This window comes from Xyrauchen texanus, chromosome 12, assembly GCF_025860055.1.
Source record: "Xyrauchen texanus isolate HMW12.3.18 chromosome 12, RBS_HiC_50CHRs, whole genome shotgun sequence".
Taxonomy (NCBI): Eukaryota; Metazoa; Chordata; class Actinopteri; order Cypriniformes; family Catostomidae; genus Xyrauchen; species Xyrauchen texanus.
Genome location: NC_068287.1, coordinates 34,126,635 through 34,187,582, shown reverse-complemented (window position 1 = coordinate 34,187,582; position 60,948 = coordinate 34,126,635). Strand labels below are relative to the sequence as shown.

General features: G+C 37.8%; 1 protein-coding gene and 1 pseudogene across 1 annotated transcript; one reads left to right on the top strand and one right to left on the bottom strand.

Annotated features, from left to right (window-relative positions):
- Positions 1-4,882: 4,882 nt before the first annotated feature.
- Positions 4,883-33,478, bottom strand: LOC127652350 (116 kDa U5 small nuclear ribonucleoprotein component-like; annotated as a pseudogene).
- Positions 33,479-49,029: 15,551 nt separating this feature from the next.
- Positions 49,030-57,806, top strand: LOC127652257 (ATP-sensitive inward rectifier potassium channel 12-like). Its single transcript, XM_052138395.1, has 2 exons — positions 49,030-49,468; positions 55,518-57,806. The coding sequence occupies exon 2, from the start codon at positions 55,598-55,600 to the stop codon at positions 56,864-56,866; it is 1,269 nt and encodes a 422-aa protein (XP_051994355.1). The 5' UTR covers positions 49,030-49,468; positions 55,518-55,597; the 3' UTR covers positions 56,867-57,806.
- The last annotated feature ends 3,142 nt before the right edge of the window (positions 57,807-60,948 follow it).

Here is a 60,948-nt window from a genome sequence, read left to right as displayed (position 1 = left end):
GGCAGCATAAAAGTAATCTACACAACTCCAGTGGTTAATTACATATTTTTTGGAAGCGAAGTAGAAGACCTTGTAATGTATTTTCCAAAATAGCTACCTTTATGTTTTGATGCACTCTTTTTTTATGTAAAATCTTTGCTGATATTGATAATAAAATGTAACAAATAAATATTTCATTAGTATTTATTGAATTCAAGCAACATGAATTGTATTATTTTATATAATAAAAGGTTTAAAAGGGTTTTAAAAAAATATAATTTTCGGACTATTATTTAATATGTTACGATTTATATGGTAGATAGATAAAGAAGATAAATGTCCCCAGAGCCCTTGCTATGGTCATATTCCACCCCTGCTTATATCACTTCTGAACAGATGGATTTAACCCAGACGTTGCACAAGAAAAAATATTTTTGAGTTGTAAAATTTCTGTCATGTTTTTTTAATCCATCTTGTTTTAAGTAAAGCACTACATTCAGGGGCATAGCATCCATTATATTGGCATATACTGTACTGACAGTGGATTGGCTTAATTATATTTTCGACTCCAACTGCACAAGTCTGGTGAAACCATTAATAAAATCTGGTGCTTTATTAATAAAGTGGCACACTGATCATTCAGTAACACACTAATGAAATTATTGATATGCAGTCAATTATTCAGACCTCTCCTCGATATCTCAACACAATTGGTCAAAAGAGAAGCATACTACCATGTGTCAATGGTGATGATGCCTCTTAATATGCATCTTAATACCAGGCAATAAACAGGGCACACACACACACAGCGAGTGTGTGTGTGTGTGTGTGTGTGAGAGACAGTCAAGTAAAAACTAATGCACTAGGTTAAATTATTTTTTTATCTGTCTAAGTGATAGACAGCATTTGACTTTTTCTGTCAATCTTGCAAAAAATCTGTAAATGACAGAGAATCTTAGGTTAACGCAACCCCTGGTGTCATATAGGTTTGTTTTAATGCTGCCTGTGTATGCTGTTTGGACCGTTGAAGGTCTGGTCACCATTCACTTGCACTGTATGGACCTAGAGCTGAAATATTCTTCAAAAAATCTTAATTTGTGTTCTGCAGAATAAAAAAAGTCATACACATCTGGGATGGCATGAAGATGAGTAAATTATTAGAGGATTTTCATTTTCAACTTTACCTTTAAGCGAGGTCATGTTTGATTGGCTGAGATAATATAGGGGAAACACTCAATTGCCTATGAATGTATAAGGCATTGCAGCTAAAGGTTATTAATTTTATTATCAAATTATCTTTTTAATGTTCCCAGTGCTACTCGTCATAATTGCATTTTTACTAGTAAGAATAACAATTACAGAGCTCTATAATTTATTTTTACTAGTAATAATGCAATTGCAGAGCTCTGTTATTCAAGTGTAGAGCTCCGCAATTGCATTCTTGCTTGTAAAAATTTCATTAGAGAGCTCTGTAATTATTATTCTTACAAGTAAAAAATGAATTAGATCTCTTTAATTGGAGTTTTACTAGTAAAAATACCATTGCAGAGCTCTAAAATTCAACTGTAGAGCTCCGCAAATGCATTATTACTAGTAAAAATGCAAAGAGAGCACTGTAATTATAATTCTTACTATAGTAAAAAAAGATAAGTTATTGAGCTCTGCAACAGTAATTCTTACTAGCAGAAAATCACTTACTGAAATACTAGTAAAAAATACAATTACAGCGAGTAATACTGGGAGCAGTAAAAGCTAAATCGGCTTGCCATAGTTATTTCATTGATGGAAAATGCAAGGCAAGTTGCTGTTAAAACTAGTAAAACTAGTTAAATATTGCCAAGGTACATGTCTAGAAATAATTTTACTTAGCTGGATCAAGAGTTAAGCATAAATTTCAGCTATGAGAACTTGCGGAAATTGTATTGTTTACACGTTTAGTAACTGCAATCAAGGTGGTGTATTTAGAGTTTTGTGGTAATTATGATGTGTGTATTACCATTGTATTTTTTTTGCCTCATTTTGATTGTAATGAAACAGTTTAGTGACTCTGAGGAAGAGTGTGTGAATGTGTGTGTGCGCTGGTGCAGTGTGACTGTGTTGAGCCTAAGGCCTCTGGTCTGATGGCAGCAAATGTGAAATATGCTGAAACACACACACACACACAGACACATACACACAGCCTCCGAGCACAATTTGGAAATCACTGCTAAATATAGAAAGAAACACCAGTAAGCCAGGACCTCGGGAAAAGACTTTAACTCACAATATCATATCACCATTCATCCTGTTGGAAAGTGACCCTGATATTCTAATCTTCCTCCCCTTTCTCATCTATCTTTGTTCCTTAAAAGGCCAGCTAGAAAAGGTTAAACCTCTTTAGTTACCATTTATATTGCTGTTTAGTTCCTCACATCGGAGGCATTTCTCATATCTGGAAATCACTTCATATTATCACTGATTGGCCAGAGCATTCGTTTCTTTCTGCTCATCCATCTTTGTTAACTGTTCATTTAATCTTGCCCCTGGAATGCAGATGCAATCATTGGACTACTTTTTCAATGTCTACCATTTTCTTGGTGTCTGTTCCTTGTTGTCTATCTCTTCATCATCTCAGTGATGATGATGTGCTGTCGAATCCCCTCAGTCAACAGCTGTCTGTAATCAGTGTCTTATTCTTCACTTATGAGAAAACTTCATGACTAGGAAACCTCAGAACCCAAGAAAACTTTAATATCTCGCAGCGGAACATCCACAGTGGCACAAATATAGGCTGTGATGTTCTGGTTGTGCAGTGGTTTGGGGGTGGGATGATGTCACGACTAGACAAATTCAACTCGATCAGTCGACTGCTAACCATGGGTCTATTTTCTTAAAAGCAATTGCAAAAATGCTAAGAAAAACAAGAAATAGGAATCTTACTTAAGCAAAACGGTCTTTTGGTTTGGTTAGATATTTTCCATATCAAATGCAATGAAATTCATACAGTTTTAAGCATGACTTTTGTGTCCAAAATCTTTTTGGGGCCACTGCATATATTTCAGAGAATAAGAAAAAGAATTTGAAAAGGAAGACACTTTTTTCTTTTCTCTGGCAACTATAAGGCTTTAGGTGTTGACAGATATATTATATTATACAATTGGTCTGTGCTGTGCATAAGAGCACACTTCAGAAAATTTGTCACTCATGCAGCCAGAACCATCTTACATATTTACATCTCTCTCTCTCTCTCTCTCATACACACACACATACTTCGTGCAGGAAACCATCACAAGCCATATTCCAAACTGATTATTCATCATTTTACCCAGACACAAACAAACACTGCATCTAAAAAATTTAATTATGATTCCCTCTGACACACAGATACTTCATTTCAGGCACACTTTTTATGTTGATTAGATAAACGTCAGAAAATATGGCATTCGAGTTCATAATGTGAATTTCATGTTCCTCAGAATTTTGACCCTGGTCCTATTTTTGGCCACGTTGATTTACTTTTTAGAGGTCAAGCTTTCAGTATGTTAATGAAAAAAGTGGTGGTGTAGTGGACTAAAGCACATAACTGGTAATCAGAAGGTCGCTGGTTCGATCCCCACAGCCACCACCATTGTGTCCTTGAGCAAGACACTTAATCCAGGTTGCTCCGGGGGATAAAAGCATCTGCCAAATGCATAAATGTAACTTTAACAGATGAAAATTTAAGATTTATGATATTGCATTATTTTAATTGCTGGATACAGGCAAAAAGATCAAGACCTTTCAGGGGGAACAGACCAAAATCAGAGGAAAAAACTGTTATAATACTAATTGGTTAATAGTTTATCTTAAATATCTAATAGTTCACACACACACACACACACACATGTTGTGTTTCCATGTTTTATGGGGACTTTCCATAGACATAATGGTTTTTATACTGTACAAACTTTATATTCTATCCCCTAAACCTAACCCTACCCCTAAACCTAACCCTCACAGAAAACTTTCTGCATTTTTACATTTTCAAAAAACATAATTTAGTATGATTTATAAGCTGTTTTCCTCATGGGGACCGACAAAATGTCCCCACAAGGTCAAAAATTTTGGGTTTTACTATCCTTATGTGTAAATTTTACACAAAGGATAGTAAAACCAAAGGTGTATTTACCCCAAAGTGATAAATACACGCTCACACACACACACACACACACACACACACACACACACACACATACACACACACACACGTCTACCTATCGTTATGAGGACTTTCCATAGACATAATGGTTATTACACTGTACAAACTATAGATTCGTTCTGCATTTTTACATTTTCAATAAAACATAATTTAATGTTTTTTAAGCTAATTAAATTATGGGGACACAAGAAATATCTTCATAAACCACATATATAGCATAATACCCTTGTAATTGCCAGTCTGTAACCTAAAAAATTGTCCTCGTAAACCACATAAACATGAAAAGAAAAAACATTGAAAATAGCACAGCAACTCACAAGTGAAAACTCAGAAAGACATCACGACATTCACTTAAATGTCAGACTTCTGTCTGTTCAATGGGCTCTCCATCTGGAAACAGTCTTACACACACACACACACACACACACACGTTTGTTTTTACCATTGTGTATGCAGTGGTTAAAATTACATATTTTTCATTTTGTATGATCTTGAGTTTCTTTCTGCATTCAGTGAATTATCAAAGTTTTCCTGGTGTTCAAATTTTGCTTCCAAAATTTGAGCATATGATCATACTGATTATCAAAAATCCCTGGTCCTTCACATAAAAGTGTCCTCAGCACTTGAGCCTTTATAAACTATGATGGATATACCCTTCTCACAGACAATGAACTTAACCATCATAAAGCATACATTTATAATGAACAAACACAGACATACAGGCCAAATCATTTTAATTGCACTCACAAATGTAAGATTTTACAGAGATTTCAGACATTTCATTAAGACTTGCCTGTCCTTCACATCATCTTATACTACAAAACGTTTGTAAAAAATATCAAAATAAACAGACCAAAACTGTAGAGACTTGTCCTTGAGGTTAATTTCTGAGAGTCTGGGGTGATCGCAACAGGAATCAATGCTGATGTTAAAAGATTCTTGTGGTTTAAATATTTGTATTCCATCATACAGAACTGGACCTGAAACCTCCCTTCAAAGTAGAAGAAAGGCAGGGGAAGTTGGAAGGAAATGAGGGAAAGACTTAAGTTCATTTGACTCATCACATCGGGTAGTTGAGAACCGCATCCTGTTTGGCCAGCTCCAATAACATAGGGTCATCGAAGAACTTGCTGATACTGACGTCCTCACTCAATCTCTGGAAGGAGAAAAGAGAGAGAGAGATGAATGTGACAGGGCGGAGGGCGGGGCTAGGTCGTGATGCTGCACACCCGGCCCCTAATCAAGGCTAATCAAGCCTCAGAGGGATAAAGGCCATCTGGAAGCTGCAGTGCGAGAGAGAAAGAGAGATTTATGGGCAGCTGTCCGACACCTTTGTGTGTTTGTCTTTTTAAATATTATTTAAAAATACTCATTAAAATATTATTTATATTGTCAAGCCGGTTCTCGCCACCTCCTTTCCATTAATCCCTTTACACTGGTGCCGAAACCCGGGAAGGAGGAGGGATGCGCCGTAGTAGAGTCCTTGCCACTACCATCCACCCAAACGGAGCAGCCGCGTCCATCTGCCAGAGGAGCCTGGCCGCCTGGAAGCGGAGGAAAGGTCGCCGACTGCGAGGGGAGGAGGGGCTCCCAATCAACCGCCTGGAGGGGTTACTGCTGGCAGAGGTGGGGGAGACACCTACCATCCACCAAAAACGCAGAGGGGCGTTCCGTCCACCTGGGGCCGGAGGACTGCCTCCGATCCACCCGGTGAGGTGCGGCTGTCCTCCGCTAGAGGGTGGAGGAGAGGCCGAGGACCATGCTACGGCGTATCAGAGAAATGGCGATTATTTTTTTTTTCCTCCTCTGTCTCTCACATTGCCACTACACATTGGCCTTTCCCACTCTTTTAAATTTTACTTTGGTTTTTAGGGGGTACCCCATGTAACAGTGCAGTGTTTTTAATTATTGTTGTTTCTCATTTTTACATTTTACTTTGGTTTTTAGGGGGTACTGCAGAGTTACCGGTAGTACCCCCTGTGTTTTTATTTATTGTTGTTTCTCTTTTTTAAATTTAAAAAAGAGAGGGGGATGTATGTCAGAGAGGTAAGCCTGAGAGAACGAGGGAGAAATGTGACAGGGGCAGAGGGCGGGGCCAGATCGTGATGCTGCACACCCGGCCCCTAATCAAGGCTAATCAAGCCTCAGAGGGATAAAGGCCGACTGGACGCTGCAGTGCGAGAGAGAGAGAGAGATTTATGGGCAGCTGTCTGACACCTTTGTGTGTTTGTCTTTTTGTTTCAATTCTTCATTACAATGATGTAAATACATTCAAACTAAAGAAGCTGATTAAGACTTCAAAGATGTAACGTGTCTTGCCTTGCGCCTGCGGGATTTGATCATGAACTCTCTGGCCAGATGAGGGGCTGGCTGAGGCTCTAGAGGACGAATCACAATGCTCTTATCCAGAGGATCACCGGGAACAATCTAGAGAGAGACAGTAATCACTCAGGAAAGACACAAATGCTTCTAATGCCATGTGACACATAAACATACACACAGAATCCGTGTTACTGGCAAGCGAATCCAAGATGAGCTGCTGCTGACTCAGTCTTCTGCTACTCCGCATCAAACACATCAGAACACATCAACTGAAACTTTAGATTGACTTCTATGGTTTTTATACTGAGCTAAGTAAATTTTTAAATTTTCGTAAGACATTTACAATATTAAGCAATTTTCCTTGTGGGGACCATCAATGTAGTTGATTTACTATCCTCGTATTAAATGCTGGAAGATTGAACATATTGTATTAGGTATATTTAAAAATGTATTTTGTTATTTTGGACATTGGGGTGTTCAGGGCAAAAAGGCCACTGAATAGAAACAAAAATGTCCCTAAATTCAAAATATGGGGCCAAAATGCCCACATAATGAATTTCTCTATTAAGGCATACTTGTATATTTTATTGCATAAAGCACATGTTGATTGAATTAATGGGTAAGAGGAAATAAATTCTGAATCTAGTTATTCACATTGAATATTTACATTGCTTCATTACGTTTTAGTATTTGACATAAAAGGATAACACTGTATATTTTTTCTATTTGATTAGATAAAATGCCCCTGAAATCAAAACCAGAGGGCAAATTTGCCCCTTAATGGAAAGGTTTTTTCTGACCCTGGTCCAGGCCCAATTTCACCCTAAAATATAAATAAAATAAATAATAATAATAATATATATTTATATATGATATATATATTCATTATAAAAAAACAAAATAAAAAAAAGTTTCTTTTTTCAGATTTTTTTGCATTAGCTCATTATTTTCATGACAGTTAGTTATATAAAAAATGTTGGTCAAATTAATTGCTGTATAACAGAGCATCACAGATGTGAGATACAATTACTATTGATTTATTATTATTAGTAGTAGTAGTATTACAGTGAATTTTACATAAATATACAGTAGTGTTATTTTTCTGACATACTTTTTTCCATTTAAAATTAGCTTTTATTTTGGCAGAGCTTTTATTTTGAAGTGTTCATGTGTTTGTGTTATGACGGTAGCTTCTCAATCCGGAAAAGCCGGTCATTATGTGACTCAATGTGATTATTAAACCGCAAATGGCTGCTATTTAATGAAAAAAAAATTTAGTCTGTTTGTGCCTCATGTCAGCACAACATCGGCTCCACACATTCACAAGCGCTCACATTTGAAGCTCGCAGCACATGCAAACTATATATTTGTCTCATTACATCACAGCTTTTGCGGTTAAATAATCTCCCTTGAACAAAGTGATTTTTATTAGTGCGCTAAATGTTTATGTAATGACATTCGTACATCAGATGTTATCGTTTTTTGGTGTCTGAGCATTTATATGAGCACGAGTACAAGTGCATGACCGCAGTATCGGACCAAAGTCTGATACGAATATCAGGACATCACCAACTATAGTATGAATACCTGGCCCTGTGTGTGTGTGTGTGTGTGTGTGTGTGAAGATCAGTCTCAAAGCCAAATGAGTCTATAGCAGGAATGAAAGCTTTGATGGTATAGAGAGGAGAGCCTGGGATTGGGGCATCCTGCGTCACATGACCTCTACAGGACACAGAGACAAGAAATCTGTTAGAGGCACGTTCTTAAAGGAGATTGTTTTTATTAGAGAGCTGCTGACTTTTGCTGGCATGAGCAACAATCTCATTAATGTTTGTGTGAGTGTACACAAACAAGGAGTCAGCGATGTTCTCATTCTGTTTATTTGTGTGTGTGTGTGTGTGTGTGTGTGTGTTACCTTCTGCGTGCCAGCAAAGACACAGTCAGCAGGAGCCTGAACCTCTACAAAGTAATAGGGCTCCATTAGCCTGGGTGTGGCCTACAGAAAACAGCCAATAAGGAGGAGAAAATAAAAAGGGAGTGAATGTTTACCAAGTTAATTAATCAAGTAATTGAGTGAATCAGTCCAATAAGATTAATGAAACATGAAAAGTGATTAGGCACTGAAGGACACTGAGATAAAAGGTAGCTAAACGGATCTATGGAAGGTTAGATTACCATGAGGAAGGCAGAGTAGACGAGACTGCGAGCTGTAGGGATGACCTGTCCTCCTCCTCTGTGCAACGGTTCCTGTGCAATCACAGCATCCAGGATCCCTTCACATTCCGGATTGTTGATTGAATGTAAATGACAATGAGAAATGTTTAGTTTTAAAGTAAGGAAAAAAGCAAAATTATGTAGGGAGTGACCGTTTATAAAATATTCACGCCTTAGAGATCCCATTTTTAATGGATTCATGGAATAATCTTTACACAATGCAAAAATATTTTTGTTGTCTACTCAGCAAAAAACAGCTAATCAGAAATCGGGTCATGGTTGTGACGTCACCACAAAATGGTCACCATCAAAATGGCAATTACATATGGAAGTATTCAAGCTGAAGTGTGTAACTTTTTAATGCTAAAATAATTTCTCCTATACCACTTTAATATGTAGAGGCAACTATAAGTAAGCCATTCATAGGTTAGTAATCAGGGTTCCCATTCTTTTTAAAGCACAATTTTCCAGGACATTTTATGCACCAACAAGAATAATATTGGTGTTTCAGTGTGTTTTTGATGGTAGTTTTTCTCATCCAGATAAGCAGTTTGCTCCATGGCCCAGTGTGATTATTTATCCCCGTAAAGCTGTGATTTAATTAAATAAATACATAGTCTGTATGAGCTGTGCACTTCAGAGTGCTCTCTGTCTCTTATCTCACACACACACGCACGCACACGCACGCACGCACGCACATACATGTTGTGTTTCCATGTTTTATGGGGACTTTCCATAGACATAATGGTTTTTATACTGTACAAACTTTATATTCTATCCCCTAAACCTAACCCAACCCCTAAACCTAACCCTCACAGAAAACTTTCTGCATTTTTACCTTTTCAAAAAACATAATTTAGTATGATTTATAAGCTGTTTTCCTCATGGGGACCAACAAAATGTCCCCACAAGGTCAAAAATTTCGGGTTTTACTATCCTTATGGGGACATTTGGTCCCCACAAAGTGATAAATACATGCACACACACACACACACACACACACACACACACAAGCGTGTGTGCGTGATAATCATGATGAGGTGTTTTCAGTGTATGAGCAGTCGGCTTTAAACATTCTTTTGAAGCGCATCACTTGCAGATTATTTATTTATTCAATCAAATCACACTAGGACATATCACCATTTTAATTTGATTAATTGTGCATTCAAACATTCATTTTTGTCCAAATACAATGTCATACTCCATGACATTCTGCGGTTTATTGCTAATGCAATTTTTATGACTAGATTCCATGTTTTCTGCATACTACATGTGGTAACCACGGTTATAAGCTGGCTCCGTTCATTAAATTATTGAAAATTCTTGAAATTCTTAAATCTTGAGGAATTAAGGCTGAATCAACATGCTACCTTTCACATTTCACAATTTGCCTTTCACATGTCCGTTATTCAATCGTTATGCTCTAAACTCGACCCTCTAATGGGTAGATGATAGACAATTGGATATGCTTAAACAACAGGTAGTGGATTTACAGGTCTGCAGGAGGAACAGCAGTCTACGGCTGGAAGGGGCCAGAAAGACGTGGAGCGATTGCGGGAAATTGAAGAAAGCTTAGTCTGACCATGATAAACCGTAAATCTTTCTCTTCAAACTTCTGCACTATACTGACAAGTATTTCATTCTACGGGCAGCTAGACAACATGCCCCCATGAAAACGAGCGACAGCGCAACTTTTCAGCGCAAAACAAATCACAGTGGATCCAAGTTGCTGTATTCACCAGAAGAGGCTAGACAGTTTCTCAACCTATCATTCAGACCCCAATCTCCAGCTAATACCAACTGAGTGTATGCTGTCTTTGCAATATAAAGGGGGATCACGACCTAAAGGAGGATCATGACCAAATGGATGTTGTTAGGAGTGGTGGTGGCGTAGTAGGCTAATGATGGGGGCAGTGGTGGCTCAGTGGTTGAGGCTCAGGGTTACTGACCAGAAGGTCGGGGGTTCAAGCCCCAGCACCACCAAGATGCCACTGTTGGGCCCTTGAGCAAGGCCCTTAACTCCAGGTTGCTCCGGGGGGATTGTCCCTGTAATAAGTGCACTGTAAGTCGCTTTGGATAAAAGCGTCTGCCAAATGCATAAATGTAAATGTAAATGTAATGCACACAACTGTTAATCAGAAGGTCGTTGGTTCGATCCCCACAGCCACCACCATTGTGTCCTTGAGCAAGTCACTTAACTCCAGGTTGCTCCGGGGGGATTGTCCCTGTAATAAATGCAATGTAAGTCGCTTTGGATAAAAGCGTTTGCTAAATGCATACATTTAAATGTAAAAATTTAATTTATTATTATGAGTATGGCCTGGATGTTTATGTGACATTAGTTTTTTTTATGTTATTTCACCTATGTTGTTCTCTCATACTCCAAATACTAAGAATATGTCTGCCATCTAAGTTGCTGTATTCACCAGAAGCAAGACAGTTTCTCAACCTATCATTCAGACCCCAATCTCCTGCTAATACCAACTGAGCAGATGCTGTCTTTACAATTTAAAGGAGGATCACAACCTAAATGAGGATCGTGACCAAACGCATACTGTTCATTTATTATTATAAGGATGGCCTGGATGTTTAGGTGATGATAGTTTTTTCATGCAATTTCACCATGTTGGTCTCTCATACTCCAAATACTAAGAATTTATCTTCCATGTTTTTCTTGTTTCTGATTATGTTGCTCTGGTGACCATATATAGTTAATTATTATTTCGTTTTATATTATTTTGTTAATTATTAAGTATCATAATGTGGCAAGTGCCAGCTCTTCAACGTTCTACATGTCAATGTCGACGCCACAGATTTTGATAGGGGTGGGTGGTGTTGTGAAGTTTGTTCCTTCATTGGTCCACTTTAGTTCCTGGGAATATGACTGACATGTTCCTTTGTGGGGTTTGGGGAAGTGCAGGGGGTGGTTGGTCTGTAGCGCCACCTTTAAAATGGGTGTGTTAGCTCCACCCAACAGGAAGTCGCCATTTTGGATTTTCTGAAAAACGCAAGCTCTGAAATTTTAAATACTACTCCTAAGTGATTCATGAGACTGTCACCACATTTAGACAGCATTATATCAAGACATTGAAGATGCTAAATTGAGAACAAATTTTGATATATCGAACAATGTTGCCATGGTGAGGCATTAAATTAATGGAGAAAAATGGGGAAACAGGAAGTGTTATATATCTTCAGTGTGCAATGTGTGATTTAGATCAACATTGAGATGTATGTATATTCTTGGGGCTAAAGACATAGATTTGACTATTTTGGGTCACGGTCATAGCAACACCACCATGGTGGCAGGAAGTATGGCTCTTAAAGCAGACTTTAAAATAGTCCTCTAATATTTACACAAATTGCTTCAAAATTGTTTAGTATAATGACAAATACATGTGTTCACTTTGCATTTTTTCCCAAAAGCCACCGGGTGTGCTTGGGCCCGTCATTGCTGTCAGCTATTTTTTTATTTATTTTTTTCAAGCACCTTTCATATTGGATACTTATGGCTGATCTGAATATAAGGAGTTGTAATATTAATGGTCTAAATGGCCTCCACAAGCAGACAGCATTTTTGGACTTATTACTAAGGAAGAGCGATATAGCTCTTGTTTAGGAATCCCATTTGGAGGAGGATGTGCACAGATGCAATATTAAGTTTTATGGGGTGGTATCTCATTCGGCTGCATGTAATAAAACTAAAAGGCATTTTGATTTTGGTACGGAGGAAATTAAATATTTCCATTTTAGATAAAGGCTGCGATCTGGATGGTAGAATAATGCATATAAATTGGTGGTGGAGAATAGGAAGATTGTCTTTCAGTTTATGCTCCCTGTATTACAGATACAACTTTTTTCCACCTTACTCTGTTTACCTCTCGAATTTTTAAGATTTTGAAATTGTGATGGGTGCATGAATACTGTAATGTCCAACAGTTTGGACAGATCTGGAGCGAACAAATCTCACTCTCAGGCTCTTTGCTCGGATAAACTTCGACAGTGTATAACCTATTCCTCGTTGATAGACTTGTGGCTTTTGCTTAATCCTTCTGCAAGGTCAAATAAATTTTTTTCTGCTAGACATATATCCTATTCGCAAATCAATTATATTTTTGATTGTTCTACCCTATTTTCAGCTGCTCACATCACCGATATTTATTCTTTATCTTGATCCGTCCACAGTGGCAATTTCATTAGAATGTCTCTAATCTCTAAACCTCGAAAACCTATGTAGTCAGTTTAGAAATAAACTCTGCAAATGTCTTGACATTAACCGGGTCTCAGTGGATGATCCGCATATACTTTGAGACACGATTAAAGGTTTTATAAGGAAGAACTACATTTCGTATGTCTCCTTCCTCCAAAAAGCCAGACACAAAAAAAATTGTGGAGCTTGAATCACAACTTCTAACTTTAGAGCAATCCAATCAATGCTCTTTCTCTGACACAATCAGCAGAATTGCTGTTGTTAAGAATGAGCTTAATACATTACTTAGACATAGGGCAGTGTTTCTCATTCAAAGATCTTGACAGAATTATTATTTTCATGGGAGTAGAACCAGTCATCTTTTAGCTTTGAGATTATGTAATAGTAAAAAGTTTGCCAATATATCTCCTGTGAAATCCTGATCTGGTGGCATTCTTAAGGATCCAAAGGACGTTAATGCTTTTTGTTTTTTTTATTTCAAACTTTATAGCTCTATCTTTGCCAGTGAGCCCGATTCTTTTGCGTCTTTTTTGTCCACTCTTGATTTACCCGTTGTCAAATTTAGAATCTGAACAGCTGGCCGAACCGATTTCTCTGCGAGCATTAGAGTCTGTATCAAGGGTATGAACAAGGGTAAATCTCCAGGTTTGGATGCTATACCTGTGGAATTTTATTTAACTTTTTGGCTGAGTTATGTCCTTTTATTATAGACATGATAAACCACTCAGTCGCTCAAGGATCTTTTCATTCGTCGACTATTATACACTACCATTCAAAAGTTTAGGATCACTTACTCATTCTTTATTTCATTTTTTTGCTCACATTTTAGAATAATAGCAGTCATCACAACTATGTAATAATACAAATGGAAATATAGGAATTATGTTGTGACAAAAAAATCCCAAAGAAATCAAACTATGTTATATTTCAGCATCTTCAACGTGGCCAAACTTTGCATAGATTTCGCAGAAATGTACTCTTGGTATTTTCTCAACCAACTTCTTGAGGAATCTTCTGAGATGTTTTTTAAACAGTATTCCCATCTATCTGCTGGGCACTTAGTGGCTGCTTTTCTTAATTATTCGGTCCAAGTCATCCATTTAAAATATATATTTTTTTATAACATTTTAGTTTTATATTGAAATAAATAAATATGGTGGCACAATTATATTTTTGTCTACAAAACTAATTTCAAATATTTAAGCATATGCCTTCAGATCAAAACGTTTTTAATTTCACGAGAAACATTTCAGGCAAGAGACCCCAATCTTTTGAACGGTGGTATAGCTATTATTTCTCTCCTTTTAAAGAAAGACAAAGACCTGACTTCTTGCTCTAGTTACCGGCCTCTTTCACTGATTGGGACGGATGTTTAGTTACATGCCAAGGTGCTTTTCATTATTTGGAGGGGTTTATGACTAAAGTGGTTCACCCAACCAAGAGGGTTTTATTAAATCTCGCTCTGCCTCTGACAATCTTCGCAGGCTCTATCATATTGTTTATTCAGTGGGTCAATTAACCTCTCCATGTGCAGTACTCTCTCGATTTGATGAAAGCTATTGACAATTTAGAATGGGATTATTTATATGCCGTCCTAGGTCACTTAGGTTTAGGATCAGGATTTATAGATATGACTAAAGTTTTGTTTGACAACCCTGCACCCAGTCTCTTTTGCCTCTTAGTTTTGCGGGCTTTGTCTGGTTGATAATCTAGATCTGAATCAAATAAACGCAATGCACTGAGATACTGGGTATCATCCTCTCTCTTCCTAGCCATAGGCTGCGTTTCAGCCACATAGCATTCATGACTACCAGGCAACATATCAAACAACACTGGTAAGTCTTGGCCTAAAAGCATAGTAAGAAAGATCGTCGACCAGACCAACTTTCAGCAAATAAACCTGCCTCTGCACTTCCACATGGACATCAGCTTTAGGATAACATTTCTCGTCTCCATGAATGCAACGGATGGGCACCTTAATAACAGGATTTCCGAGACTTTCTGGAACTAACTCTGTATGAACCATTGACTGAATACTGCCTGTATCAACTAAGGCTCTTAATTCCTGACCATTAAAGACTACAGTTGTATAATGTAAAGGAACGTCCTTTCTCTGCTCAGTATGAACCAGTCATGGCACACAACACAAATTAGCATTTGTGGAGGGATTGTTGGGACACTTTGGTTAGTATGCCCTTCCTGTCCACACTGATAGCACACAACACCCTTCCTAGTATTAAACTTCTGGTTAGGGCTATGACTGACAGGACCACCCTGATCACCAACAGTCATCCCCTCACTTGTGGTCTTGGTCCAGGTTGAAGACCTCTTGGCTTGACTCTTTGATTCTTTGGACCCTCGCCACTGGCTTTAAGTTCATACTGGCTTCTTTCATCAAGCTGACATAAAAACATTTGCCAAAGCCACAGCAGCAGTTTTCGGGTCACGTTCTTGATCCATATCTGAAGATCAGGGGCTAGCATATGCAGAAATTGTTCCAGAACAATCACTTCCCCAATTTTTTCCTTGGTTTGATTGTGGGGCTGAACCCATTTGTGATACAATTCTATCAGTCTTACATATAACATCTTTGGGGTTTCATCCCTCCCTACATCTGAAGGCCGAACTGCAGGCGATAGCTTTCAGAGTTGACGTCATATTTAATCAAAATGGCCACTTTGCCCTTCTCGTAGTCGAGTGATTCAGCGATGGCCATATGTAGAAACTCCAAGCTTTGCCAGTCAGTAGGGGCACTAATCAAACAGCCCAGTCAGATGTCGACCACCGACATGCCACAGTTATTCTTTCAAATGCTGTAAGTTATTGATCTAAGTCATCTAACTCAGATAGTTGTTGCAGGGGAGGCTCCTTTTGTACTGCCAGCTTTCCTAGCCCAGGGTAGTCGTACTGCTGGGGAACTAGCGATGCCACTGGTTGTGTTACTAGGAATCTGTTGGAACACTTGAGTTTCTTGTCTGGAAGGATGAGACACAGAGTCATCATGGCTAATGCTGCCAAGCCCTGGACTAGGTACAGGAGTGGTGCGGTCATGTATCCGGAACATGTTCCTGAGCACCTGGAGACAAGCATCCTGAGGAAGGTTTCCCAATTCCATCTCAGTAACACCCTCCCCCCTCTCCTCCTGTGGCTTTCTTAGTTTGCCTAGTCTGAACTTTCTTTGGCTCAATCATTGAAAAAAAAAAAAAAGACTGCAGTAAGGCCAGAAAAAAGGTCAAAAAGCTCAAAGCGAAAAAAAAAAACTACCACTCACTACTGCCCCCTAGTGACATCCCACCGCTGCCACCAGTTGTGATGGATCTGCCTTAAAGGGTTAGTTCACCCAAAAATGAAAATGATCCCATAATTTACTCTTCCTCAAGCCATCCTAGGTGTATATGACGTTCTTCTTTCAGCCAAACACAATCGGAGTTATATTAAAAAATATCCTGTCTCTTCCAAACTTTATAATGGGAGTATAGGGTACCTTAGATTTTGAAGCCCAAAAAAGCACATCCATCCATCAAAAAAGTAATACATATGGCTCCAGGGGGTTAATAAAGGCCTTCTGAAGGGAAGAGATGAGTTTTTGTAAGAAAAACATCCATATTTATAACTTTATAAACTATAATCGCTGGCTTACGGTAACGGCCGTCTGTGCATTCACGATAGAGTAGAGTTCCGGCGTATGACGTAGGCATAGCGCAAACTCAGGTGAGAAGTGACGAACAGGTAGATTATGGGATAATTTACATTTTTGGGTGAACAAACCCTTTAAGCAACATCAGCAAAAAACAACAAAAAGTCAGTAGCCACAAAACAAGGGGCAAAGTGACGGTGTATATTGACAGTCTTTTATTAGAACTTGCTTAGGCAAGTAAAAACGTGATCTCAAACATCACCACTGGTGAGAAAAAGGCAAAAAAAATAAAATAAATAAATATCAGCAAAATGCAGTTCAGTTCACATCATATAACTTGTGAAGAGAACAAAAATTATGTCAAATAACACTGTTGCGCTAGCCTCTTACTCTCTCACAAAGCAAAACCTAAACAGGACTAGACACTTAAATAACACTCACAAGACAAGACACAAATTTAATTAAAATTTTGTGGCCAGCACCATACACATACAGAAGGGGGAATTAACAAACACAATATTACACAAACACTGAAAACACATGTCCTGGAAACAACATTATATAAATTATTAAAATCAGATTAAATAACATTTACTCAAGATCAACTTCCCCAATGTTCCCTCCAGAAATTCACAGTTCATCTACCCTTACAAATTCCTATAAAACAGTTCCATTTCCTGTTTGAAACTCTTTACTGATGGACCAGTCCATCCGAACATTATGAAACAACCATAGCAGGTACCAAACATTTTAAATCATGATATAACAGATTTAGAGCCTTTCCTATAGTTATTTTAGTCAATATAAATTAAAGTGTGTTAATCAGGTTTTAATAACACTTTAGTCTTTTTAACTGATTTTAATATTGTTTTCTTTAAACCAGATAACTAAGCCTGTGCACTGACTCACTGAAATTATATATGAAGTATAACGGCAAAAAAAGATGGTAAACTAAACCGATGGTGTAGTGTCCTTTCATTTATTGACAAGTTCAAATATAAAAGTATAGACCCTATATGCGGCCTAAATCATGGTCTTCACACGCCAGCAGTTAACCTTGCTAGTGACACAGTCAAATAGTTATATTAATATTTTCCAGGACATTTAGGTTTTTTTTTTTTAATTTTCATGTCTTTTCCATGACTGGAAAACTGCATTGCAAAATTCCAGGATTTCCAGGATGTGTGGGAGCCCTGATAATCTCGAAAACTGTGGTGCTAGAGAACTCCCTCTGTTTGTTTTGAATGACCCATCCAATCCGACACAGCAACACGGACTCAAACCATGGCATAAATTGGGGCGGGACTACCTTTTTGTTATATAAACAGCAGATGGGGGTGTATATTTGGAAAGCTGTTTTCAAACAATAGGGATGTTCCGATATCATTTTTTTTAAAAAATTACAAATACCGACACTTACTTTCTGATACTCCCCAATATCGAGAAGATTTTTAGAAGAATATCTCAGCTCTGAAGGTCCAAACAATGCGAGTGAATGATGACCAAAACCTTAAAACTCCAAAAAGCACATAATGGCAGCATAAAAGTAATCCATATGACTCCAGTCTTTTAATCCATATCTTCTGAAGTGATTTATTCAGTTTAGGGTGAGAATAGACCAAAATGTAACTCTAGGCACGATCATGATTTCAAGCTCAATTGCACTTCCTAGTGCTTGATGCATGTGCAGAGTGCTACATGGGGCTATAGGAAGTATAATCAAGCTTGAGTTACATTTTGGTCTGTTCTCACCCAAAACTGATAAGATCGATTTAAAAGACATACATTAAACTGAAATCTTATAGATCAACTTTATGCAGCCTTTAAATGCTTTTTGGAGCTTCAAAATATTGGCGATCTATCATTTGCATTGTATAGACCTATAGAGCTGAGATATTCAAAAAATCTTTGTGTTCTGCCGTTTTGGGTGATGTATTCTTTTAAGGGTTTTCAAACCGTCGAATGAAACATTATTGTTCGTAGAGACTCTAAGAACTGTCACTTCAAACTTTCTACAGTATTTACTAATATATTGTAAGGGGATTCAGATGGGCAAGGAGGAGGCAAGAACCGGCTTGTCAATATAAATAATGTTTAATTAAACGCAAAACAAAAAGCACAAACATAAACACACACATGATGGACATGCCCGTAATACTCTCTCTCTCGAACTGTCGTCACCGGCCGCCTTTATCCCTCGCGCGCCCCATCAGGCCGATTGGGGACCGGGTGTGCGACATTCCAGCCCGGCCCCGTCCCCGCCCCCCTCTGCTCCACATATATATGCATTTGTGTGTATATAAATCTTTCCTTGACCGTACAATCATATAGTGCATTTATAGACAGTTCCACCTTAACTATCACAGTGCATTACAAATCTATCTCAGATGTGTAGAATACTAATGCAGAAACAAAAGTTTTTTGGAGTTTTTTAAATTTACACTCATCACATAAAGGACCCTCTCGTGTACCCCACTGGAAGCCCTGTAAAATACTGCCCTTCACTGAGCTGAAAAGATCTTTTTCTACCTACACACACACACACACACACACACACACACACACACACACACACACACACACACACACACCAAAAGTTAAGTTCAACTGACAAGTGCATGACCTCTCACAAACACGAAGCATGTCACATGCAAGTCAATATTTTTCACACCTCTGATTTCCTGGCATAACACATGGCAATACAACTATACACTGTTTAATTTGTACTGACATGAACATACATTTAATCCACACAGGGAATACAATTACTATGTAACAGCTGTATATCTACAATCACAAGCTTTTATGGTTTTCCTATCTTTTCAATAGTCAGAGGCGATATTTCAATTCTAAATTTAAATGGAATATTCTGGGTTAAATTCACATTGAGCTCTATGGACAGCTTATGTTGCATGCTGTCTATTAACAAAGATAAACATTTGGACTTTTCCACAGTTTGTAAAAACAAACAAACTAACAAAAAATGCATTGACAGTCACTGATGAGATTATAATGTAAACAATGGAAGTCTATGGGGCAATTGGTGTAGATCACAGTTAACCTGGAATATTCCTTTAATGCATTTGCAATATGATCACATTTAAATTGCAGAACATAATTAGAAAAAAATATTGTCAGCAGTATCAAGAAGCTGACATGTTTATTACCTCAGAGGGCAAAGTGTTGTCTACCAAGATGTTGGGCCCAGTCGTATCGGGTCCAAAAGCTCAAATGAAACGAGCTGCCAGCAAATCCCAGTCATACTTTGTCTGGAAAAACTCTCCCAACTTTTTTCTACAGCGAGAGCAAAGGAGACACAGAGAGAAAAATAATTAAGCTGGTTGATAGATTGTAAGTGAAATATCTTGTGAAGTTCTTTGTTAGTTGTGTCTTATCAACCTCTAATGGCTTCACATCAGAGCAATACAAACACACACATAGCGGTGGAAAAGAGGCCAAGGAAATATGACCATTCAAGTGTTGATTTGCCTATAGAATTTAAAGCTTGATAGCCAAAAAGCACTTCTCATAAATTCTCACATGTAGGGTTATGTTTCTATATAGTAAAAGCAATGTTCAGACCAGCCTTTCTACCCGTTCTGTGTGATTTGCACCACCTCATTCTCAATGTTTTCAGCCAGACCCTTCTCCAATGGCTCAGCAATCATAGTGATCTTATTCCTGCCAATCACACACACACAAATGCAATTACAAACCAGACAAAAATGTCCAAATGCTGATGGCAAAATTTGCTATGCTGTCAAAACTTTTACAAGTCAGATTTCAAGAAATACATTCATCACAAAACTAGAGTTATGACATTTACCTCACTTTTTATTGGGTGTTTCCGAAAAAAAACTTGTCCACAACAGTCTCTACCTACAATAAAAGTCTGAATTTATCATTAAACAAAAAATTTGGAAAAGATTAAGACAAGTCAAGATAAGACCAAAGTGAAGCAGAACATGTGTGAGAGAGCAAGAACGCACCTAGATGTCAATATCGGAGTACATTTTCCGCAGGTCGTGCATCACACAGTCCAGGTACAGCTCACCTGTGCCAAGAATCATATGTTCTCCTGATTCCTCTACCTAAACACACACAAAATAAAACACAGTTTAACCCAACTGTGCAGTAATGATTGAAGACCCAACATGGATGTTACTGGATTAAATTGACCCCACAGATAAATCATTTCTGAATAGTCAAAATTTGCTGTCCATGAACAAGCATGTGTGAAAGACATGGTAAGATTGAAAGCAATTTATATTGTCATATTGAAATCATAACTGTGGATAATATCAAGTTTATATTAAAGGGATAATCCACCCAAAAATGACAATTCTGTCAACTTTTATTGAACTACATAGTCAAACTTGAAAGTGAATTGTGTCGGAGACTGGACATACTGTCTGGCATCTCCTTTCGTGTTTCATGGAAGAAAGTCAGTCATACAAGGTTGGAACATCATGATGACAATTTTAAAGTTGCCGAAAGTCTGTGTTAAAAGTATGGCAGCATGATACATGGAATTTATCGAAATATCGCAAATGTATGCAAATGCAAGGGCTTGCGATAACGGAATGACATCAATACAGTAACCTTCAAGGTGACGCAGATAGCAGAGAATAGAATGGGCGTTTGATTGTCACTTAGTGTGTGGACGTGCAGTGTGCACAGGCGCAGTCTCAAATGATGGATTTGTAAAGATGTAGCTGTAACCAGCAATATAATGTGCTTTCAATCTGCGATGTGTGCAGTTAATGAGACCAGAGGCCAATATACAAACTCAAACTTGGCTTGTTTACTGGCTGCTGTGGATCTGTGTGTATACAGTGGGTACGGAAAGTATTCAGACCCCCTTAAATTTTTCACTCTTTGTTATATTGCAGCCATTTGCTAAAATCATTTAAGTTACATTTTTTTCCTCATTATTGTACACACAGCACCCCATATTGACAGAAAAACACAGAATTGTTGACATTTTTGCACATTTATTAAAAAAGAAAAACTGAAAAATCACATGGTCCTAAGTATTCAGACCCTTTGTTCAGTATTTAGTAGAAGCACCCTTTTGATCTAATACAGCCATGAGTCTTTTTGGGAAAGATGCAACAAGTTTTTCACATCTGGATTTGGGTATCCTCTGCCATTCCTCCTTGCAGATCCTCTCCAGTTCTGTCAGGAGCACTCTGGAGAAGGTTTTCGTCCAGGATATCCCTGTACTTGGCCGCATTCATCTTTCCCTCGATTGCAACCAGTCGTCCTGTCCCTGCAGCTGAAAAACACCCCCACAGCATGATGCTGCCACCACCATGCTTCACTGTTGAGACTGTATTGGACAGGTGATGAGCAGTGCCTGGTTTTCTCCACACATACCGCTTAGAATTAAGGCCAAAAAGTTCTATCTTGGACTCATCAGATCAGAGAATCTTATTTATCACCATCTTGGAGTCCTTCAGGTGTTTTTTAGCAAACTCCATGCGGGCTTTCATGTGTCTTGTACTGAGGAGAGGCTTCCGTCGGGCCACTCTGCCATAAAGCCCCGACTGGAGCTCAGCCACAGTGATCTTTGGGCTCTTCTCCCCCGATAGCTCAGTTTGGCCGGATGGCCAGCTCTAGAAAGGGTTCTGGTCGTCCCAAACGTCTTCCATTTAAGGATTATGGAGGCCACTGTGCTCTTATGAACCTTAAGGGCAGCAGAAATTTTTTTGTAACCTTGGCCAGATCTGTGCCTTGCCACAATTCTGTCTCTGAGCTCTTCAGGCAGTTCCTTTGACCTCATGATTCTCATATGCTCTGACATGCACTGTGAGCTGTAAGGTCTTATATAGACAGGTGTGTGGCTTTCCTAATCAAGTCCAATCAGTATAATCAAACACAGCTGGACTCAATTGAAGGTGTAGAACCATCTCTAGGATGATCAGAAGAAATGGACAGCACCTGAGTTAAATATATGAGTGTCACAGCAAAGGGTCTGAATACTTAGGACCATGTGATATTTCAGTTTTTCTTTTTTAATAAATGTGCAAAAATGTCAACAATTCTGTGTTTTTCTGTCAATATGGGGTGCTGTGTGTACAATAATGAGGAAAAAAATGAACTTAAATGATTTTAGCAAATGGCTGCAATATAACAAAGAGTGAAAAATTTAAGGGGGTCTGAATACTTTCCGTACCCACTGTATATCAAAGGATGGGTTTAAATTAATGGATTGTCCTGTGAAATCATTCCTCTCATTCTCAAATTCAGCACAGACTGATAACAAGCACGTTAAACCAAAGCACAAGGAGAATATATGGCAAGCGCTTCTGGACATACATTTTCAAATAAAAGTCCAACATTGAATGAACTAATTTTTAAATGAATACGAACATTAATTACAGAGTAAAAATGTAATAATTTACAACACAGATTATTTTAGGATAATCCACAATATGGTGAAATTAACTTTACAATCATATACGTTTTACAGAAAAATTCAAACAATTGAAGATTAATTTTAATATTTGCTACATAGCTAATGATAAAAACTCTATATTATATACGGTCTATATTAAATTTGGAAAAACTGTGGTGGAAACATTTATTTGGGCAGTGGGGTTTCTGGTGTTCTGTGCACTCCGATGATGTCATCATAGTGTTATCATTTCACATGTCGCATTTTCCAACAACTTACTGCATATTGCATTTTTCCTCCCTATTGTGCAGCTCTAGTTAAGTTTAAACTGGTACAAAATGACCCGGAACTGCACAGAAGGGTAAATAAATTTAAAAAGTCCAGATGGACTGATTTGGCCCTAAGGATTAAGATATGACGGAAGTAGGAATATTGTTCCATGTAGATAGAGCGGTGTTGTGCTAGAGTGCATTACCTTTGTTGTAAGTGAAGGATAACTTTTGTTGACTTTTCTAAGACTGTCCATCATGTTGGGCAGTTCAGAGGGACCGGCTCCACAGCGATCTTTATCACTGATGCAGTGTTAAACTTCAATGGCCTAAAGATCTGAGCCTACTCACACAAACTGCATATTATTTAAAATTTCTGTTAATACAGTAACACATTATTAACCAATAGCTCTCTCTGTCTCACCTCTTCATTTCCACAGGGTTCTGTGATTGTGGCAGTTTTAACGATAGGCGGGTCACATGCCTCGATTAGCACCCAGTTGCCATCAGGAACCCGATTCAACTCAATCTGATATCTAACATTAACAAATAACCCCATGAACATAACACATCTGCATTTATAAACTCAACAGGGTAACGGAAACAAAAATCACAGTTGAATGACCAATCAGACTGTGTTTGTGAAGGTGACCTGGCAACAGAGATCCACAGGCATCTGACAGTGCAGATCTGTGAGTCCTCCTCATCCTCCAGGGTGTAGTTCCCTCCCAGAACCTTAACAGGATGGCCCACCTGCAGGGTCCCGCTCAGAACTCGTCCGAACGCGTGGAACTGTAAACCGTCATCTGTGCTGTACATCTTAGTGGTGTGACACATCAATGGACCCTGAAAGAGTGAGAAACATTTGGCTATTATTTGGCAAGACAACATATCCTTGTATTCAAGATACATTCAAAAAACAAGTTTTTATATATCAGATAATTTTGCATTCTCAGATAATTTTAGATTAAATTTGTTTGGATATTTTACTTTTTTACTGGAAAACAAGTAAAAGATACTGATTAACAATATGATTTTTTTAAGTGTAATGTTTCTACACTGATATCATGCTCTATAAAATACAATCTTACATCAGGGTCACACTCAGCCATTGTCTCTCCGAGGTCTGAGTCCAGTCCTCCTGTGTAGCCGTGCTCAATCTTGGCTTTGGAGCCCTCCTGAGGAGATGATATGTGTTGCACACACATATCCACCAAAGCCTGTTGAAACAGCAGACATTACTACACTGTACATACACCATGCCTGGTTTATAGCAATGCAGCACATGACACCACAAAGACTCCAATTACACTACAAAACATTATCACATTGTTTCTGGTGAACACACACCTGTAAACTCCCCAAAGAAGCTGTTACAGATGAGGCGCAGCAGAGGCCTGATGTTGAGCTTTAACTCCTCTTTGGTCAGATGAACACCGAGCTAATCTAAGACACGTGGCAGAGATGGACCCCCAACCTACGGATACACAACAATTAAACACAATCTGGACATTTATGTGTTTGAATGCCTATGTGCAAAAAAGATGTATAAATCTGACATGGGATTAGGGTTTGGGTGATTTTCATGATATTATTGCAATGATTTTGCTGCCAATATAAAATGAAGCAATATCGTGTATATCACGATGACTGAAGTGTGCTTTTTATATAGCCACTATGTATCCTAAAAGCGCATGATTCATCAAATTTCATGATCCTTCGGGGCTGCAAAATTCATCAACATCTCAGCATCGTAATATGCTATTAAACCGCAAAAGGCTGCGATTTCATGCAATGAATACATATTGTCTTGTCGAGTTAATTTTCAATGCCCATGCTTCAAACACACACGTCTGAATCCCAGCGTGTTAATTTGGCATTGTGTCTCCTAATGGATAATATGGATTAAATAAAAAAATGGAGAGTGAGAATCTTTTTAAAAAACACAATTCATGTAACAAGATTTGGACTTAGTTTGGGATTTGCCTCATGAGACCGGAAAAATCAATCTGCTGTGAATGTCTACAAAGATTTCACCAGCAACATTAAACACCTTCTGACATCCCACTGCTTTTGCAGAATACACACAGGCTAGTGCCACTTCATTTACACTAAATGCTTTATCTTAACATTTCCAGATTTACCACTTCTCAGAAAAATGAATTTTGAAAAATGAAGTTTATTTTTTCCCAATTAAATGCGTGGTGGTAGTAACTTTGCACTTATGATCAGGGCTGCGTTTCCCAAAAGTATCGCAAGCTTAAGTTGATCGAAGAGACTTTTTAAGCTTGCAATGTTTTTGGGAAATGCAGCCCAGAAACTTTTGCTAAAATTTTTTTAATGTTTTGATATGGCAAAGTGTTTCTTTTTTATTACATCATACTAAGGATGTATTTAGGTAAAAAGTTGCCATTTGAGCCATTTCCCAGTTCATCAATCACTTATTTTCACCACTTCCAGAGCAACAAGTGGAATGATTAGTTTGTTGGTTATGTTGTGACACACCGCTCCAGACCATGATGGACCTCCACCTCCAAATCAATCCCACTCCAGAGTTCAGGCTTCGGTGTAACGCTCATTCCTTCGACGACAAAAGCGAGTCCGACCATCACCCCTGGTGAGACAAAACCGTGACCTGTCAGTGAAGTGCACTTTTTGCTAGTCCTGTCTGGAGATGTTGTTGCTAGTGATGTCTGGTAAGGACCTGCCTTACAACAGGCCTACAAGCCCTCAGTCCAGCCTCTCTCAGACTATTGCGGACAGTCTGAGCACTGATGGAGGGATTGTGCGTTCCTGGTGTAACTCGGGCAGTTGTTGTTGCCATCCTGTACCTGTCCCACAGGTGTTATATTCGGATATACCGATCCTGTGCAGGTATTGTTACACGTGGTCTGCCACTGTGAGGAGGATCATCTGTCCTCCCTGTAGCACTGTCTTAGGCGTCTCACGGTACGGACATTGTAATTATTGCCCTGGCCACATCTGCAGTCCTCATGCCTCCATGCGGCATGCCTAAGGCATGTTCACGCAGATGAGCAGGGACCCTGGGAATCTATCTTTTGGTGTTTTTCAGAGTCAGTAGAAAGGTCTCTTTAATGTCTGTGACTGTAATAACTGTCACCTTAATTGCCTACCTTCTGTAAGCTGTTGGTGTCTTAATGACCGTTCCACATGTGCATGTTCATTAATTGTTTATGGTTCATTGAACAAGCATGGAAAACATTCCTTAAACCCTTTACAATAAAGATCTGTAAAGTTATTTGGATTTTAACAAAATTATCTTTAAAATACAGTGTTCTGAAAAAGGGACATTTCTTTTTTTGCTGAGTTTATAATGATTCAACAAGTCGCGAGCCATTATGTTATAATCTAGCTGCAGCAAGTGCGCGCTCGAGAGAAGAGCATCCCCGAGACCGAGTTTGCATCAGCTGGGTGCAGTTTCAATCTCTTCCCCTTATATCGGGACATTTGCAGACAATCGGGACAGCTCAAAAGAAGAGCTGACTGCACAAAGATGTACCAGTTTCAGAGTTTGTAGTTAATTACATGATCTGCTTCCATATTATTTTAACTTTAATAAAGCTATTTAAAGCAATTATATATACCGGGGTGTTTCCTTTAAAGATGCTTGTCATGCAAGTTTTGCTTCTGCGGAGCGGCAGCTCCACTTATTCCACTACGAGCATGCTTCTATATTTACTTATTTTATATTTTTGCATTATAATTCCCTCATACTTTGCGATCTACATCACCTGAAGCAGTTTGGAAAGTTTAGATTACATCTAGACTGTGAGTTGTGTAATTCTTCCTCTCCTCAATCAGGTACGAGCTGCAGTGCTGTTCTCGCACGCCATCATTAGAGTTTAATGTGATCTCATGTTACATTGAGTGAGATCAAACGACTAATCTACAAACGGTTTTTCAACAATTTTTTATTGTCGATGTTGTTGATAACGTTGACTAATCATTTCAGCCCTTGTACACTGTATAGCCTACAATTAAATATATACTGTATAGTGACGTTATAGTGCTTTTTATCGTTACAATCATCACACATCTTACACAGCCATGGTGTTATAAATGTAAGTGTTTAATCAAGGCTCTTCCCCTTAATCACTGGTGGACTTTGTGATTTTGTCTCTGGTATGTAAAAAGGAGTATCACTTTATTAAGCTTTATAAATAGAAACAAATGTTTTGCTGACTTTTGGCGCATCTCACAGCGCAGCACACAGAAGGTATGTGGAATTTTGGTCACATACTGTACGGTATATGGCAGCGAGGTCACATAATACCTTATAAAACAGGTAAATAGAACAGACCTCTTGGCTAAATTCAAAGGTGGTATATTTCAAAGCTGGATGTGTTTACTCTTGTTGGAAAATGAGTAGACGGTACAGTGAGGAAAATAAGTATTTGAACACCCTGCTATTTTGCAAGTTCTCCCACTTGGAAATCATGGAGGGGTCTGAAATTGTCATCGTAGGTGCATGTCCACTGTGAGAGACATAATCTAAAAAAAAAAATCCAGAAATCACAATGTATGATTTTTTAACTATTTATTTGTATGATACAGCTGCAAATAAGTATTTGAACACCTGTCTATCAGCTAGAATTCTGACCCTCAAAGACCTGTTAGTCTGCCTTTAAAATGTCCACCTCCACTCCATTTATTATCCTAAATTAGATGCACCTGTTTGAGGTCGTTAGCTGCATAAAGACACCTGTCCCTATACAATCAGTAAGAATCCAACTACTAACATGGCCAAGACCAAAGAGCTGTCCAAAGACACTAGAGACAAAATTGTACACCTCCACAAGGCTGGAAAGGGCTACGGGGAAATTGCCAAGCAGCTTGGTGAAAAAAGGTCCACTGTTGGAGCAATCATTAGAAAATGGAAGAAGCTAAACATGACTGTCAATCTCCCTCGGACTGGGGCTCCATGCAAGATCTCACCTCGTGGGGTCTCAATGATCCTAAGAAAGGTGAGAAATCAGCCCAGAACTACACGGGAGGAGCTGGTCAATGACCTGAAAAGAGCTGGGACCACCGTTTCCAAGGTTACTGTTGGTAATACACCAAGACGTCATGGTTTGAAGTCATGCATGGCACGGAAGGTTCCCCTGCTGAAACCAGCACATGTCAAGGCCCGTCTTAAGTTTGCCAATGACCATTTGGATGATCCAGAGGAGTCATGGGAGAAATTCATGTGGTCAGATGAGACCAAAATAGAACTTTTTGGTCATAATTCCACTAACCGTGTTTGGAGGAAGAAGAATGATGAGTACCATCCCAAGAACACCATCCCTACTGTGAAGCATGGGGGCGGTAGCATCATGCTTTGGGGGTGTTTTTCTGCACATGGGACAGGGCGACTGCACTGTATTAAGGAGAGGATGACCGGGGCCATGTATTGCGAGATTTTGGGGAACAACCTCCTTCCCTCAGTTAGAGCATTGAAGATGGGTCGAGGCTGGGTCTTCCAACATGACAATGACCCGAAGCACACAGCCAGGATAACCAAGGAGTGGCTCTGTAAGAAGCATATCAAGGTTCTGGCGTGGCCTAGCCAGTCTCCAGACCTAAACCCAATAGAGAATCTTTGGAGGGAGCTCAAACTCCGTGTTTCTCAGCGACAGCCCAGAAACCTGACTGATCTAGAGAAGATCTGTGTGGAGGAGTGGGCCAAAATCCCTCCTGCAGTGTGTGCAAACCTGGTGAAAAACTACAGGAAACGTTTGACCTCTGTAATTGCAAACAAAGGCTACTGTACCAAATATTAACATTGATTTTCTCAGGTGTTCAAATACTTATTTGCAGCTGTATCATACAAATAAATAGTTGAAAAATCATATATTGTGATTTCTGGATTTTTGTTTTTAGATTATGTCTCTCAGAGTGGACATGAACCTACGATGACAATTTCAGATCCCTCCATGATTTCTAAGTGGGAGAACTTGCAAAATAGCAGGGTGTTGAAATACTTATTTTCCTCACTGTATATTTGAAAGAAAATTATTTAATATATTTTGTTATGATTATTATTAATTTATTAAAACTACATGCAGTCACACATAACATCCTATCCTCATTTGTAGAAGTCTGAAATAATTTTGTGTGCTCAAAGTCAAGTATCTTTGATTAAACAGCGAGGGAATGCTGTATAATCGTGCAGTGTACACACATCACAATAGCAGTTCTGATCTGATGATTGTTACATATAAATGCTCATATCAATCTGATCACTGTATGTAGCGTTCATGTAAACAATACATTCAGAAACATCAATCGGAATTATTTAATTCCAATTAAAACAAAAAGTGTCCATGTAAACGCAGCTAGTGACAGGAAGACGAGCAAAATTACCTGCCATGTGCATGATATAGGCTACCCGCACTTTGAGTGCGCTAATTTAACTCCATGGGCTACTATTTAATATATTTGGCAATTTCCAAGCTCCATTGTTTTGTAATTTCCTTATTTTGCCGATCATCGTCTGTCAATCAATGTTGCAATCTGCATCGGGATATTTGTCAGATATCATTGATATCCGATTATGTCGTCCTATCGCCCACCCTAGTAAATATTGCTTTTTATTAATTGTATCCAGTGTTGGTACATCTTGATGAAAATGATTCAATATCATTCTTCCTTGTGTTTATTTAGTGAAAAACATTCCATCATTACTTTTATATTATGCATTAAACATTTTCAGACTTGTTTAATAAATAAAAAAATAAACTTTTCCTGCCATTTTAGACCAATACAAAATTATCGAGATAAGTATTGAATATCATCATAAAGCTTAAAAATATTGAGACATAATTTTTGCAGCTAAATTGCCAAGCCCTACATGAGAGTTTGTGTCTCACCTGTGAGATAATCTTATACAGTGGCTCTAGGACAAACTCAAAAAAGCTGCGCTGAGAGTTGCTGTTGGGGGCTTTCTTTGTTAATGTCCTCCTGATGGACACAAAACCCAACCAATCACAATCAAAGAACAAAAAAGGAAACATGCAAAAGTAAGGGAACAGTTCAACTACTGCACTAAATTTTCAGAATAATAAAAAATAACAATAAATGTATTAGGGATATGCACGTGTAATTGATTGATCGTGTACTTATTTAGATTTAAATATTCAACTATTAAAAACTACTTGAATATTGCAATTTGATTTTCCTTTTTGCCTTTGCTTGCCATGGGGAACATTAAACCAGGTTCTTTCACCATATCTTGCCATTAGTTCTCCCAAAAATACATTTCTACCATTATTTAAAGTGATTTTATCACTTCATAAGACTTGAAATGTATGTCTACAGTATATTTGAGTGCAAACGTTTTTTGTTTTTTTGTTTTTTAATCTATATGCATAAAAATGCTCATTTATTCATAAGAAAAACAGATTCAAAAGTTGAACGTTGAACTTACATTCAAAATTTAAAGTAATCAATTACTCTTTTTTTTGTTGTTTTTTTTGTTTTACATGTTGAAGAACTCTACACAATTACTCAAAATGCCCATCCCTAAAAATGTTTGCTGAGGTGCTCACGTTTTGGGGTTGAAGTACATGTCTCCCCACAGTCTCTTAACAAACTCCATGTAATGAATGTCACCTGGAATTCAAAAGACAGAAAGATTAGGTTTCCAAACAAGAGCCTTGAGAAAAGTACTGTTGTACACATGTTTGTTCATTTATTTATAGCTTACCATAGGTTTCTGCATAGATTTTAGCAAAGGAGCCAAGAGTACAGCAGATGCTGTGCTGCGAGGAGGCAAAACACACATTTCCCAGCAGAGGAGACACAATCAAAGATTCATCTGTGCAGTATGAGAAAAACAGAGAGAGAAAGATATAATCAGACTCTGGAAACTCAGACTAAAGCTGCTAATTAAACCCAGGAAATTAGGTTGAACAACCTGCAAGATAGCAAAAAACACCTTCCGCTTTATACACTTAATATAACACTTCACATTCAAAACATAATATCCACAAAGCCACATATAGCCTATAAAATGAGAACTCTGTCATCTTAAAGACAAGTAATTAAAATACAAATATAAGCTGTCGGATCAGTCCATTTGGGACATTTTTTCTTACCTCTTATACTAAATGCGAGTCACAAACACCGTCAGTGGTTTTAAAACGTGTTCTTTTGAGGATCTTGTGGTGCCTTAGCAACCCGTTGACCTTGTCCACTATGTGGCACAGTTTGTTGAAGGCGTCAGTAGGGGGCAGCTTCAGCTCTACAATCAGACGGTCCACTTTATTAATACAAATAGTAATGGCCAACCTCTCCTGCACCGCTTGTTCGATCAGTCACTCAGTGTTCAGCATCACACACACACACACACACACACACACACACACACACACACACACACACACACACACACACACACACACACACTAAAGTCATCAAAACTATGGAGATACATAAATGGAACTATTGGAATTATGTTGTAACTAAACAAAATCCAACATAAATCAAAACTGTGTTATATTTTAGCTTCTTCAAAGTTCTAGAATTTGCAGACATGTACTCGTGACATTTTCTCACACAACTTCTTGAAGTATCACCCTGGGATGCTTTTTAAACAGTATTGAAGGTATTTCCATCTATGTTGGGCACTTATTGGATGCTTTTATTATTTGGTCCAAGTCATCAATTTCAATTTTTATTTTAGTTTTATAATTAAATAAATGAATATGGTGGTACAAATATATTTTTGTCTACAAAACTAATTTAAAACATTTAAGCATACACCTTCAGATCAAAAGACTTCAGACTTTGACTTTCAGTCAAGTGTTTCAAAACTTTTGACCAGTAGTGTACATAATATAGAGCTAGATTAATATGAATTTAACCTAGCCTTCCCTTAGGATCTGTGGATGTCCTCAGTTATATAGGAAAATAACATTATAAGTATTAAATTACAGTTAATTTTTATTAACAGTATTAATTAGCATTGTAGAAAAAACAAAAAAAAAAACTCTGAAGTCTATGATATGTCCCTATTGAGATAACCAAGTAGATATGTGAACTAACCCCCTCAGCTGCATCAAAAAAAGTACGATGCCATCGGACAGACTGACTGCAGAGGTCACCTCATCAGAGATAATAACATGACCTAAGGAAAAGCACTTACATCACTCAAGCATTGCAGTGTAGATTATCAAGCATTAGTGTATTTTCATGACTGACATTTTAAAGAGATTTATGTCAGCTATTTTAAATATGTGAACATAATTCATTTGTGAGCATAGGGAAGAGGGAGAGAGAAAATGTACCTGGTATGTCCATGATATTGAATAGGTAAGATTTGTCCCGTGAGTCAGGCAGCACCATGGTAACAGGAGTGCTCTTGATGCCAACTCCTCTCTTAAAAAACACACAAAGAACACACACACAAACTCATGACTAACAATCTGTGCATATAAGATAAATATACAGGACACATGTTTGCTTGTGATATTAATTCAGGACATTTCTTACCTCTTGCTCAGTGTAAAGGTGTCTGTGTACCGTAACTGCAAGAAAAGATCAATACCTTTAACATGCGCAATTACCTTGCATAGCAGATGTGCCGATCAAAAGTGAAACCAAATGAGCTCCATGAGCATGGCATTACATTTCAGTCACAACTGAATTTATATGCAAGCTATTGAAGTGTTTTTATAATTACATTGGTACACTTACATCAGCGTCGTCTCTCTTGCAGATTTCAGGATGAGTCTGTTCAATAAGGCAGTCCACAAAGTAAGTCTGTAGGGCAGGAACAAACAAATCTGAGCTTTTTGTCCCCAAAACCAGAGAAATCAAACCGAGGAGCACTCAGCAATTTCATATGTTGTGCTGGCCGGTCATCTAAGACTCATACTGAAACCTTCTCACTGTAGAAAGTAATCAGCCATTCTAACGGTGATGTGAAAAAGTATTTGCCCCTTTCATGATTTCTTTTCATGTTTTGTGTATCATGTTTTGTGTGGATCATTGTCTTGCTGCATAATCCAGTTGAGCTTGATCTTCAACTCACTGACTGATGACCGGACACTCTCCTTTAGAATTTTCTGGTAGGGCACAGAATTCAAGTTCCCCTCAATTATAGCAAGTTGCCCCGGCCCTGAAGCAGGAAAGCATCCCCACACATCACACTACCACCAGTATGCTTGACCGTAGGTGTGATGTACTTTTTGTGGAATTCTGTGTTTGATTTACGCAAGATGTAACAGGACACCTGACTTCCAAACAGTTTCAGTCCACAGAACATTCTCCCAAAAGGTTTGAGGATCATCAAGGTGTGTTTTGGCAAAATTCAGATGAGCCTTAATGTTCTTCTGAATGAAATGAAATCGCAGAAAACTTACCCTGTATAATGGTCAGTTAGAATCACTACTTTATTTTAAGAATGAGAAATGTCAGAATAATGGTAGAGAGAAATATTTCAGCTTTTATTTCTTTAATCACATTCCCAGTGGGTCAAAAGTTTACATACACTTTGTAAGTATTTGGCAGCATTGCCTTTAAATTGTTTAACTTGGGTCAAAATATTTGGGTAGCCTTCCACGTGCGTCTCACAATAAGTTGCTGGAATTTTGGCCAATTCCTCCAGTCAGAACTGGTGTAACTGAGTCAGGATTGTAGGCCTCCTTGCTCGCACATGCTTTTTCAATTCTGCCCACAAATTTTCACTTGGATTGAGGTCAGGGCTTTGTGATGCTACCCCCAAAGTTGTGGCAAAATGGCTTAAGGACAACAAAGTAGGGCATAGGGATGACCACTTTCGTTTGGGATTCGCCCATTGTTGTATGTAAATTGCACGTCCAGCTGCGGTAACCGCTTCAACTGTTTCAAACTCTTCAAACCTAATCGAATAATTGTTGAGTGCCAGTAAACTGGAAAGTTTCTGCAAATAAATTTATTGATTTTTTACACAAGTATATTCTGCATATTCTGGTTAATACATAACTCAAACTGCATTATTTAGGCTACACGTCAACCAAAAACACTGATCCGTTTGCCGCTTGAAGAGATTCTGCCGATTTATTAACTTGTTTTAGATATACAGTTGAAGTAATTAAAGCTCACTTTTTAACCACTCCACAGATTTAATATTAAATTCCTGAAAACAATAAACAAGCATTAGGGATGTCATGATGTGAATTTTTGATGGTACAATTATTGTCTGATTAACAAAAATCTCAATTTCACGATTTTTAGATTCTCTGTAAACTGACCTATTATGCAACAATAAAACCCTCCACAAACATATCACAACTTAAGTTTTAAAGCAGCATTCATTAGGACATGCAGTTAACATATTCCTACTTCTAAGTTGAAAACAAGAAGTTAAATTACTTGTATTTAAGTTTTTGCAATTTTCTCTATCTGCCCTCTGACACCAAAACATACTGTACCTTTTCAACAAAAAAGTATCTATACCCTTTCAATCAATACAAATAAAATATAAATAAAAATGAATAGCCATAAACAACTATAACTTAAACCATATGTTTAAAATAAAACGGTGTCAGGCTAGGAGAACCTTCTTTCTTTATTCAGTAATCTAGGGCCGGTTTTTCAAAAGGTTTAATCCGGATAAAGTAATCCTTTTTTTTGCGATCCGTGATCACGTAATCCAGCTTACTTTTGAGCCAGTTTTTCAAAGCAACAACGGATTGGATTGGATCTCAAGTCTGGCCTTGGTTTGCTGCAGTTTGGTCAGAGTCAGTTGTTCCTCTGCCAGACGAAGCTGTGCTTCTGCCCTTTCAGTCTCTTTTTGCAGAAGTGCCTTGTAATCATCATCTTTGTTTGATGAAGGGCGCTTCAAGCCTTTCCTCTGAGATCCTGTGGCAACTACCACTGGCTCAACCAATGAGGATCCAGCTTCTTCCAAAGGAACAGAGCTGAGATTCAATATAAATACGCTCTCTGGATCAGCCTCAGGAGGAACTGGCAGATTCTCCTCCTCCTCCTCAATCCAAGGCTCGCCATCCCCTACAACACCTTGAATACCATGGAGAGCTTGCGACTTCTCACCTCCAATGATGTCGAGGACCACATCTGTGTAATCTCCCCTCTTAAATGGCTTGTTGCCTGTTTGTGGGCTTTTGGCTTCAGCATGGTCCTTTGTTGCCCTGGCCTTAAGATTCTTCCACCGCAATTTGATTTGGTCTGTGGTCCTCCTCTGGCCAGACCCTATGGCATTCACATTTTCTGTGATTAAAATCCAAACATCATTTTTCTTTTTGTTGGTATCCTTAGCAGAATTAAGACGTCCCACTATTGTTCCATAATGGCACCGAACACCCTCTAGTAGTGCATTGGTTTCAGCAGCAGTGAAGTTACAGCTTCTTGAGGCCATGGTTCCGTTGCTTTACTATAGTGAACATTGTTCATCAATTATAGGCCTTGGGTCCAATTGCCTCAATTGAACACAAGCCAAAACTGATCAGTTGTAATAGGTGTGTTTGAAAAGACCAACTACACAGCCATATAAATCAGCCTTTCTCAGAGGATTCACAGAGAGACAGTGAAATGGCAGGTGTTGTCCACCGCCACCACCACTTTGCCAGGAGAGGATACCGTCAAAGAGTGTATGTTGAACGTACCAAGCCACTGGAGCAATACACCACTGAGGAGCAGTATGTCCGGTTTCAGCTTTGGGAAGGCTGATATAGAGTACCTTGTGAACCTTCTCAGGCCAAAACTTCAACACAGAACCCAAAGGAGTCACGGTCTGTCTGTGGAAGACCAGATCCTCATTGCTCTCCGATTTTATGCATGTGGGACTTTCTATCAAGTTGTTGGTGACTATATGGGAGTGGTGAAATCAGCTGTGTGTGATGTGGTGAGAGATGTGTCAATCGCACTGGCCAGCCTGGTCAATGAATTTGTTTCTTTTCCAAAGGACAACCAGATTGCCCAGGCCAAGCGCAGCTTTTTTCTTTTGGGGAATATGCCCAATACTATTGGAGCAATCGACTGCACACATGTGCATATACAAGCACCTCGTGAGAATGAATGGGAGTTTATAAATAGAAAGGGAGGCACAGCATCAATGTCCAACTTGTGTGTGATGCTGACCTCATCATCACCAACTGCGTTGTCAAGTGGCCTGGGTCTGTCCATGATGCACGCATCCTGAGGGAGAGCTCTATATAGAGACCTCCAAACCAACCGACCGGATGGCATAATATTAGGAGACAGTGCCTACCCACTCCTACCATGGCTGATGACTCCTTTTCTAACAGCAAATACACTGGCGCAGGCACGCTTCAACACTGCTCATTGCAGAGCAAGATGTGCAATTGAGCGTTTAAATGGAGTTCTTAAGAGGCGCTTTGCATGCCTTAACTACCTGAGAGCGGAACCACAGAAAGCATGCAACATAACCCTTGCCTGTATTGTCCTGCACAACATCGCTACTAAGCGCAATGTCCCTCTCTGTGCTGACAATGATGCACCTGAGCCCCTTGGAGTCCCTAAACAACCTCCTGCATTCTGCCAGAACGAGCAAACAGGACGTGCAACAAGGGACGCAATAGTTAGACACTATTTCTGATTTGGATTTGTTTTGGATTTCAAAACTCAGTGATTGCCATTCTTTGCATTTTTTTGGTTATTCTGTAATCATTGCATGCATCACTAATAAATATTCTAAAAACAAAAATATTTTCGATTGTGATGAATATATATATCAATTAGTGACAGAATAAAATATATTGTTTTTGGTTAATTTTGACAGCTGTTTGGGGGATTATTTTATGAGGCCAAACTCTTTCTATTTTGCTGTAGGCCTATACTGAAAGGCCTGCCTATACTGAAAGGCCTACCTAATCACTGTAGCCGGATGAACAAATAAAATTAAAACCTTATGAATAAATAGGATATCTTGTAAGATACTGCATGATCCAAATATAGTATTATTTGATACATTTTTAAAGTTTTCATTACATTTTGGGCATGAAATCCACGCTGAATCCACCCTTCTGATGGGATCAGTTTAATCCAGATTTTTTGGATCAAAGTGATCCAAATCCTACAAAAAAGTTCTGAAAAACCCAAACTAAAGGTTTGATCCAGATCAAAACCAAGATTGGATTACGTGATCTAATCCGATTATGTAATCCGTTTTTTCTTTTGAAAAACCCATTTTCAAGATTTGATCCAATCCGTTATCCAAAATCCTAGTGGATTACTTTTGAAAAACCGGGCCCTAAAGATCAGCCGGATAATCACAGCACATTTACGCTCACTGAAATCTTATTCAAGTAGGAAAAACATATTTGGATTTACAGTTTCAATTCAGTGTTTGACTTTACCAAAAGGTAAGTAGTACACTACATATAATATTTACTGTGTTTGTAAAATTATTACCTTCATCTGGGCATGAATCTCTGGATGGTGATCCCTCAGGTGCTGGAACATATTGCGTTCACGCTTTTGCTGGCACGTTTTGCACACTGGATACCCGTCTTCAGAATCCTGTGTCATTTTTCAGTTGGCCAAAATGCTCCCAAATAGCTGATTTAATTCGCTTCTTCCGCGGATACAACTCCTGGAGATCGCGTTGTTTCGCCATGTTTTCATTTTGAGAGTTTCACATGCGCTGAAAGTTTACGTTCTGCATGCTCCCCGCCTTACCTAGTCAATCACCTCATGAATTCCGTTACCATAGTAACAGCCTCACAGACCAGCCAGGCAGGGGACAGGGCACACGAGTAGATAGACCCACACTGAAAGACTCATCAGTAGATTTAAAAAACAAAAAACAGACAACATGGTTGTTTTTTCTGGTTTTTAACCATAGTTTAAAACGGTTAATAATAATAATCTTACGTGACCATTTTAATCGCGGTCACTAGAAAAGACAGATCTCTTAATGTGGGCTCTCTAAAGAAAGCATGGCATTACAGTTTGGACGCACCCTTCACTCTAAAAGGGCCCATTGCAAAAACAAAAAAAAAAGCTTTCTTTTGTTTGGAACGACTCTTTAAGTGGTGTCCCCTTCCCGAAGTGCACTTCAAGGGCGCAAAAAAAGCCGTTTGAAAAACGCCCAGTGTGTGAACGAATGACTCAATTAAACATGAATTCAGTTTTGCCATTTCCAATTGCTTATAAATTCAGCGTTTATAACAAGGCAATATCTGTATGCAAGCAGCAGTATAGTATTTAATCTATTTTTTTAGTATTTCTCGTAGCCTACTGTTTCCAATTTACGCACCGCGACGTCCTCACAAGCTAACGTAAGTCGCACGTTGACGACATCATTGTCTCTCGACGAATCGCCTAGTTGAAAATACAGGCGTCGACTGGGTTAATATCTTATTGGGGGTTTGTTTGTTTCTCTCTCTCTCTCTCTCTCTCTCTCTCTCTCTCTCTCTCTCTCTCTCTCTCTCTCTTTTAAGTATAGTGAGAAATATATTGAAATCCATTTAAACTGCTAAAATCCTAGTATCAGACATTTTTATTTGTGATAAATTATTGTATGTCTATCATCCCCTTTGGGTAACTGGTACTAACACACTAGGCCACTTTTTTACATTAACATGACTGCCAAAAGTGGTCCAATTGACTTGAATTCACCTCACAAATAAGAGCATCCAAACAGATGAAATACATTTGACTGAAGGTGGTGCCACCACACTAGTCAGAGCAAATCTGAACAGAATTTCTCCTCTTTGGGTTTCACTCATTGAGCATCTCTATTATTTTCAGTCCCTCATAGTTTCCAATGTCCAAGTGTGACTCAGGCTCCATTTATTGATACAGGGGTCTCATATGGCATTTGAACACTGGCAGGACCATAGAGGTCCAGACATTCCCTCTTGTTACTTTCACTCAACTGCGGATAAACAGACCTCTTCAAATAGCTAGTGATAAAACGTAGTGAAATGTAGAAGAATGTTGTGTACATACTTGTAACACGTAATATTGGAAGTTCAACAGACTTCAGGATAACATGTTTAGCTAAATTGGCAAGGTAATGGTGAAGAAATGTGCATGCACAATTTGTGCGTTCACACACTCGTACATATTTACTTAAAAGCTTGCATCATCCACACAAATGACTTTGGTAATGGTTGCCTCAAAAGCCATTTGAAGAGTGTTTATATTGAGAAGGACATTTTATTTATCAGTCCAAACCAAAGATCAACAGCCTCTAAAGTCATACCTTGCAAAAGACCTTACAAAAGAAAGATGAAAGAGTTTATCTATGCGTGTAAGAAACTGCCAAGGACCCCTTCATTTCACTTAAAGATGCTGTGAGATGTACAATAACAGAGAATAGCTTTATATTTATACAATTCTATTTAATCAATAAGAAGATGAGAGAAGGCAAACTAAGAAAAAAGAGAGAAATTAGGTTGAGAGAGAAAAAGAAAGAGATGCTTCTAATGATAGTTGTTGGTCTCAATGAAGTCTCAGCGAGTGATGCCCCTTACTGTCCGTGTTTTTCCCATTTTGGTGAGAAAAGCGAACATTGCATGACTATATTATGGCAAATCACTAATAAGGGAATGAGTGGTTCTTAGTGAATTGCGCAACATCAATTCCTTAATCAGTATTTTTGCCTTGTTTTCCAATTCAAGTATCACCCACAGGAAAATAGCTTTTTCCCCTGTTTTAAGCATAAATCTTACAAAATGTAGTGATGTTTATGCACAAAACAAAACAAAAACAACAATTTGCCAAAGGGGCAAGAAAAATAAACTTAATTTAAGATATATTCTCCCTAAAATATATCTTAAATGCCCTTTTATATTATGCAATTTTACTTCTCAGTAAATATCTTGTTTTAAGGATGTTTAGATATATTTACTTGAAAACAAGAGAAAATTTGCATTTTAAGCACTTGCACAAGTCCATCAACACTCCAGCATTGACACAAAAACAGTTGAGTGTATCCTAATGAAGCTATTGCTATGTGATGACGTCATCCATGTAATGTAATACCGTGTGTACGTGTTTGCATGTGAACCCACATATTATCACAAATAGACCCCTGGATGAAGCAAAATCATTCTACACATAGTAATGGGTGGAATAACAGATGCCATTGTCCACCATCCTGTGTGTTTGTGCAAGTCTCTAAATGAGAAAGCACTGGAACATTTCAGCAGCACTATCACAAGTTGAATTGACTTTTTATCATGTGCAGGATATTAAGTGTTGATATCAACAATTCAGTTTTCTCTAGTTAAAATGCTAATTCTTGATAGCAGGAATTGAATTACATTACATTTACATTTCATGCATTTGGCAGATGCTTTTATTCAAGGCGACTTACTAATTATTACAGGGACAATCCCCATAGCAACCTTGCTCAAAGACACAATAGTGGTGGCTGTGGGGGTCGAACCAGCAACTTTCAGCTTATCAGTTCTGTGCTTTAGCCACCTACAAGTGAAATTGCTCATTTTTTATATCAGTAAATACATTTGCACTAGTATAAACGTAAAGTGTTTATATATAAAAAAAGTATGTAATCGCTCGCAGAAATACACAATAATTAAAAACTTTAATTCTTGATATTCGTAACTGGCTTTTTACTAATATAATTTTACAATGATCTGTCATTCACTACTATTCAAAACTCAATTACAGATATCTAAAATGTATTTCTTACTAGTAGAAATTCCAATTTCATATATTAACAATGTACTTATTTGGTAAAAATACAAATTATTTACATCAATAATTATATGGTTACTTGTGCAAATGGATTTTGGTTATCAGTAAATTTGAAAGTAATGACAGATTTCTAAAATGGCTTTCTTACTAGTTACAATCACATTACAGAAATTAGAAATTAACATTGCCTCTTGTCCTTTGTGGAAACGAAAAAATTAGCATTATTAGTAGTCGTAATACCATTTTTTTATCTCATGTTTAGACATTTGCATTAGTAACCATGTAATTATTGATATCAAATATCACAATAATTTTTTATTAGTAAGAAGTACAATGCTGATATGTGAAATTGGAATTTCAACTAGTAAAAATAATTTAGATAGTTGCATTTTGAATAGGACTGACAGATCATTGTGAAATTCTACAAGTGAAAATGCAGTTACAGACAGGGCCATAGTGGGGTAAAAGGTGGTAACGGTTCTATGGGCCCAAAGGTCCAGGGGGGCCCACTACAAATACAAAACTGTATGTTTTTAATAGGTCTGGGCCACAGAGCAATATATTGCCTGGGAGCCCAGAACTCCATTCTATGGCCCTGGTTACACATATCAAGAATGACCATTTTTACCAGTTGAAATTAAGTATTTTATATCAAGAATGTGTATTCCTGCAAGTGATGACTTCATTTTTGTATCAAGAATAATGTTTTTACTAGTGCAAATTTGATTACTTATATAAAAATGAGCACTTTCACAGCTGTAAATGTACTGTAAATCCATTCCCGATATCAAGAATTAGTTGTTGATGTCAACAATTCATATCCTGCGAATGATTAAAAGGTAACTCGGCTTACCATAGTACCACTGCTTATTTGCTGCAGGGCTTATGTTTACCTCTAAAATTCACAGATGAAGGAAGGTGAGGAGACTTCAAGACCTCTTGGGTGAAGCCAAATGTCCCAAATGAAAACATGGCAGTGCTAAATCAAATCAAATCACTTTATTGTCACACTACACAAGTGCAACAGTAGATGAAATTCTTGTGTGCAGTTCCGAGCAACATAGCAGTCATGACAGTGACAAGACATATACCAATCTACAATAAACAACATACTTACACAACACAATTTACATATCAAATGTACACATACTTACACAACACGATAATTATATACAATACACACAGTATAGAATACAATATAGAATACACAATATGCAATACAATAAGTAAGGAGTATATGAAATATATATATATATATATATATATATGAAGTGGTATATTGAGGAGAATATGTTGACAGTCCAGTGTGAGATTACAGCTGAATAAAGTGCAGTGCTAATTATTGATCCTGATAGATCAAGTGTTCAACAGTCTGATTGCTTGGGGGAAGAAGCTGTCATGTAGTCGGCTGGTGCGGGTCCTGATGCTGCGATACCGCCTGCCTGATGGTAGCAGTGAGAACAGCCCATGACTCGGGTGACTGGAGTCTCTGATGATCCTCCGAGCTTTTTTCACACACCGCCTGGTATATATGTCCTGGAGGGAGGGAAGCTCACCTCTGATGATGTTCCTGGCAGTTCGCACCACCCTTTGCAGGGCTTTGCAGTTGTGCACGGTGCTATTGCCATACCAGGCGGTGATGCAGCCAGTCAGGATGCTCTCTACAGTGCTGGTGTAGAACCGTGTGAGGATGTGTTGGTTCATTCCAAAATGCTTTCACAGATAATTTTTCATGAAAGTAGATGGATGGATGGATGAATGGATAGATAGATAGATAGATACAATTTACACAATATACACCATAATTCACCATGAATAGACAAAAATTAGGAGAATAAACAGTACATACAAGAGTACACATTAAAGAATATTTTTATACACAATATGCACCTAAGTATCTATTGCACATGCATTGTATTGCACAGTATATATTGTTATCATCATTTTCTTTTATATTCTCTTTTTGCATGTATGCATGACGTGTATTCATATAAATAAGTGTGTGCATGTGTGTGTATTCTCTGAGGTACTGCTCTACTAACGCTCTCATTACTCATTTTGATCAGCACACCTGTGCAAAAGCGAAAATAAGCGACACACTTTTCCACTGTACATCCCTCTCTCTCCTGTTCTTTATCCATTGCTAACATATGTTCCACAACAGCTGCATGTTCATTATTATCTGTGGCTTCTGTCAGTACAGTTTTGTGCAGTCTCATCCTCCACTCATCCGTTCATATTTATGTTTATATCTTAGCTCTCATTACCTAAACCTAAGGGATCAGTACATCTTCTATAACATGATTATTTCCTGTTCTGTTATTGATGTCTATCCTCAGTGCTGTATCCACCTTGACTCCGTTACATTCAGGGCTGGGAAATAACTGAATACATGTAATGGGATTACGTATTTAAAATACAAAATATAAGTAACTGTTTTTATAGTCAAAGCAAGTGAAAAAATCTACCAGTGCTGAAGAAGTAATCCAAATGACTGAGATTACAGTACTGGTCTTGAGGAATGAAACGGAATATGTTACAAATTGTTAGTGAATAGTAAAGTGCTGCACTTGATGAGACCCTTGATTGTTGGTAGTAGAAGAACTTGTCATCCTAATTTACATACTTAAAACACAACAAGAGGCTCAATTAATGGTCGTTATTTAATTCCTTTGTGAAACTGATGCATTACTTAAATTAGTCATCAAGCAGGTCAATATATTTATAATAACTTATGACATACGTTTTTGTTGTAAAAAGAGGCCTGTGTAATAAGCATCAGCAATCTAAGCAATTAAAACAGTTTAAGAGACACAGCATATTACTGTTTACAGATTCAAATGAGTTATGTATGTGTCATCTGATTTATTTTGATGCAAAGGATTTTAAAACATTTATTCACAAGTTTTAGCGTTTACATTGTACTTGGTTTTTTCTTGACATTATTGGAATCGAGCAGTTCAGAAGCATAAAGGAATAGTTAACCCAAAAATGACAATTCGGTCATCACCAGAACAGCCAGGCACAGGAACAGTTTTTTCCCACAGGCCAGCCACCTCATGAACAGTTAAAACTACCCCTCTTTTTGTCAACCCAACCATGTGCTATATTCAATCCATCCATTCCTACTTACCTCTTCTTCAATACATCTCCTGCACATAACTGTATATCTGTATACAAACAACATTATTGCTCTAGAGTATATTTCTCTTTATATTTATCTGTTATATATAATTTTTTTATTTGTATGTCAATTATATGTATATATGTTTAAATGTATATGTTTGTATGGATGTATGTATGTATATATGGTTGCGCTGTAAAGCTCCTGTCACCAAGACAAATTCCTTGTGTGTGTAAGCATACTTGGCAATAAAGCTCATTCTGATTCTGATTTACTCACCCTCATGTTGTTTCAAACCTGTATGACTTTCTTCATTCTTTAAAGAATAGATGCTAGGCAAAATGTTAGTCTCAGTCACCATTCACTTTCATTGCATAATGTTTCCATGCAGTGAATGTGAATGGCGAATCTGAATCTGAACAAAAACATCATTTTTGTTCCACGTTAGCAGAAAAGTTACACAGGTTTAAAACAAAATTTAAAGGATTCATTGGTGCATGTTATTCCAAAGAAATAAAATGATTGTCTTCGTAATCTTCCATCAAAGATGAATATATCAGCTGATGTCACCAATCACTCTTATCATTCAACTCCTCCCCTCATTAAAAAGAATTGCTTTTTGCTGCTTGTACAATTTACTTAATTAAAATTCTAGAACATTTGTCATATTTCATTGTGTTCTATTCATTTAAATTTGTAAAATGAAAGTTTACTTAAAATATTTGAGTTAGCACTAAATGAATACATTTTGTGGTGTTAATGTAGCATTGAAGAAACTGGGCAGGGGATTTCCATTTTCATGCATGCTTTGCATGGGACTCTATAAGGAGAGTAAATGTTAATATTGAGTGTTATTTTATGTGTTTTTGTGCAAGATGAATATAAAGGGGAATACTTGTCAGTGTTTAATGTTTTGTTATGTTGAGATTTATAAGAGTATTGTGGGTTACCACTATGGTGAAGAATGTAACTTCAGCTAATGATGAGGACAGGTAACTGTACCACAAGAAATCGATTGCTTGTTTCATTGAGCAAATGCTGTGCTAACCAAAGCATAGCTACTAAACTAAATTTCACTTTCACTAGTTACATAAAGAAATAAAAGAGATTTATTTGAGTTACATTGACATGTCTAATATTGTTGGGTTTACCCAATTCAGCTAGGTTCTTTTGACACAAAGTGTTTGTGTTGAGATTACATAGTAATTTTAAGTTAGGAAAACTCATTTCAAAGACGAGCAACCACTGTCCATGATTCAGCCAAAGAGCTATTTTATTTGTGTCCAGCTGCCTAGTTATGCAACTTGCACTTTTAACACCCACTTTTATTGTATATTTAAGTTCTTTCAGACTTAAATCAAGTCCTGCCCTACATTTTTTGTTTTCCTTATTTTCAGAATATCCTGTTTCACCTGGAAAACGTCAGATAATGAGAGTATAATGGGTTGTGAATGCTGTTTCATGTTGATTTTATGCATTAAGTACAAAGTATGTAATGCTGCAAACACAAATGCGCACAATATCTCAGAGACAGCATTGCAACCAAAACCTAAAGGGTAAAATAATGATTTACACTTTTGGTAAGAGGGAGACAAAAAGAAATGAATGACTTTGCTACACTTAATGTTTTGCTTTTGCACATTTTCGGTTGTTATTTCTGCATGTGTATTTATTTATTTCTGATTTAGCAGGATGAATGCAGCTCTGTCAGAAAGATGGAGAGAAAGATCAATGGAAAACAAGGTGAAAAGATAGTTTACAGAAAGGTGCAGAAACAGCACAGCACATTTGAGGTCACACACTGACACACTGCTCTGCCAACTAGATCACCCTCAGCATTCATGTCTGATATTTAGCAAATTCACAATGTATTAATTGGTCTGTGTGCTCTTTTAATTTGGTATAATTTCCCATGTAATGCATTCCTGTGCTCCATTCATCTTTCAAAAGGAATGCATAAGAACTTTTCACACACTGACACACGCACGCACGCACGCACGCACGCACGCACACACACAGGGCTGTGTCGATGGATAAACACAGCAAACCAAGTCACTGGCCTAAATTGCAAACATGAGTGGGTTTGTGTCTGTGTGGACTCATATGGGAATAAGATGAACAATTCAACATTTGTTTTCTTGTGTGTCTTTTGCAATACACAAAATCATGAACGCTCAAACATACACACTCATAAAAGGCAAACAATTACTTAAAAGGAATATTTTTCAATTATTTTATCCATTAATGAAAACAAATGAATTATAGCTATGTTCACACTCATTGATTCATTTTCCCCTTGATTTCCAATCATCCTATTTTCCATTCATCTTATTTTCATGCTCCATATGGCATAAAGTTAGAAAACAGGACAAACACACGCGCGCACACACAGTCACCATGGCGAAAGCACTGAAAGTGTTTAATGGAGGACAACCTACTGTAACCAAGGTCAACTACTGGTCAGGAAAATTTTTATTTTAAATTAAGCTTCATCCATATCTGAGGAGTGCCAAGATGGTGTTTTAACCCCACAGAGAACGCATTCACTTAGATCCACCATTACTTCATTGCTGAAAAAGGACACATTGACATGATTAAGTGTGTGTGTTTGTGTGTGTGTATATGTGTGAGGTCTCTACAGTAATAATTAAGCTCAAGTCCATATGGACCCTTGAATTTCCACAACAGACATCTGTTCCTCTGCCTCAGGGCCAACACTCAGACATATTTCCTAATAAATATTCCAATGAATGCCAAAGTCTTACAAATTTTGTGGAAAATAATTAATTGTGTCACCCCCCCGACAGAATCCCACAGTCCTATTCATGACCTCACCTGATTCACTAAAAAAGTCTGTATTACATTTACATTTACATTTATGCATTTGGCAGACGCTTTTTATCCAAAGCGACTTACAGAGCAATTATTACAGGGACAATCCCCCTGGAGCAACCTGGAGTTAAGTGCCTTACTCAAGGACACAATGGTGGCGGCTACTATTATTAGTATTATTGAAAATGTCCTTGTATTAAGTCTTAGGACTTCTATACCTCTGAGTAAAACTATCAGTTATTAGTTAATTAACAGAAATGAACTATTCTTAAGCTCAATCGACAGTATTTGTAGCATTATATTGATTACCACAAAACATTATTTCGTCACACCTCTTACTTATTTTTATATTTATAAAAGAATAAGCAAAGATTGTGGTGACAGTTAGGCACTGATATTGAAAGTGAATGGGGTTAGTCCATAAATTATAAAATATACATTGTTTCAAAAGTACAGCCACAGGATGTAAATTTTATTGAGATAAAATCAGGGATGAACTGGTGTTCAGTGTTAACCAGATTATGTAGTTTATTAGTGTTGTGTAGTCGTGATAACATTTTTTGTCATTGTGGATATAACTTTACACATAAGTGCCTCGTGCCATTTGTTTTAATTATTATTATTCAAAATAGTCAAATTCGTTTTTGTATTAATCAACATTATGCTATCCACAAAAACTGTTAATTGAGCTTAACTCATTGTATTGAACCCAGAACATTCCTTTAATTAAATTATTAAAAGACAAAATAAAGAAATGGTCCTCAGAGACTGAATTAGGCAGCATGAAATATGTAATATGATGTCATATAGTATCTTAGATCTTATATTTTATTGATTTAGTAAATAATTTTTTTTTAAAAAAGAAACTTTTAAAAATCGAAATTTCTACACATAACATGTTGCCAGACCCTTTAGGTATAACTCTTGTTATAGTGCTGTTTAAAGCATTTTTTCTTGTATATTTGTTTTATCAAATTCCAATTTCTCAGTTCAATCAGTACTCTATAATAAATCTTGACTTATAATAAAAACCTTGACTTACACTCAAAAAAATTTTTTATTTCAATTTCAAAACAAAATCCCATATAATTGAATTGAGTATTCTTAAAAAAAAAAAGTATTCATTTAATTTAGTTAAAAATGAAAATTCATTTTGATGGACTTTTGTTATGAAATTGAAACGCATGAATATTCAAAATAAGCTTAAATATTTTTGAATGTATAATGACAAATCTGTGAATGGTGCATTTGGCAATTGCCATTTTTTTACATTCCATTGCTAAGTCACATGGTTTACCTGGAATGTGTCTGTTGATTACAGAAAACTTTTCAGACAATCTTTAAATGACAAGCCCTTTTAGAACTGTTCCAAACATAGCTTACAGCGCACATCATGAAACAGTATCAGGACATGCCATCACTGCCATCTATCTCTCTCTCTCTCTCTCTCTCTCTATCTAATCAATCTGTCTGTCTGTCTGTCTGTCTGTCTGTCTGACCAAAGGAGTTAGTTGCAGTTAGTAGCAGTATGTATCATAAACAGGTACACTTATAAGTTCCATAGACGCACACAGGTAGGAGTCGGATTAATTGGGTAGTGTGACCATGCACCCTTATGAGAGTATACTGTACATGTGCGTGTGTATTTGTAAAGGCAAATGTCCTCGTTCTGTCACCATCTTTACTGTGTAACACAACCCAAAACCAAACAGCCAACCTCTTTAATAGGATTATTCATCTGAGAACATGTTTTCTCCTTTCTCCTCTCCCTCTCTCTCTCTCTCTCTCTCACACACACACACACACACACACACACTTCTTCTCTCTCAACCCATGCAAAAACTATGAAAACATTTCGTACAAAATTCTGTTCCAAAAAAGAGATCTTCTAGGAATTGTATGAAGACTGCAAATTGTATATATTCTGTATTTTCTATTTTTGCACACTAAAGATAACTTATTTGTCTCTGTCTGTAATGTATTCATCCAACATTAGAAACAGTAAAAGTGTTGCACTTATTTTGGCTTTGAACATGCAAACACCAGCAGCTTCCAAGAGCTCCCCAATTGAGGTGCGATCAGTGAGAGTCTGGTCCCCGCAAATGCCAACTTCAGAGAGAGAGAGAGAGAGAGAGAGAGAGAGAGAGAGAGAGAGAGAGAGAGAGAGAGAGAGGGAGGGAGGGTGTGAAAAATTGCAGCATGGATCAGATAGCAGACAAGGGTAAGTGAGGGAGAGGAAAAAAGGAGGGATAGAAAGAGAGAGCAATGTATTAAACGTTCAAAGAGAGAGTCATTGGTGAAGTGTCGTGCTGAAAGATTAGGGATTCTATGGACATGTAAAACCCTGAAGGATGGCCACGACATTACTGAAGATAACAGGAAAACCTGATCAACTCTAGCGGCCATTAATGGAACATTCTGAGATTGTTAGCAGCCTTTAGATAAGAACCTCCTTCAATTACATGCGCATTTGTGAGTTTCCATCGTTAAAGATGAGGACCTCCTTGGACTGTCAGAATCCCTTTTTTTCTTTAAAGGGGTAATTCTTCTTCTAGAGGAACCCTAAACGTGGAGGCATCATGCTTTAATGCAACTTAAGATCTAGAGAAAGATCCACTTTGCATTTCACACATTTACACGCAAACGTAAATGCAAGAGAGAGAAAAGGTAAGCAAGATTTGTTTGCTGTTATCTGTGATACCTTCAGTGCCTGTTGACTCTACATATTCGTTCTGCTTTCATCATTCTGGTCTCACTCACATAGAGTACACAGGTATTTTCTGCAACCTGTAGGTGTGTTGCCCTTTAAAGCCTGTGTTCAGAGTACTAGCAGGTGATGCACAGTGGCATTGAATTTCTTGTACTTTCCAAATCAATGAGGGGGCTGTCAAACCACATGCAACATTCCCACAGTGATGGATATCCCCTGAATGCTGGAATGTCTGCATATGTTGTGCACTGTGCTGACCCTTCTCTGAATTTAAAACTGTGTTTACCATTTAGAAAAATATTTATAGCGTCTCAACTCAATTTCAAAGCATTCTGAATAAAAAAGGCAAGGCAAGTCTAGATTCGGCCAGATGCAATCCAAATCCCAACTCTTCCAATCCTCAACACACAGGCACCTGTTATAAAAAAAGGAAAAACATGGATGGATTTTGCATCACAAATCAAATAAAAATAATGACAATTTCCTGGTTTTATAAGACCAGCTTGGATCTTATTGGCTAAAAAGCCACCAGGCGTAACTCAGTGGATCCATTTCAGTGCTGCACATATGCTGAGGGTGACATGAGTCTAAGTTCATAAAGTTTATTAAAAGAGACTGATGCAGCTTTGCAGGAGCAGTGTACATTTTCAAAGGGAGGAGTAATGTGGAGTAATTCCTGAAGTCTGTCAACTGCATGTCAAAAATCTGTCACTTCTTTGAATTTCTCATCATATTTTCCATTTTGGGGCTGAAGGAGCTGTTGGACTATGTTAATTATGTTAGATAATTCAAATGACTGCTGTTTATTTAGATGTTCACTGTTCAAGAAAACAAACCTTGGAATAGGAATCATAATGTTCTATTCAGCTGAGGTTTCCATCGGGCACTACAACACTGCCACCATGGGATACTGTTATTTACGTCAGATTATCTTCTGCATATCAAACTACATCTGTTGACCAGTGTTCTCTATGTTTCCATCTGAATGTAGTCTTAAGATCTTGTAATCATAAATTTGTAATTCCTTTACAATTCTCTGTCTTCCTCAATATATTACCTTATCATAAATTTGTGGAAACATTCTGTCTAAGACAGCTGTTAAAAGGCCCCGATATACTTCCGGAGAAGTTATGGTAAAAATAAATTTGAAATGGCCGAGCAATTATTTACTGTTTGCGAACATTCAGACACCCGTCACACTGTTCTGGGAGGCGTTTATAAGTACACTCACTTAGCACTTCATTAGGAATGCTATGGCCCTAATAAAGTGCCCAACATGGTATTATGCTGTTGTAGCCCATTATCCTCAAGTTTCAAAATGTTGTGCATTCTGAGATGCTATTCTGCTTATTACAGTTGAGTGAGTATCTGATTTACCATATGCTTTCTGTCAGCTTGAACCAGTCTGACCATTATCCGTTGACCTCTCTCATCAACAAGGCATTTCTGTCCGCAGAACTTTGGCACCATTCTGAGTAATCTCTAGAGATTCCTGAAACTCCAAGGAGATCAGCAGTTACAGATATACTCAAAACAGGCCATCTGGCACCATCAATCATGCCACAGTCGTAATCACAGAGATCAAGTTTTTTCCCCCATTCTGATGGTTGATGTGAACATTAACTGAAGCTCCTGACCTGTATCTGCATGATTTTATGCATTGCACTGCTACCACCCGATTGGCTGATTTGATAATCACATGAATAAGTAGGTGTGCTGATGTTCCTAATAAAGTTCTAAGAGAGTGTACATTTAAATATGAGGAGACTCAGTAAAACCTTAACCAATGTGACATAAAAATATGCTATCCATGACTTTATGCCTGATGATTTAAAGCAGGGGTCGGCAACCTTTTTGACATGGAGTGCCATTTTGTTTGCCTGGTTAATGGCTGTGCCATTAATAGTGGTGTTTTCCTTATCACGTGTTGCTCTGAAAACAGAAAGAAAGAAATGAAACACGGAATGTATGTCATCCACGCAGCCTAAACGAAGCAAAGCGGACAAGATTACTTGTGCAAAGCACTGCCGTCTCGTGATGCGCGAATGGCTTATATGCGTGAAGCAGCATATAAAACAAAAAAGTGAATGAGCACTTAAGACTATTTGAGTAGATTTGAATCCTTTTGTAGACTAATTTAAAAAATAAAATGCATGAAATGTTCTTGGAAAATATCTCTACACGGACGCTCATATAGATGTAGTACCAGGCTAATAAGGCTGGGCAGTGGCTCTCACGCAAAAAATATAATTTCTGAAATAAAGAGAAAAACTGAGTGGGAAATATTATAGGAACGTTAATGACAAAGTATGTTTATTATTTGTAATCTACAGCTATCACAGAACCACTGTTTAGTTTATATTTAATCATCATAGTAGCCTACTAGTATCAAGCCACGGGAGTCAGATGATGAGTTGACATTTAAATTGGAATTAGTTGGCATCACATCAGGAAGTTGTGAAGATACCAACCCCACTGCTCTCTGTAACGGGAAATCTACTTCCTATTCCAACTGCTATTACTCTCTTTCTTCTCTTCCCTCACTTTTGCATGAGCCCACCTGGATGATGATTGAAATACCACTACACGAAGCTGACAGTCACCCCTCAACCAAACACACACACCTACTCACACACACACAGAACATTTCTACCAGACAGGTTTCCATGGAAACATAACCCTTTTGAGTATTGTAAGAACTATGCAGTATTTCTGTGTGTGAGATCACATTTGTGGGTCTGGATGAAGGAAATTATGTTTTTCTCATTATCACTCTCCTCTAATCTGAGGCTTCTTTGCTATTCACACTTACCAATATAGCAGCACCTGACACTACCAGCCCCCAGTGTATATGTGCACGTTAAGTCTGTGTGTTTTGATGGCTCTCTGTCAGTACAGTATGTCTTGGAGCGCAGATTCTTGCAAGTGTGTGTGTGTGTGTGTGTGCAGTAGTCTCTAGACAAGCATCTATTAATAGAAAGACAGATCACTTGACTCAGGCAGTGGCTAGACGCCTAAATCTGGACCCTCTGGAGCTCTCTGTCAGAAAACAACACAGAGAAAAATCAAATAATGATAATGATAATGATAACGATAACAATAACAATAATATCTGTTGCATGGTTTCTCTCAGGCTATGAGGTCTGTGCACTTCACCGTGCAAATGTGCAGTTTTGCAGGAAAAGTATGAAATTACTTAAATTAGCTATATCTGCTGCGAAACAAGCACACACAGACGACAAATGTGCACATCTACTCTCTCTTTATTTATCTTCATGTTGTGCCAAACCTGTGCGACTTTATTTCTTTTATGGAACACAAAAGGATATATTAGGAAGGAGTACACTAAGTCATCATTCACTTCAGTATATGGAAAAAAGTGCAATGAAAGTGCCTTTTCTCCATTGTGTTTTACGGACAAAAGCAAGACTTACAGGTTTGGAACAACATCAGGGTGAATAAATGATAAATATATATCAAACCTTTATTGTCATATAGAGATATTGCTATATGTCATGTGTTCAATATAATTTAAGCTCTATCAACAGCATTTGTGGCATAATGTTGATTACCACTCCTTTTCTTAAAAAAAAAAAAAGCAAAAATCTGGGTTACAACGAAGAAGTGGAAGTGAATAGGGCCAATCCATATACATTAAAATACTCAATGTTTAAAAGTATAGATGTAAGCAATATACGTGTTAACATGATTTTAGTGTGATAAAATTTTTAAACATCTTCGTTGCCATGACAACATAATGCCGTAAACCCTAAAATGACTGTAAAAACAATGATATAAACAACTTTACAGCTCAAATAATACACAAATTTTAACAGAATAATTCATGAAAGTGCTTTTATACAATTATAAGCTTCATAATTCTGCCTTTAAACCCTCCAAAAATTTGCCCCATTTACTTCCATTGTAAGTGCCTCACCATAACCTACATTTTTGCTTTTTTTAAAGAAACAAAGGGATGAGTCAAAATGATTGCTTGTGGTTGTAGTTTTGAAATTAACTTGTTATTTTCACTTCATATTCTTTGAATATGTTCCTTAGACTAATGGTTGACCGATATGTTTTTTTAACGGCCGATGCCGATATTCAGAGAGCATGGTGGCCGATATAATGCCGATACATAACACAATTTAATATAGTAAACAACATAAACATAAAATTGCTAAAAAAAAATTAACAGACTTATTTATCTCATTTTGAAACACTCCTGGGAGACTATTTCCATCATGACAGTGCTCCTATCTATTTGAATGTGGGAACACCGGAATCTTAAATATGGTTGGTCAAGATTCTGATCAAAGTACATATTTCAAATGAGTAAAATCTGACAATTGTGGTATCATAAATTGTGCTGCTTTACCTCAGATTACACACACACAAAAAATTTTAAAATTCTGGCTTGTATAGCTAATGCACATGCTTGTTCTCAAGATGATTGACAGGTGATGTCTGTATCTATAAGGTGATTGGCTATTTTACCAGTAAGGCGGGACTTTCTTTCTACATCCGTTGACCGTTGCTTCTTGGTTGGGCATTCCTATTTCTCCCATTAATTTTAATAGAAGTGGCCTGTCTCTGCTAAATAGTCTCTGATCCAGCACAAGCAGCATTCTCCTGACAGTTTAAACGGCCCGGATCGCCTGTTTGGATTGTCACGGACTGACCATCATGATTTGAGGAACTGTTGATCCTGAAGTTCTTGATTCTGGCTGATAGAATATGTGCTTCAGAGGAAGATATTAGATGAGCACTCGACGGGAAGAAATGCTGGATTTTCACGAGGTTCGTGTATTTCATCTGTTTAAACGAGATATCTGCCTATCTGCAGATGGTATATAATAGAAGTTTTATTGATATTTGCCTTTTATCATTAGAAAGAATGTTAAAAGTGGCAGGGAACTGTTGAGGAGAGGCTGATAAAATATGTGCTTCAGAGGTAAATAAATGAGCGCTCCACAGGATGCTGAATCTGCTCAAGTTTTGTGAGGTTTGTGTATTACATCTGTTGAAATGTGATATGTGCATATTTACAGATGGTATATTTTGTTATTTATATTTTATTGATATTTGCCTTTTTATCAATAGACAAGACAGTTAAAAGTTACAGGGAACTGTTGAGGAGAGAGGGAGAATGAAACAGACAAGCACTTTAAAATTATGAGCTGATACGCGTCTGCCGCAGCTCTGATATGTGGGCCGTTTAAATGAGACTGTGTTGCACACCAATCTATTATTGTAGTAACACGACGACACGTAACAACAAAACAAACTGTGACAGGTGGTTTACATGTTTCAGTCACTTCACATGCAAGCAGGCAATTCTCAGCGCCCTCAAGAAACATATCAGCCAAATGGGAAAATGTATCGGCCGATGCGATAAATAAAAAAGTCAGAAATTCGGCTGATTTATCGGCAATATATCAGTCGACCACTACCTTAGACTTAAACAAAACTTTGTAGACAGATACAGTATTGTTGCAGCAGTATCCCTCTGTTTTATCACAGAGTAAACATAAGTAATGTAACATTGTTAATTAAGGACTTTTGACATGTATTGTCAAGTTATTAATATTTTTCAAAATAATAATCTATTATAGTTCTAATAAGATGTGGAATATCACCCTGATAGAAATGTTAATCATATTTTTTTGAGGTATTAAAACTTGAGCCCTGGAGATCACAAACAAAACCTGAGGGTTAAAAAATCTTCATAGCATTTGAATTTTCGAACAATAAACTGAAGCTAATTACACCCTCAATTAGTAACACCCTCATATAATTCCAAACCTGTATCAATTTCTTTCTTTCTATTTCATCCATCATTTTCATTGTGTTCCATGGAAAAAAGTAAGATTTATGGGTTAAAACAATATAAGGGTGAGTAAATGATGACAACATTTTCATATTTGAGTGCTCTTCAAGCAGTATTTATATAATTAACAATGTGTGAGATTAAAGGACTGATATAATCTTTTTCTATATCTGTAGGCATCCTGAAGACAGACTGATCCAGAGCTTCTGTGGTCCTCTCTCCCACTTACTCATTGTTTCTTGTTGGGCAGAGTGGTATGAGTGTGGGCAGGCCCCACCGTTACAGCATTGTGTCATCGTCGGAGGAGGAGGTGTATCGCCACGGCAACATGCCCGCCCTCGGCAATGGCTTTGGCAATGGCAAGATCCAGACGCGGAGGAAAGTGCGGAGCCGCTTCGTAAACAAGACGGGCCAGTGCAATGTCAGTTTTGCACATATGGACGAGCAATCCCAGCGTTACCTTGCAGACATTTTTACCACATGTGTGGACATCCGCTGGCGCTGGATGTTCATCCTTTTCTCCCTTGCTTTTGTGCTTTCCTGGCTTGCATTTGGTTTTGCCTTCTGGACCATTGCTCTTATCCACGGTGACTTAGACAGACCTTCTGGAGATGACTTCACACCATGTGTCATGCAGGTCAACAGCTTTGTTGCGGCATTTTTGTTCTCGGTTGAGACACAAACCACGATTGGCTATGGGTTCCGTTTTGTGACTGAGGAGTGTCCACTAGCTGTGTTCATGGTTGTCTTCCAGTCCATTGTGGGCTGCATTATTGACTCCTTTATGATTGGCGCCATCATGGCCAAAATGGCGCGACCTAAAAAACGGGCCGAGACAATACTGTTCTCGCACAATGCTGTCATTGCTATGCGTGATGGAAAGTTGTGCTTAATGTGGCGGGTTGGGAACTTGAGGAAAAGTCACATTGTTGAGGCTCACGTGCGGGCGCAACTTATTAAGCCCCGAATAACAGAAGAAGGTGAATATATCCCACTCGATCAGATTGACATCAATGTGGGCTATGACCAAGGTTTTGACCGCATCTTCCTAGTTGCCCCCCTCACTATCCTCCATGAGATAAATGAGGAGAGTCCACTGTTTGGAATCAGCAAGCAGGACCTGGAAACAGCTAATTTTGAGATTGTGGTCGTACTAGAAGGGATGGTTGAGGCAACTGCGATGACGGCTCAGGTTCGCAGCTCCTACCTGTCCAGTGAGATCTTATGGGGCCATCGCTTTGAGCCAGTGGTGTTTGAGGAAAAGAACCAGTATAAGGTAGACTACTCGCACTTCCATAAAACCTATGAAGTGCCCTCAACGCCGTGTTGCAGCGGCAAAGACATGGCCGAGAGCAAGTCCCTGGAGTCTGGTGCCAACTTCTGTTATGAGAATGAGTTGGCCTTTATTAGCAGGGATGAAGAGGAACAAGATGAGGAGAGGGTTGAGAGTGCGACTGAGCTAGAGACGCTTTCGGCCAATCTGAACTTTGATCAGAGGTCATTTCACAAAGAATCAGAAATCTAATCTTGATCTTCACTTTGAGAACTTTGCTTTATAGTTGACTAAGCCTATTCTTCTAGTGTTGGTTGTACTGGATAGATACAGTGCAATGCAAGTGCCATTCGAAACCCTGACCCACTGTCCTAGAGCCATCCTGTAGATGAGGGAAGGCCAGGAAAAGAAAGTGCTTTTTGAAGTTGTCGGAAATGCAAGGCCTTCTTTTAGGAAAACTTGAAATCTCAAATATCTATTTCATACTGTATTTTGAGTGATAGCTTTAAGTAGTATCATTATGCAATACTAAGCTAGCCTGGGTGCCATATTGACTAAATAAAAATAAAAAGACAATTTGCACAAGCTAGGTTGTTAACCACTAGTGTGTTTGCTTGAATATCGAGTATAACATGATACAATCTGTTTGGTGTGATCTGCAGCAATAAAGTGACTTTCAACCATGTTCTCCATATTCCAATTGTCTGGCTAACATTCACTGCATTGTTATCTTTATTTGAATTACATTAGAGCAAAGCCCCAGATGTTTGATCCGTTTATTTTTACCTTGTAATGAACTATAACTTATAAGGTGTGTGAAAGACAATTAAAACCTAAATAGATGTTGAATTACTGCCAACAATGAGCAATATGGCTCCCAGGCTAGCAAATAGCAAAGACACAAAAAGTATTTATTTAGCATTAGAAAGTGAGTAGAAATATAAATATAAATATATGTGAGTATGTGGGTGATTGAGTGAAAGAGAAGGTATGGTTATAGTATAAGCTTTAACTTTGAGGATGATGGTAGTTTTTTCACAACATACCACCATTCACATTCATGCTCAGGACAAATATTCTTGTATAAAACCACACGTACTCTCTCTCTCTCTCTCTCTCTCTCTCTCTCTCTCTCTCTCTCACACACACACACACACACACACACACACACACACACACACACACACACACACACACACACACACACACACACAGTAATGACAGCCAGAGAACAACAAAATTTTGAGGATTATGCTGCTTTGAATGTGAAGTGTGTAATTGTCGTTTGGTGATGCTTGTGGTGCAGAAATTACACACTTCTCAAATTTGTTGAAGCTCCAAAACAAAATATTTTAAAACGCAGTGACTATTTGCACTAGGTGTAAATAGCACCTGCCACATAGAGTGGCTATTTGCACTCCAATGTCTAGTAGATACACAAACTGAAGACAAACTTCACACCTAGTTTCACTGCATCTAACACAATTTGCACTGTAAATAAGATGCTTTTTGTTGCTATTTGCACTTAGTATTTAAGTTGACATTTTAATAAATCATTTTAAAATGAATTTGCTTTTAGTATTTAATTAGGGGTGTAAATAGTACGTGCCACTATAGGGTTTGCAAATAGCTTCTAACGCAACTTGCACTGTAATAAAGATGCTTTTGGTTGCTACTTTGCACTTAGTACAAACAGCCTCTGCCATTTAAAAAAATTACATGCTTTACTGAAGCAACAGTAACAATGTGCAAGTGTGCTCGTGTTATGAGGTATAACTTCAATGTTATCTTTATCTATTGGCATTTATTTTCTCAGTGTTAAAAGAGCTACCATAATGTTGAAAGAAATTGATCAATAAAAAAAGATTATAAAGTAGAGGTGTAGGATTACAGTGATTTGGTTGTAAGTCCATATCTCACACTAACTACATTTTAAAGGATGGTTCACCAAAAAAGAAAAAAAATGGCCAACATCATTAAACATCATTTTCAAACCTGCATGACTTCAGTGGAACAGAATAGGAAATGTTAGGCCGAATGTTTTGCTTCGGTCACCATTCATATTTATTGTATGAAAAAGGATGCAATTAAAGTGAAAATGACTGAGACTAAAAATCTCCTTTTGTGCTCAACTGAAGTAAGAAAGTCATACGGGCTTGAAACAACATAAGAGTGAGTTTTCATTTTTGGGTGAACTATCCCTTTTACCATTCAGTAAAATATAACAACTAAGGGATAATGTACAGTCAACTAGTCATTATTGCAAAATAAACACAAACAGGGTGATCAGGATCCTGACTTGACAAATCAGAATCAGGTATTACCGAGAGCCAGAGGCGTGTAATATGTCGGTTTAATTATACAGATTTTCACTCTCATAAAACACACTTAAGAACTTATACAAATGAATTTCAACAAGCAACTAACAACATCAAAACACTAACCACCCATCTCAGATAACCTTACAATTGATAATTAGTGATTGTGACAATCCTCTGAATATCATGCTCCTTTTCAAAATCACAGCAAAGAGAAAGGGAGAGGTGAGACAGAGAGCCAGAAACGAAAAAGGAACAGTGAAAGAGTGTTCACTCACTCTCCTCATCCATCACTTTACTCAGTGGGGGCAAAATAAGAGGGCCTGATTAAATAAAGAAGGCATTATATAAGATCATTTAAATAAATTAAACATTTCATAAAGGTAGATTTTAGTCATACTCCCTCAGGAAAGAGAGGGGAAAAAAATGAGATAATCCACTTCCAATCATCCACTCTCCAAAAATATTACAGTACCACGTCACATCATACAACCCACAGCAGCATAGCTTTTTAATTGCTGTCTGATCATATAAGGGTAAAGGTCTCATTATTCATTCTATTTGCAACATTACTGTTTTGAGGTCATGTCCTCCTCACTACCTCTTCAGATGGGTCTCTGAGGATGAAAGTGAGTCACCTTTTCCATATGGTTTCAGTTCAATACTTGAGTAAAGAAAGCAAAGAGTGGCACCCTGTGGCACTCTATTGGAACGCTTGAAAATCAGTCCATACCAGCTAAAATTGGTCAAGCTGGTTTTGGAATATGGTCCAAGGAGGTCTACCAACTCTATCCAGCTTTATCAAGGTGGTCAACCAGTTCTGCCAGCAGGTATTTCAGCTGATCAGGTATCTAGATCAGCTTGGATGAGCTAAAGACCGTAAATGTTCAACTCGGACCAGTTTAAGGCTATAATGATCAGCTTGGACCAGCTCGAAATCTTGTCAAACCAGTTCCCATCAGATCAGGATTTTCCAGCAGGGATTTAAAACCCACGTTGATAAGAGTCGCAAGGATACAACTAAAGAAAGGAACACTGACCAAACAAGACTCAGAATTCAAATATAAGACAAATAGTTGTGTAAAACCTTAAACTTGTACAGAAAACAAGTATTTTAATAATGCAGCTCTATTCAGGGCTAAACAACTGGAAAGTGAAAACAAAGTAGGAAAATTGAGCATTAAGTATTTACTGTATATAATACATTGCAGTAAATCTTTTTATATGTTCAAATGCTCTTATATATCTGAAACAAGTCTATCTCTAACCCTATCGGTTTCCCGCAGTCTGTCATTGGAAGAGAATCATAACAGACATAACCATGATGACAAATGTATCCATGGTAACGGTCTATCTATAATCACTGGAAGTATAGTTGGTCTATCTATAGATTTGTTCCTTTTTCTTCTACTGTTGCACCACTGTGCCCTCAGAAATTCCACCACCAGTACATATCAATACAAACAGACTCACAAATGTTCTAAGACTATCATGTAATACAGAATACAGGGCACTGCACAGTTGATTTTTATGACAATCAAAGTGTGATCTTTAATTTTTTTTCTAGTCCTAAGCATAATACCATAGCTGTTATGAATTGTGACTTTAAAGTCTGCAAATTACTTAAGTGAACATGTAGCCTATGTCTCCTATTGCCAATAGGAAGGAGTGTAAGTCCAAATACTTTGTGTTCCACCCCAGAGAATGTCTCTAATTACAGGATGTCTTTAAATACATTATAACTATAGGAACCAAATGCATGTGTGACCTATAGGGGCAAGCCTTTAAGGCTTTGAGAATACTTGTCACATAGAAGGGTCAAAGAGATCATGTACATTTGCCTTCTGAGAAGGCTGGTAATTAACACCAGATATAACCATAAACCCCGGAACAGAACACAGAACTGCGTATTCAGCATTTACACCGGTCAACTTGTGCGCATTGCCTAATACATAAACATGGCAACAATATTGGGTGTCATTCTTAAATGTAGAGTACTGTTGGTTCACTATTAAC

Bases quoted from the DNA above. Each gene is read 5' to 3' on its own strand.
- LOC127652257 (XM_052138395.1), top strand. From the start codon at position 55,598: ATGAGTGTGGGCAGGCCCCACCGTTACAGCATTGTGTCATCGTCGGAG.